Source organism: Lissotriton vulgaris, chromosome 2_1, assembly GCF_964263255.1.
Source record: "Lissotriton vulgaris chromosome 2_1, aLisVul1.2, whole genome shotgun sequence".
Taxonomy (NCBI): Eukaryota; Metazoa; Chordata; class Amphibia; order Caudata; family Salamandridae; genus Lissotriton; species Lissotriton vulgaris.
The window spans coordinates 435111873-435183961 of record NC_141687.1 but is presented as its reverse complement, the minus strand read 5'-3'; positions in this window follow the sequence as shown (position 1 = coordinate 435183961).

Genomic DNA, 72089 nt, shown 5'->3' with positions numbered 1-72089 from the left:
TCTGTAGAGCTTTCGTCAGGACAAAAAGACAAAAATACATACACAGAAGGTACTTACACAACTTGTGTAGGTTCCTATAGCTATTATGGAATTTCTTATACAGTCACCTTAATAGGCGTTCTTAGAGGCTTCTACAGGAGTGAAGAGTCGCTAGGAGAGGTCTTTGCCATGAGGACCAGCTTCAGTCCCTGTGCTGACTATTGCTCCTCCCACTATTAAGTCACGTTTTTCAGTTGACAGGTGTTCTCATTTCCACTGTTTTAGCGTGTCATGTATTGTTATAAATGTGCCTCTTTCCATACTTTTTAACTTTCGTATGATTTCTAAAATGCTTTATTTAAACTCCTTTTTATTATTAAAGCATTTCTATAGGTTACTATTTTTTAATAGGAGTATTAACATGGAGAAGTGTGGCTCACTGGTTAGAAGCGGCAGACCCTGAAGCAGAGGTCCGACCCGGGACCAGGGTTCAATTCCAGACGCGGCAGGGTCTTGGGCTCAATGTCCACGGACTCGATAATTCTCGCCTCGGTGCCTACTCCAATCATGGGTCCCACTCTGCAACTCTGGGCAATAGATTGCTCTATCTCCACAACGGCCTGAAAGCTCTGGGATGCCTGGCTTCACCTTGGGGGTGCCCATTAGGGGGCATCTCACAGGGAAAGCCCGGAAGGGTTCCACAGCGGTATACAGCGCCAGGATGCCTGTCAAGTGATAGTGCGCTTTACAAGTATACACACATTTACACAACATTCATTCCCCTTTTTTTTCGTCTTATTATTCTAGTAACTTCCCTTTTTTTTAAACGTTTTTTTAAATTCTCTTTATTACTGTATATTAATGTAATCATTCACTTAGTAAGCATGTACTCATAAAGTGAGGCAGGCTTTAGGGAATGCACTGATTCAAAGTGCAATGTATTAACACCATCGCTGCTAATGGTTTTCCCCTCCTGTGCTGATTGATGTTGAAATCCCATTGTTCATGACGAGCTCAGTTCGTCATCAGCACAGCTCAACCGTGCCTCATGACGAGCTGAGCTCGTCATGAGCATCGAAGGGGTTAAACATTTTGTGGTGTAATAACCTTTACATTTATGCATCAGGACTACAATTCCCCACTCACTATATATACCAGGGGTCTCCAACTACTAGCAAAGGAACTACTTGTAGCTCACCAGTACCCTAAAAGTAGCTCTCAGACGTGAAGCCAAACCAAACCAATCTCAGAGATTCTGTTTATATTAAAGAAGGTAAGACTGCTCATTTCAATACCCTTAAGAGTTACAGACAGCCAAAGCAATGGCAGGGCTTGTTCATAACACTCAAACACAAACTGTGGTGGCGTATAAATTAATCAATTAGGGATGCAAAGACCTCACTATTCACCTGTGAGGATTTCCAAGTGCTGGGGGAGTATGTGTTGGGATTTGTGCAGCTTTCGTCATTCGAAAAGGCAGGTGTTATTGACTTTCCCTGAATGCATTCAGTGTGGGGGTTCATCTGATGCTGAGGGGAAGTTCTTTCCAGATCTTGGCCATGATGTATGAGAAGGGTGTGCCTCTTGTCTGGTTATGTCATTACAGAGGATTTCGGCCAAGGCCTCGTCAGAGGAGTGGGCCACCCTCTAGGCCACCCATTATAAATAAAAGCATTCCCACCGGGATTTGACCCCCCGGGGGCTAATTAACAATAAAGCGGGCTTTGTTTTTTTTTCTTCTTTTTCACAGCATAATCGTACCTTACGTGTATACCACGACTTTAAAAAAAAAATTGCCCTGGGGGTACTTATGGGACCCCTTGAGCAGTCCTACGGGGTCAGGGTGTTTATTATTATTATTATTGCATTTATTGAGCGCACAGCTACCCGGAGGTTTCCCGGCGCTTGCCTTGGGAACCCGTCCTGGCTTTTCCCTGTGAGATAGCCCCTACAGGGCATCCCCAAGGTGAAAGCCAGGCATCCCGCCGCAGGGGGGCCGTTGTGGAGATTAAGCAAGCTTAATGCCCAGAGTTGCAGAGTGAGAACCCATGATTAGATCAGGCACCGAAGCGAGAATTATCGAGTCCGTGGACATTTGAGCTCAAGATCCTGCCGCGTCAGGAATTGAACCCTGGTCCCGGGTCTGACCTCAGCTTTCGGGTCTGCCTGCTCTACACCGTGAGCCACACTTTCTACCCTGCCCCCTTTGCGTGTTTATCGCATTTCATTTGCTGCTTTCTTGTGCCTCGGTTCTACCGAGGCACAAGGTGGCTGCCAACACTTCCTGGTTAGGAGTGTTGACAGACAGTCGACAGCCAATGGTAATGGTACGCACACTATCCTATATATTACCTACTGTCAGTCACCAGTAGGTACCTATAAATAGAAACTAGTTTCCATAGGAAAAAAGCGGAAAAGCTTTTTTTGATTTGCCAATAACTTTGGCGCCATTTGATGAATCTTCACGAAAGTTTCAAAATGAATTGTTCACTTAGGTCAGCTCCTGTCTTGAAAGTTTCAGGGTGATTCATCAAGGGGGGCCGGGAAAAAATGGGGGTCCAAAACATTTTGTTCTCCATGTTAATTTCCATAGGAAACTTTAGACACAGCTTCAGCCTGAACTGCTGAACGTAATTATGCCAAATTTGGCAGAGAGACAGCTCTTGGTCCAGAAAGCAAAAAAAGGTTAAACAAATGTATTAAAAACAAGAAAAAGAGCAGGAGCCGGCAGTGCTACTCTCCCTGGACGCCCATATGGCGTTCGACATGGTCCAACGGCCCTCTATTTTCGCAATATTACGCCATCTGGGGTTCGGTCCAAAGTTTTGTGCTTGGATCTGCCTACTCTATATTAAACCTATGGCACATGTTACAGCTAATGACCATATCTCTGAAGACTTTCCCCTGGCCAGGGGCACACGCCAAGGCTGCCCGTTATTGCCACTATTGTTTGCCCTGATATTAGAGCCTCTTGCGGCGTAGATACATTGGGAACCAACTATTAAGGGCCTCAGATGGGCTGATAATTGGAAGGATAGTATCTCCCTTTACGCCGACGATATCCTGCTGTATTTCACTTTCCCTGGGCATTCTGTCATCAGTCTTTTGGATGTCTGCACGGCTTATGGACGGGCATCCGGATACACTATAAGCTGGTCTAAATCCACCATGAAGCTTCTTGATGGACCGCCACTGCGCATTCCGGACGGCTGTCCGTTACAGACTGCGGAAAGCCAGTTCAAATGCTAAGGGGTTTGTATCACAGCTAATCCTGACGAATTTTATAAATTGAATTTGCAGCCGCCGCTCGAACGTCTCAAGCGAGACATACAACACTGGGAGTCTCTGCCACTGACCCTGCTGGGAAAGGCAGCACTTTTTAAAATATTGGCTCTGCCTCACTTTTTCTATATTTTAGAGAAAACACGCCCTATCCAGTACAAGACTCCTATTTCAAAGCGATTGCGGTGCAGGTCTCTATTCTACTGTGGGGCCGTAAGCCCGCGCGTATAGCTCAAACCAAGTTGGTACGCAGCTGGTACGATGGTGGTATAGCGCTTCCAGACATACGTCTTTATTACTGGGCGGCACAATTAAAACTAGTTAATCAATGGATACACCTTCCACAATCGGAACCGGCGTTAAAGGCCGACAGAGAGCAGTTGGGATTGTCTGGTTTGTTGGCTCCCCTCTATGATAAAAAATTATCACTAACAAAGTTTGGACCACTGCGACACACGCTTTCATTATGGTATGTGGCGCAGGCAAAGCTGGGTTGGCAGGGGGTATTAACGCTACTTACTCCACCGTGGGGCACGAAGCGGCTGTGGAAACTTCGACGCACCAAGGGCTTTGACCGTTGGGATGATATAGGGATATCGATGATTGGAGACATGTGGCAGAAGGGAGAGGTGCTTTCCTTTGACACACTACGACACCAATTTGACTTTGCCCTATCTGAACGGTTCAGATACGTACAGATACGACACGCCTTAAAAACAGCACTAACACCTGACTCAGAAGTCCCAGAGGCATCCCCGCTGGAGGTCAGATTATTAACTGACTACATGCCCGAGAAGGCGACCTTCCTAATTTATCGTAAGCTGGTAAATAATCTGCCTGATCCAACGGGAACCCTAAGGGAGAAATGGTCTCGCGAGTGTGGGGAGATTGATGAATTGGAATGGCAGGAGGCACTAGCATCCCCGAAATAAGTAGGCATTCCCTCACGTCTCCGTTTGGTAAAATTGGGAATACTACACCGCTTCCACTACACTAGAAGCACCTTACATAATATAGGAAGGATAGGTCATCCTTTCTGTCTGAGGGGATGTGGTGAAGAAGGGACCTTTTATCACACCATATGGGAGTGCTCCAGAACAGCTGAATACTGGACACAGGTGTTGAGAACGATATTTCAATCAGAGGGAGTCTCATTACTACTGGAACTCAGGCGTTGCCTTTTAAATAAATGGGAACCTAATGATCTTACACAATCAGGACAAGGCTGGGCGACACTGGGTATGATGATGGCTAAGGGAAATAAAGCGCATAGATGGGGTGCAATAGAGGGACCGACCTTAGCGGCATGGAGAGGAGACATGGATGCAGCCATGATAGGGGAAAGGACAGTGTTCAGCAGCAGAGGCTGCCCTAAAAAATTGAAGAAAATTTGGGGGGCGTGGAACACTTACAGAGGTGATATCTGTGAACCACCATCAGATCATGAGGATAATAGTTCAGACTCAGAGTAGACCCACGGACGTAAGACCAGCTAAGAAAAGTCTGATCTCAGTTGTTGGAAAAATGTGCATTTGTGACTGTATAATGCTTGCAAAGGTTTCTGATGGGAGGATACTGTGCATAATTTCATGCATGTGTTCAAAATGGTTGTATTGTATTTATCAGGGAAAACAAATACACATTAAAAAAAAAAACAAGAAAAAGAGGCAGGGTAAAAACAAACTGACCCCTCATGCCCTAAAAAATGATTTTCTTTTGTTGACATTTTTGGCCGGGTGGCGCTGGGTGAGCAAACCCCATTGAAAATTAAAAAAATGAAGAGTGAGCAAGCGCTTTATTTTTTAAAGCCTCCGGGTGGGCCAGGTCCCGAGGCAATGCCTATTTATATAGTGAGGGCCCACAGGACCCTGCAGTCCCGGGGACAGTCACCTCCCAGGGGATTATATGTAAAATGAGTGGGGGGTTCCTGCCCCCCCACGCTGCCCTGAGGACAGCCACCTCCCCGGAGCACTGCTTATTAATGAGCGGAGGCCTCGACTGCCAGTAGCTAATTAATATATATACCCAGCCTTATATATATTAATAGGAACCTGTTGCAGTGCTGGGATGCCCCCTGGTAGCAATGCACTATACAAACCCTATTCCATTCCATTCCATGTTTTTATAGGAAAAGCGATTTTAACTTGCCTTTAACTTTGGCGCCATTTAACGATTCTTCTGAAAATGTTCCCCAAAAAGTGCGCCAGTAAATTTAGTTGTGCATGGAAAGTTTTGGGGTGATCCATGAAATGGGGTCTGAGAAAAGGGGAGGTCAAAATAAGTATGTTTCCCCTGTCAATTCCCATAGATTCATTAGACACTCCGGCAGACCGAACCACTGGATGGAATCACACCAAATTTGGCAGAAAGCTAGCTTTTTGTCTGCAAATTATGATTGTTTTTATTTGTTGTAAATCCTTTCAGTAGTTTGCAAGATATTAAAGGAAATCCAAATTTGTATATCTATGATTGTGAAGCCTTCATGAGTAATGACAAGCTTTTGTAGAGCTTTTATTGACTGCCAACAGTTCAACCAGGTAGTGTTAGCAGCCATATTGGGACTCGGCTTCAGCCAAGTCCCTCCAGAAAATAGAAAAGGGGGAAGGGTAGGAATATCCTGACCCCCAGGTCTTGGGGTTCCAGAGGGACCCCAGCAGGGCAAAAACATTTTTTTGTTTAATTCACTCTGATTTTCGTGAAATATTAGCGAATATCGCCATGAAAGAAAAAAGAAAAGAGCATTATCCCAAACTTGTTTTTCAAAGAAGCTCCTGGGTGGGCCGTTTTTCCGGGTGCATTTTATAATAAAGGAAGGGGGGCGTACAGAGCCCCCCTCCTGAGGCTTTTTGGGCCCCACGGACTACCACCTACTCAGGGCTTTATTTTAAATATTGTTTGGGACCATTTGGACCTCCCTTATGGGCTCAAGGAGTCCCTGGGGACCATCACCTCTCTGGGGCTTTTTTATTAAAATGGATGGGGGCCATGGGGACCCCCTTTATTGGCTCTATAGAGCCCTAGCTACCACACCTCCCTGGGGCATAACAGTAATAATCAGTGGAGGCCACGTAGATCAGACAGGCAGGGAAAGAGATTAAACTATTGCTCTTGCATACAGGGAGCTGCATTTACAGCAGCTCCGTGCATGCAAGAGGAATGGTGGTTCCTGCATAAGCTGGCTGGGACAGTGGGGCCTTGAGGCTCCCCCAGGGTACCAAAGCTGCACACTGGGTTCCTTGGCTGGGACCAGGGCACTGAGGGACACATGGATGGGCCCTGGGAGATGGGATTCCTGGGTCCGAAATCGGCCCACAGAGGGAGGCCATGTTGTTTCCCTCCCCATTACATTTTTGCTGGGCCTGGGAGATGTGTTGCCCGGGGCAAAAATATGCATTGAAAGGGGGCTGCGCAGCCCCCCTCCCCCAGTGATTTGTAGCCGGGCCCCAGGAATGGGGTCCCCAGGGCTGTTCAGGCCCTGATGCTCATTTAAAAAAATTAAACCTCAACAGTAAGCACTTACACATGTAAATGTAGCAGGTGTCCCAGTTGAAGCTCCACGTCTGTAAATGACATACGGTCCTAACTCCTGGGCTTGGTGAAGGCAATGTAAATGTAAGTGTGTTTTCAAACTCTTTTTGGATTAAGGGGCAGATGCGGTTGCATTGTGGCCCATTCACTGACACAGCTACTGACACACCCACAAAGACACTTAGATACCCACTCACACACTCAGGCACTCACATACACACCGACAGAGCCACTCAGATACTAATACACTCACTTACAGACCCACTCACATACTCATATACCCACTCACAAACCTACTCAGTCAATCTCCCAAAAACTCAGAGACTCACTCGCACTCATGAACCCACTCACAGATATACTCAGAAAATCTCACGCCCACTCACAAACTCACTCAGGCACTCATGCACCCACTCACTGTACCACTCAGACACACTCACACCAACTCAAAGACCCATTCAGACCCTCACGTACCCACTCACAGACACATTCAGACAAGTGCACTCACTCACAGACCCACTTGGGCACTCATGCACCCACTTACAGACCTACTCATACTCTTTCACACCCACTCACAGGCCTACTTTGAGAGTCACATACCAACTCACAGACCATCTCAGAAACTCACACATCCACTCAAAGACCCACTCAGAGACTCATGCAGCCATTCACAGACCCACTCAGACAGTTGCTCAGACACTCATGCACCCACTCAGAGACACCCAATGAGACATTTATGCAGCCACTCCCATACCCACTCAGGCACTCACACCCACAAATTCACACACATCCATTTAGCCACTTACACACTCACTCACACACCCAATGAGACACTCATGCACTCACTCACACACTTACTCTCAAAGGCTGCACATAACAGGATATACAAGTTTTGTTTTAAACTGAAATTCACTGAAAAAAACAAGGGATGTTATTGTTAAGATCAGATTTCACTCAAACAAAATCATAGAAATTCAGCAGTTATAGTTACCTGAGCTAACTATGTCTTACGCCCCACAATGTACTGCTTATGACCTCACATATGACATTACTCATTACATGGTCAGTGACGTCACTCATGACATCACTGATTACATCTCAGACAACATCACTGATGACATCTCTGATGATATCCACAAAACCACTCATACACCCTCTCACACTTCCATAGAATGTCTCATACACCCACTTCAAGTCCCACAAAACCCCTCACATACCCAATCACTGACCAATACCTCTACTCACACAACCAATCACTCATCCATAGAGCCACTCATATAGCCATGCACACACTAGCAGCTCACCCACACAGCCTCTTACACACCGACTCACTCACCCATACAGCCTCTCACACCCACTCACTCAACAATATAGTCACTTACACAACCAGGCATACAGACACTTACACACCTGCGCATACATTCTTATAGCAACTCACACACCCACTCAATAACTCATACAGAAACTCACACAGCCACTCACTTACCCATACAGGTATTCACACACCCACACACTCTTTCATATAGCCACTCACTCTTCCACTCACTCACCAATCTAACTACTCACATATCCACCCACTCACTTACACATACAGACACTGAAACAGCCACTCACTCACCCATACAACCACTCACACACCCATATCATATACCCTGATGAGACATGGGCCAACAGAGGAAGGTGAATACATTTACGGTATACTGTGCAGCAAAACGATTAACAGTAACTATGGATAAAACCAAAATCCTGTGTTTTGGGAAGAGAGACCAGAAATGTTATTGGTATTTGGGCCTAACCAAACTGGAATTCGTGAATGAGTACACATATCTTGGGGTATGGTTTGACAAGTTTCTAAAGTGGTGCACACATTTGGAGGTACAGAAAGCACAAGCCCATACATCTGTGTATGGGCTGAAAATATGTAATTGTAGCTATGGTGACATGTCCCATAAACCATTGATAAAAGCCTATAACGCTGTGATACCCCCTCAGCTAAGTATGGAGTAAAAATTCTCTGCTTAGGTGGCAAAAGCACCTAGGATATCAAGGAAGAAAAATGCATAAAACCTCTAATGTCATCCCCTGGCTCATCCATGATACAGGCAATTAGATTGGAGTTGGGCATGACCTTATGGATTTTACAGGTTCAAGGGGACCAATTACAATTTTGGAAAAGATTGGGGTCAGAAGATGATACGAAAGTGTCACAATGGTGTAAGAATGAGATTCAGCATAGTGACCTAAAATGGTCCAAATAGGTCAGAAAGAAACTGTACACCATCTCTGAAAATTTAGACGTGAGAATTGATCAGCAGAAGATCCAAATAGTGACAAAGAGTGTACTTAGAACACTGGGGAAGGAATTGTCTAGGTTGGAAGACATGGAGTATCTAAGAAAGAAACAATCAATGAAATTTATGGGAAATAGCTGGTGAAAGAAATCTGGTACCCCTATCTCGATATACTGCCTAATCAATGGCTCAGATTGGAAGTACTAAGGTTGATAATTGGCATTAATCCCGCTATGTTAAATGGCAGAATAAAAACAGAACTGATTCAAACTGATGGTAAATGTACATGCAGGTTGGTCACAAAATGTCATAATTTACATATCCTAATGGATTGCCTAAAATTGTTAGCTCTGCATAAACAGTTTTTACGCCCTAGCTTTCTAAAATATGTTATTAGGTTGCGTGCACAAGCAATTGAACCCCTTACAAATATGGCAAATCTTGAAATTTTAATAGCCATTGCGATGTATATGAAGGCTGTAAAAAAGGTTTTTTATGGAATAGGAAATGGTTGGCTGTAAACTAGATTAGAAACTATGATGTATAGGGATTTTAGAAAGTTTTACTTTTTATATACCTGTTAAAAATATTTTAGAATAGGAATTTTATTGTTATTAAAATTATTTATGTTCATATACAGGTGTGTTTATGACTTATGTATGGAGTATTGTGTAAAATGGAGAGGAAGTACATGGAAATCAGACAGCTACAATGGCATTGGTTAATGACTCTGTAATGATTTTAGAATATTTTCATAAAATTTCATGTTTTTATGCTGTTTAAAGACTAATGGTCCCAATACACTTTACTTTTTGACTGACTGACACAGCCACTCACTTACCCATTCAGGTATTCACACACCCAAACACTCATCCATACAGCCATTCACACTTCTACTCACTCGCCAATTCAGCTACTCACAAACCCACCCACTTACTTACCCATACAGCCACTGAAACAGCTACTCACCTACCCACACAACCACTCAAACACCCACAGAACCACTAATATGCCTATTCACACATCTATTTAACTACTTACACACCCACTCACTCACCCTTACAGCCATTCACACAGACATTCACTCTCGAGTACAGCCACTTATACCCACTCACTTACCTATACACACACTCAAACAGCTTCCCACTCACCCATACAGTAACTCCCACACCCAATCCCACAGCCATACAGCCACCCACACAGCTACTCAGTTGCCCATACAGCCATTCAGATACCTTTGCAGCTACTGACACAGCCACAAACTCATCCATACAGCCACTCATACATCCAATCACTCTCCAATATAGCGACTCACACCCATTCACTTACCTATACACACACTCAAACAGCTGCCCACTCACCCATGCAGTCACTCTAACACCTACTCCCACTACCATACAGCCACTCACACTGCTACTCAGTTGCCCATACAGCTATTCATATACCTTTGCAGCTACTGACACAGCCACTAACTCATCGACACATCCACTCACACATCCACTCACTCTCCAATATAGGCACTCACACAGCTACTCACTCACCTACACAACTAGTTACATACTAACTAACACATCCATACAGCAACTCACACACCCACTCATACAGACACTCACACACTGATACAGATAGTAAAAGAGCTAATCAGATGAGATATGTAAGAAATAGTATGACTAATTACTATTACAGAAATAATAGTAATTTAGCTTATGCTATAGCTTTGTAACATATTTTTAAGGCTCAGAAACATTTATGAAACACTTACAGTCAGGAGACAATGTCATCAGTTATTTCATTTGAGGTGTCATCAGTGATTTCACTGACCATGTCATGAGTGATGTGAGGCCATACGCAGTGCAATGCGGGGTGTAAGTTATAGTTAGCTCATATGAGTATAACTGTTGAATTTCTATGATTCCATACGAGTGAACTCTGAGCCTAACTTAAATTTCCCTGTAACCTTCGATTTTTTCAGTGAATATATATATATATATCTCAACTCCTCTTTAATTCCGAAATTGATGCCGCCAACCAGAACAGCGGGTGTTTCGTCGTTACAAAGACCTCCGAAGTCGGGTCTTTAAATATAAGTCCTCACAAGTAGTAAACCACAAGTTGACGAAACTGTGTGCTGATCAAGCCTGCTGGTCAGGCGAAACGCGTCCGAGGGCTGACTGAAAATAAATTACTTTGGCCAGCACACAGTTTCGTCAACTTGTGGTTAACTACTTGTGAGGACGTACGCACTTAGCCTACCAAGGAATGCTAATGCAGTGAAAATGTAAGTGCGTGTGGAAGGGATTCGTGGAGAGGGAACATCTTTCCACGATCGTGCTGGTTGATGCAGCTTTTCCAGACCCATTGTAAATAAGAGCATTACGCATATGGACTCACCTGACTATTTGCGCAATTCCACATTAACAGCAGTGCTCTTTTGACCTATGTAAAGAACTGCCAATGATGGTGAAATATCGGAGGACTACCAGATCGTGTATCTGTGTAAAGGTAGATTGCACTATGGGATTCGTATTTCTTTCACCAAGTCACGTGATGTACCTATTTAAGCACACATGAATGCACTTTGTAATCTGACTTTCCATCTGTGAGCAAGGCCATTTAGCGCCGAAACGTTAGAAAGGAAAGCATGCTGTGCTGCTGGGACGCTGAATAAAAGCTTCACCTCCAGTAATGGGCCTCAAGGTTTCTTTGTGTGGATTTTACAGGATGGGCTGCTCCGTGCCCATTGTTTGAGGCCGCCCTGAAGGGTCGGGGGCTCCAGAACGGGAGAAAATGGTTTTGTGTTTCATGGAGGAGCATGACCCACTCACGCACTTAGCCTACCAAGGAATGCTAATGCAGCGAAAATGTAAGTGCGTGTGGAAGGGATTCGTGGAGAGGGAACATCTTTCCACGATCGTGCTGGTTGATGCAGCTTTTCCAGACCCATTGTAAATAAGAGCATTACTCATATGGACTCACCTGACTATTTGGGCAATTCCACATTAACAGCAGTGCTCTTTTGACCTATGTAAAGAACTGCCAATGATGGTGAAATATCAGAGGACTACCAGATCGTGTATCTGTGTAAAGGTAGATTGCACTATGGGATTCGTATTTCTTTCACCAAGTCACGTGATGTACCTATTTAAGCACACATGAATGCACTTTGTAATCTGACTTTCCATCTGTGAGCAAGGCCATTTAGCGCCGAAACGTTAGAAAGGAAAGCATGCTGTGCTGCTGGGACGCTGAATAAAAGCTTCACCTCCAGTAATGGGCCTCAAGGTTTCTTTGTGTGGATTTTACAGGATGGGCTGCTCCGTGCCCATTGTTTGAGGCCGCCCTGAAGGGTCGGGGGCTCCAGAACGGGAGAAAATGGTTTTATATATATATATATATATATATATATATATATATTGAAGCTCCCGGTCCCACTTGATTAGTCGGGGCACTCGCGGGTGGGTGCAGTTTGCGGCAGTGGGCTCCCGCAATCACATACAGCTCAAATTCCTTACGAATCCATCAGGAAAGCAGCACTCGTAGGCTTACTGATGCTCGCACTCGTGTTTATTTACTTCACAGAGTCAACACAACAGACGCGTTTCGGCTTCAAGCCTTCGTCAGTGTCAGTTACACTGCGCCGACCAGCCATAGATTTTTAAGTGTTGTCAAGTGTCAGACATCAAGAACGGACTTACAACATTAGTGCATGCAATCGCACCATCTTTAAATGTACAACTTTACCCAGTTTAAACAGCGTAATAATATTTACATTTCTCACTGTGTGCGCACTTTGCACTGCTGTGGAGCTCAGGTGTATTGCCGTGTATCGGCACGTCACCCCGGATGAGAGCTTACATCAGGGGTTTATGTGAGTTTGGAGTCTTGCGTGTGTTTGTAGGGTTCCAAAATAGCATGAAGCAATTATCCACATTGAGATAATCAACGTTGCTAGTAACAGGGTGACTTTCCCATATCTGCCTACTGATAATATCATCACACAATTCATGCTGTTTATGGAACTCAGATGTATTGCCGTGGATCGGCATGTGACCCCCAACTAAAACCTCCATCGGGGGCATATCACCGCGAGACCCTGCCCATCTATATACATAGTCCACTTGTTGTAACCATAAGTTGGCCTCCGTTCCTTGGTTCATGTGTAGACTCAAATTGACACTTTGTCCTACACTCAAAATTTGCTCTGTATTTTTGCATGATTAGGGTTTCTTTTCGTTTGAAAACAGTGCAGTAGAGGGAGGAGCTTCGCGGGCAACCAAGATGGCCGCGTGAGCTCGGAGCTCCGAAGACCCTCCGATCCTCCGCATTAATCCTGTTGTCTATCCTGTCCCACGGTGGTGGGAATCAGTTGCGGTGCTGTTGCGCATGCGGGGCCCGTTCTCCGAATGAAGGTCCGGGCTTCCTGTGCCGAGCTACACCGTCGTGAAGTTTGATGACGACGACGCCATACTGGTCTGGCATTGTGAGGGGGACGGCGGTGCTTCTACACTGTGGCAGTTTCTAGAGGGTGTCGGTTGCCTTGCTCAGTACCGATGACCTGACTGGCCTGTCTGGCGGCCTGGAGATCTATTGAGACGGTGGAGGTGATTGCTGACCTCGATCGTCTGGTGCTGGTGGTGTTGGCTTGACCCCACCTTGGGTCGCACGATCCCCGTCACCCATCATGGCGGGCAGAGGAGATCCGGACAAGGGGAAGCCCCCGAGAGTCAGCAGGAAACCTTCCCTCTCGCAGACCACCATTTCTGAGCGCCTCTCCCTTCCTAAGGGCTCGCCTGGTGCTTCGGGCAGCACCAAGGATTCACACCGAGATGTGTCCCCGGACGATGCTGAACCCACCCTCCAGGATGTAATGGGAGCCATTGCGGGCGTCAACGCTGAAATGCATAAGCAGCACGAAGTGTTGTCGCACAAGGTCGATACCCTCACGATTTAACTCAACCTAAACAGAGCCGACCTCGGGAAAACGAATGACAGAGTCAAGTCGCTCGACATCAAGACGTCGAGCTTGACTACGAACATGTCTGATGTGCAGTCGGAGGTTCGAGACTTGAAGGCCGCCAATTCTATGCTTGCCCACCGCTCGACGATTTTGAGGGACGGGCACGGCGCCAGAACGTCCGCATTACCGGTGTACCGGAGGGTGCGGAAGAGGACGCTGCCGACTTATTTGTTGAGGATTTGGTGGTGAAGCACTTGGCACTGGGTGGCCTGAGTACGTTTTTTTTGGTGGAGCGAGCGCATAGACTGCCTGGAGGCCAGCCGAAATTGGGAGCGTCTCCGCGCCCCATCATTGCCAGACTTTTTAACTACAGAGACCGTGATGCGATCCTACAGGCATCAAGGAGAGGAGGTCCGTTGAAATTTCAAAATGCTGATGTGAACTTCTTCCCTGATTTCACTCAAGCGGTACAGAAGCGTCGACAGAGCTTCATGGGTGTTAAGCGGAGACTGAGGGAGATGGGGCTGAAGTACTCCATGCTCTACCCAGCGAATCTTCGTATAGAACATGGTGGACGATCAGTGTTTTTTGACTTTCCAGAGGCAGCTGGGGACTGGCTGGACACTTTGCCTCAACGTCGGACTACCCCTGAGGATCAGTCGGAAGAGGCGTCGGGTGGTCCTGGCTCTCAGGAATGAACTGTGCTTTTCCGGATCTCTTTCGGTGGAGGACCCTGCCGATGCAAGCAGTTACTGACTTTTGCTTTCTTTTCTCATTTCTGCTGTTTTTCAACTTTGGAGGGTAACGGGGGGTGATAGGATGTCTCCTTTCTCCTCTGGGGGCTTTTTGTAGGTAGTTTACTAGGGGCAACAGGCACACTGCTAGTTGGGGGGGCTTTTTAGTCTAATGCAGGGGTGCAGGGTGGGGGGTGGATGGTTTGTGTGTTTCACGTTTGCTTTTACTTTTTCTCTCTTACTATGGCAAGGCTACTATTGTTCTGGCTGCAACGATGCAGTGGCTGGTTTCCGGGGGCGGTGGGTGGGACGGTGCATCTTTGATGATGGGGGGTAAGACCTTAAATGTGTTGAGTTGGAATGTGAATGGGCTGGGGGATCGCATTAAACGTGGGGTTGTGTTACAAATGTTTAAGCGTTGTGTACCCGATGTTATCCTCCTGCAGGAGACGCATCTTGTTGGTAATACTTGTCATGCACTTAACAGAAAGGGGTTTAAAATGGTGGCTCACTCCGGGTTCTCTTCGGGGTCCCGAGGGGTTGGAATCATGGTGCGCATGTCTCTCCCCCTGGAGGTGGAGTCCACTGTTATTGATGACAGGGGCCGATATGTTGTTGTGGTGAGCAGGTGGGAGGGGCGCACCCTGGTTTTGGTTTCAGTTTACGTCCCCCCGGGTTTGCAGACGACTACCTTTCATGATCTCGGAGGCGCCATTTTGGGGCTCCCAGAGGGATTGTTATGTGTTTATCTAGGTTCCTGATCGATACTGTGACCTTATGCCCCTATTCGGCTATAAATCCATTTATTCCCTATATTGGCATAACCGTTCAAGTGCGATTTTCAGAAAAGTCATCTCTGGCCTCACACGAACAGAGCCACATTCCAGCATAGCTCTCTGCCACTTCCTTTGCGACCAATTAGTGCAATGACAGGGCAGGAGCCACTATCTGATATTCCTAGATTAACACTCCGAGTTCTTCAACAAGATAAAAACTCAGCAAACCTGGAAATCCCCTCTTGCTGTGTTTTGATTAGTAATGGAACTCTAATGAGCAACTGATAACTATCACTTCCTAGTGACATCTTTAATTGACGTCTTATGTCCAGCAAACTTGCGTCAAACCCGGCACCTGTCAGGTATAAATATTACCAACGTTGCCTTAAGCAATAGCTCGTTGCTCGTTGCTCGTTGCCTGTTGTTAGCTGTCTGCACGACCCCGTGTTGGTGACTCTAGCACTCTGTCGCTGCAGCCTGCCTTGGTGGTGAAGCTGCTGATACCATTATCGCTGCTAAAGCGCGAACGATGGTGCAGTACGCTTAGGAGCTGAACAGCCGTCCCTCTGCGAAGACATCCAGCAGATTCCAGCTGCCCGCGGACGCTGTCCCCCCTCCTTCCTCGACGCGCTGAAGAAGAGCCGCTGCCTTTCTCGTGCAGAGAAATCCAGCTCCGGCGTTTCCGGTCTGCCCTCGCGGGTGACTGGGATATCGAGAGTGACCCCTGAAGGAGATACCAATCTTCCATCATTCTATTCAGAGGTATGGTGTTGACTAAACCCTTAGACGAGAATTCTTGAAACAAACCTTGGCAAAACCAACTTAACTTAAAGCTACTTACTTACTCCCCTTCCACGTGTTAGGCTTAGGTCAGGCACACTGGGGTAGGCTTAGTTAGAAGCACCAGTTGAGTATGTTAGCCTAATGTATATATGACTGTATATATGTTTTATTACTTTTAAACCATTGTATGGCTAAGAAACCATATCAATGCTTTTACAGTTCTATTTCGCAATCCTTATCTTACTGTACGTACTTTTTATCATAACAAGTCTTGCAATTGTGGCAATACATTTCTCTTGTACGAGAAGAAAGACTGTTCAATAAATGTTAACCCTTTATTGACAAACGCCCATCTCTCTATTCTCTACATCTCGTGAAAGTAAACTGCACTAGACTGACTGAGTGAAATACATGTCTATTGTTTCACACGACCCTAGAGATTGACTCTTGATCTGAGGAGCAAAGTTGTCATGTTGCACGGTTGTTGGAAAGCTGAATCCCTTCTTGTCTGTACCAAGGAAGCTGATCACTTCCTATGCAGAGAAGAAAGTTTCCAGTGACCTCTGAGCTAGTTGGTAACACAACCCAATTAAGTTTAGCATAGTCAGTGGAGGCCTGGAATATCCGCAGTTCCACGTCGATACTACTGTTTATGTTATTCCAATGCGCAGGGCCTAGTGGGAAACTAGGAACTACACTACATGGCGCCCAAACGTTTGGTAAGGCGATAAACTAACGCAAGACAGTAGAGTAACTCAGTCGTGCATATTTCACACAGACCCCTTTCTCCCGTAAATACTCCAATAGACGTCTGGAGTGGGTGAAAGGTTAAAATCCGCCCAACCTTAGTAGGAAGAGATTCCTATGTAAAGCTCTGGTTTATTCAACGTTGAAGGATACAGTGTTCCAAAATATTGTGCACCTAATCTTTGTCTCCTTGGAAACCTACTCTGCAAACCTTGCATTTTAACAAATGTCGGTAGAAAATAACGGAAACACATTGGCCCGCAGTAAATGCAACTCAGCAGGATTCCGACAATATAGTACCGGGTGCAATAATCATTCGGGCACATTTAAGAAGATCTATAACATTAAAACTTATAGAGAACGGACTGACACCACAAGGTGGTACAGTAATCTTCGTGATAGAGGCTCACGAGTATCGGCAGACAGAGGTATTCTATTCATGGATAAACTTTCCAGCGGTAAAAGCTAGAACAAAAGAGTTTCACTATTACAAAATAGAGAAACCTCCGGAAGAGTACGCTCCTTTCGAGGAGATTGAAATTCCACTTAAATTTCAAGAGCACTTGCTCTGGTTTAATGGCGCCCTAAAACACAATGATCACATTACCAGGCTCGGTCCACTAGGTAGACCAGGAGCCACGTGGCCGGTTCTAGCAAGCTACACACCACATCCTGACATTGTGAGAATGTCAAGAGAAGAGCTGTTAGTACAGCTAAACACATTAATAAAAATACATAGGCAATTAGTCCAATATGTAATGCGGACTGCAACAGTCCAGCCAGCTGTTAATACACCACAGCTGACCCCTCATCAGGGGAACACAAATAAAATTACACCACAGAACATACAGTCATGTCTTGGTAAAACACCCGTAAAACGGGAACAAATTCCTTTCTGGTTAGCACAGAAAATCACTCAAATAGAGGCAGTATTTCCTGATACTACCCCTATAGAGAAACACAGAATCTTGACCATCTGCCTTCCTATGGGAATCGCACCACACGTGGAGGACTGCGACACTTGGGGTACAGTCTTTGCTTCCATTTACACAAAAACACACGGTGTTCCGTCTATGGCGGTAATACCAGAAGTGCTAAAACAGATTCAAAATGAATTCGGTCCAGAGCCCGCTTTAAATCTAGGTATGAAATTACTGAAAGACTTCAAGCAGGTCTCGGCTATATTATTAGCCAATATAAGAGGAGAAGCAGCATCTGTGGCAATCCGCCAGAAGTTGAAGGAAACAGATATAAAAGATCCTGTTGAGCTTGCAAAAATCATAGAAAAATGCTATGAAGAATTAGGTAGAGACAGCTTGGGTGGGAAACCAGTAAAGCCCCAACTGCTCGAAAATCCTGAAAAATTATTTATTAAAAATAATTTAAACACTCCTAAAAAGAACTGGGATGGAAATAAACAATCCACTCCCAAGGAAAAAGTTTTCCAGTCCAGAGGAAGGTCTCCTCGACGGAGGGAAAAAACTCCGACTCGAGAACGCCAGTCTCCCCAGAGGGAGCCCTCTAAGAAAAGATATAACCTTAGAAATAGGGATAATCTGAAAAAACCTGATAGATATCAAAGTATTGATACACGTCCCTCTCGATCTCTTCCACAGAATTCGGAAAGAAGAGGACGGTCAGACCCAGGAGAGCACACCAAGTCCAAAGACAAGGAACCTGCTCAGAGTAAAAAATCTCAATTTCAGAAAAAGAAGGTAGCCAGTATTAGAGTAATCAACCATGCCGAGAATACTGAGGACACAGTTGAAAAACGGGGAGTGGGCATTGACAATGTTGGACAGTGCAGCAGAAATCAGTATAGCGCGCAAGATCTTGATGAGTCATCTGGAGACAGCGGACACGAATGAATACATTCAGGTTGAAACTGCCGACACCAGACTTAGCGAGCCCCATAAAATATACGAAATAACATTGCGTATAGAGGGTGATAAGACTAGGAAAATAAGAGGTCTATTTTGGGATAAGCTCTCAAAAGGCTATGATATTCTGTTAGCTGAAAAAGATTGGCCCCCGGAGTTTGTCAGGGAGTGCCCTCGTGGCGAAGAAGTGATTATGCCTGCCTTCTCGAATCACATTCCGATTCACAAGAAATATACATATGCAAGGAAATGGGCAGTAGCCCAGGCTCCGGCATTGTATAAAAATCATGTAGGATGGGATGAGGATTCTCGTCCTCAAAAAATCCAATTAAAAAGTGAACCAACTGCCCAACAGCAGTATCCCATAAAGCAAGAAGCTAAAAAACGGGTCAGGGAGATCTTAGATCAACTTGAGTACCAGGGGGTGATTGAAACATGCACCTCTCAAATGAACAATCCTTTGTTTCCTGTCTCCAAGCCAGACAATTCATATCGTCTAGTTTTGGACTACAGACACCTTAATACATGTTGCAAAACTTTTGCAGTACAAAACTCGCATAGTGCAGCCCTAATGAATAATATAGTTAGGAAAAAATACAAAACGACATTAGACATATCTAATGGTTTCTTTTGTCAAAACATTGCACCGGAAAGCAGATATTTGACCGCTTTCTCCGCATTTGGGTTGCAGAAAAAATTCTGTCGACTCCCACAGGGGTTCAAGAACAGCCCAGGAATATTCTCAGGTAGGGTAACAGAGTTACTACAAATCTATGATGATGAGGCATTATCTTACGTAGATGATATCTATCTCACAGACGACGACTTGGATACTCACTTGAAAAGAGTGAACACCATTATACTTGGGTTCGCAGCAGAGGGTTACAAATTCAACGTTAAAAAGTCTCGAATTGCCCATCTGACAGTACTGTTTTTAGGGTACGAATTATCAAGTGAAGGGAAGAGCCTAGCGGACAACTTCTTAGAGAAGTGCGCTGTACTCTAAGCTCCAAAAACGCTGAAGAATTTACAATCCATTCTAGGTTTTCTGAATTTCGGAAGAACTTACATTCTAAATTACGCAGAGAGGGTTAAACCTCTCTACGAACTAATTAAACCTGATTTTAAACAAATCAATTGGACTCAAAAACACACAGAAATTTTGAGATCACTGCAAACAGACATGTTAGCAAAAACAAAATTAGATACACGTGACAACTCACGCGATCTTGTAATCCGAGTCATCCCAGGGAGATGCGGATTCACGTACCTGACCTCTAATGAGGGAGAAAAGGTACCAATAGCTTACAAATCACATTTGTACACAAAGGCTGAAATAAAATTCAGTTCAACGGAGAAAATTCTAACTGCGGTTCAGACTGCTGTAGCAAAAGAAAGGCCCATAGCACAAGGTAAACGAATAATAATCGTAACACCTATACCAGCTTTGGAAGCGGTAACTAAAGCAAGCATTCCTAATGCTAAAGCTTTGCATCCGAGATGGATTCAGTGGGTAAATTCTCTTGCTGCAACAGACGTAGTTTACGAATTTGATCCTAACTTAAAAACCCAGGAATTTTTACAATATGAATATGAATGTCCTCTGCCAATTGAAATCCTGCCTCTCGAAGAATACGGAAGTATTATATATACTGACGGATCAGCACAACCCGCAGTTGGGGGTAAGCAAGCTTACAGTGCTGCGTGCGCGATTGTAAAAGGTCGCTGGCACAAAGGAAAATTTAGACCACTGGTCACTAAAACACAATCTCTAGGAGATTGCTCGGCTCAACGAGCTGAATTAGTAGCATTTAAGATGGCGCTAGAAAATACCGATCGCGAATTCCCCACACTAATAGTGTGCGATTCTTTTTATTGCGTACAATCTTATAATGAATACTTGCAGAATTGGGTGGAAAATGGTTTCAAAGATGCAAAAGGTGGCACAATAAAGCATAAAATGCTTTGGGAACAGGTAGATCTTTTGCAAAAAGAACTACAAAAGACTCACGTGATACACACTCTGAGTCATCAACGTGATGGCGTTCACGTTGCAGGGAATTCATTGGCTGATGAAGCCGCGAAGGCAGCTGTGCAAACGGCTTCCGTAGCTGCGATAACTCGGTCACAAACAAAAATAGACAGCGATATTCTACAAGCTGACAGTGCGTCAGTAAAAAATGATAAGAAAACACTCCCAAAAGGCTTTCCTGAAAAGTACTTGTACTTAACGGATACAAATAATGTTCCTTTTGCTCGAATCCCTGGAGTGGGGGATAGAGTAATTCCAAACAGGGAACACAGGTTAGGATTAATCAAAGCGGCACACGAAGGGCTTGCATCTGCACACGCAGGCGTTTCCGCAACAATATCACTATTAAAACAGAGATATTGGTGGCCTCGCTTGGGAATACAAACTAAAACGTATGTATTAGAATGCGACATATGGCAAAGGATAAAAGTTTCAACAGTAAAACGACCAGCGCAGACACCCCTTCTCATCTCGGATAAACCATTTGCATGCGTTTACCTGGACCACTGTGGTCCCCTACAAAGGGACGGCAACTATAGATATATCATGGTAGCAGTGGATTCCTGTACGAGGTTCATATGGATGTGGCCCCAGCGCTCGGCTGACGCTAGAACGGTTATAAAAGATTTGCGAGTCTTTATCGGCACATACGCAATTACCACGTTCCATTCCGACCAGGGTCCTGCTTTTAGCTCTCGAGCTTATAAGGAGGCCATGGCTAGCATGGGAATTGGGTTGCGGTATTCTTGTCCGTCGCACCCCGAAGGGAACAGTGTGGTAGAAAGAAAAAACCAGGACATAAAGCAATCTATACCAGCGAAGGTATTAGGTTCAGGCGCTGGGTGGGTCAAACATTTAATAAGTGTCCAGACTAGTCTTAATAACATGCCAAGAAATTCTCTAAAAGGTTTCAGCCCATACGAACTATTGTTCGGAATTAGAATGCGTATTCAGGACTTCGATAGTCAGATGTCAGTGGTACAGGAAGAAACAACACACTTTGATGTAAAGGATCGTTTGGCTGTTTTACAGGAACTGAATGAAACAAGAAAATCTTTAAGCAACATAAAGTTAAAGCAACAGCCAAGTACCACTGACGAGGCACCACCAGCAACAGCCCCAGCAAGGCCTGTCTGGATTCCAAAGATTGGGGATCTAGTCAGAGAAAAGATCGCGGTTAAGAAGGAATTTGGGCCTTCTTACAGAAAAGCAGTACCTGTCTTGGCAGTCACCGGAACAAGATCAGTTGTGCTACCGCCCCTTGCTGGTAAAAAGGAGAACAGAGTTGTGTCCATCGATCTGGTAAAACCACAAGCATGTGGCCTATAATCAACAGTAGGCCCAGTGGACTCCCAAGAAACAACAGAATACCCAAACTTGCAACAATCCAAGAGGTTCAAACTGAAAGACTCATCACATTCGATCAGCCTGCAGTGCACAATGAAGGACTATGCAATAATGCCATGGAACTCGTGCCTCTTGAGACACAGATTGAAACAGTTCGTCAAGAAACAACACCAGTCTACAATAATGTGGCATCAGAAAATGCTACCGAAAGACAGATTGAAAGAACAATCCCATCAATTGACAGAACTGCCTCAGGTTATTTCATCAACTTCGACAACTTCTCTGAAGATCAAAACGACCCCGAAGTGATGCCAGAAACAAAAAAGTATTCTAAAGAAAATACAACAGGACTCCTTCAACAAATCAAAGAACTATATCTGGATTCACCGTTGATTGAGCATTGGATTATTTCAGGGGTATTCATACTCCTACTGTGCCTAATTCTAGTTTTAATTTTAGGAAAGTTTATTACAATTGAATGGACACAGCAAGTCAGAACATCAACCTAGTCCTGAAACCACACAGATCATCCCACGTGAAGAAAAGAGAACTGTCAACAGTCAAAGTCACAGCAATTCCAATACCTGGTGGGGTAGTATGGGAGAAAACAGACTATGAGATATATAGTCCGGTCGAAATCCTGAAGTATCCTCATCAACTAAAGGTTTCCTTAAGTGACTTTGTAAAACCAAGTACATTCTCTGATGATTGGGACTTTAACAGTATTAATGACATGATGTCTGATTTAGTAATGTCAGCTAGATTCACAGATCATGATTATTTACAAGGTTCATCTAGTTATGAGCAGTTATTCTGTTACACCCACTATGGGGATCATTACTTGCATAAATCTGCACAGCCTAGAAATGTTTTTATGTATAATCAATGGGAACATTGTTCTACACCACCTAAAAGCAGTTCTAAAGCATTTTTTGAGAAATTCAAATACTTCTCAGGGTTTAACACCAGTGATGCAGAAACGTTTTATTACAAACTGTTAGATAAAACAGGAATGAAAACAATGCTGACAAATTCTAAATTGATATATTCAGAAGCATTTTATGACAAAATGATGACATTTGGTTTTGATTATTGGAAAAATAATATTGAAACGAAAACAATTTGGGGTACAAAAGATTGGCAGGTGCAAGGCATTGAAGCACTATTTAGAACCTGCATGATACCAGAGCAAATGTTGTTTTTAAATGACACAATACACCAAACATCTTGTCTTGGCCTAGCTAAGAACAAAGACCTTAAAACACCGTCTATACCAAAGCCAATACCTGAGAATACAACTACAGATATTGAGTTAGGCGTGTCACAAATTTTACATTTCAACAGAACACATCCTGATTGGAAAAAATGGTTAATCTGGCCTACAGACACAAATAGCTGTCAAGATAGATTCCTGAATAAAACACAGGGGTTAAAAATGACCAGATTAGACTCAAGATACTCCCAGAGACAACATCCAGGGATTGTAACAACATACAGTGTAGGGAAGCTCTGCCTTGAATGGCTAACATCATCCACACTGGCTGAAATTAAGCAACATTTGTCTTTACTAAAAGATGGTGCTGATTTGCGCGATTTCATTCTTGGACCACGCAAACAGCGTCAAAAGCGTTTCATAGCGACCAGTATCTATGCTGCTTACAACGAGGCTTGGAAAGTAAAGCAAATTGAAACTGCTGAGAAAATACGAGAAATTGATCGTATTAATTTGGAAAAATCACTTTCTGTGGTAGACAATGGGTTAATGACTCTGTCTTCCAGAATATATTCGTTGGACAATATTGTATCATCTGCCTTTGATGTGATAGACAGAGACTTGCTAATGTTACAACATGGCCAGTCTCAATTGCGTTCTATTATAGAATTAGGCTGGACGCTGCAAAATCTTCGTTCAGGCTATGTGCCTTGGCGTTTAATCAACACAACGTCATTATTTTCCAGTTTTAACCTTACTGATAAACAGATCAGTTTGGCACAGAAAGGAGCAGACTATACAATCCTGAGCATCGAAAAACTCGAGAGATTACCATTGACAATGTCAGAGAGTCCTGTCATTGAATGGATAATACACGGAATTATCACAATTCCGATAACAACTTTCCGATTTAAAAAGTGCCTTGAGTACATACCTGCTGGCCAGTATGAACAATTGGGTAAAGGATATGTAAAATCTGAATGGAAATTACCATACACTCATTCTTGCTATAGTGACAGCAACAAAAATGTATTTCTTAGTGGTAACAACTGTAAACATTCACTAAGCGGTATACTTTTGTGTCAGGGTATTAATTTACACAGCACATGTGATGGAAATTCTAACAACCTTTCATGCCACCAGCTAGTCACACCTGCAACTCAGATAGAGCCCTTCTTTATGCAACTTTCGAACGGGAGTTACATTCTTAGAACGGATCACAGATGTTGTGGCCTCGTGCCAGGGAAAAGTTATCTAGTGAAAGTAACATCCATGGTCAAATGCTGTATGCAAGCATTGTTTCCGAGTGGGCCTGCAGACACAGTGACTCCCATCTGGCCTCGTCTGAATCTCTATTCTATACGAATTGATACATTAAGCAAAATGAAATCTGTGCTTTTACAGACAACAGTGCCTATAACGTCATCAATCGAGACGTATGATCTTCTAGTTGCAAGGACAGCTACTGAAGTTAATGACCTTTTATCAACAAATTGCCCCGTGCATTTCGTAGAAATGTTGAGCCAACTCCTTAACATGTCTAGTGCCACAAGCATCCCAGGCATATTTAAGACAGTCTTTACGGGACTTCTAACACCCTTCCAGGCAATTTTGGGAATCGTTCCTAATTTTGTACACTCTGTTTTTGGCGGTATACCATTATTTTTGGGACTCGTCACAGGGATTTTATTTTTGACCCTCCTGCTTCGTTATGGCAAGCCGAAACTCAGACATAGCTCCCATGGGAATGGAAGAGACAATCCTAGCAATGCGCTACCGGGACAGGATAACTAACGTCCTTGGATTGGCCAGGCTGAGAGATCTAAACATGACCTGGTTCCTTTCATTCAGACCTATATGGCAGAACTGTATCTTACCGGTACTAAGATGTATGCTATGCGGCGATGAATGCGTGTTGGACATCTGTCTTTCACTTCCATCAGCAGTACCAATGGACGTCGATACTTTGCTCAGTCCAATACCGGCTCACGCATTGTGTTGTCCCCAGCGGCTACCAATCCTGATGACAGCATTCGTTGAGACTCCTGTACTACGACTAGGTGGTAACAGTGGAGCGAGTGACAAAAGCAACATCACCCAGGTACGGCCCTCTGTGAGCATTGCTGCTCCTGAATACGATGACAGCAATCATTCTCACACCTGCCAAGTTACAGCGCTATCAAATTTGGTTGAACTGTCACCTGATTTTGTAGACCAATTCTTTGAGAGCCTGTCTGATATGATGTTCTCACCCGTACAGAAACAATAACTTTTAAGAAGCTTTCCGACTCACAGCGTTCCCATGAACTCTGAATTCGGCCTTCAGTTTTGATCAACAAAAACTGCAGAAAGTGTTGGAACTCTATTTCCCCGTTCAAGCATTAATTCTTTTTGAATTGAACATTTTTAATATTGACCTTTTTTTGGCACGAACAATTCTTTGCTTAACGTAAAAACTATTCTTAGAGAACAGAAGCTTCACACTTCTATTTCTAATCACATCTAGAGACATAACAAAGTTACACCAGCCTCTAGCACACATGTTATTACAATGCATTTATATGTGATGATTTATCTTGCCTTTCTTCTGTTAGAGATACTTCATGTGTAATTCTTTTTGAATAATCGTTCAATGATTTCATATGCAATATTTTTTGAATGATTACTATGCTTCAAAAAAACGTACAGTACCTAAATTTCATGTATTTCAAGTACGCCTATTTCGAATGCATTTATGTATTTTGGGGTGGGCAATGTTACACATGCATCTAATTGCTTCAGTTTTAGTAATTTTGATGGACATGAATACGTGGAGTGGGTGTTATGTGTTTATCTAGGTTCCTGATCGATACTGTGACCTTATGCCCCTATTCGGCTATAAATCCATTTATTCCCTATATTGGCATAACCGTTCAAGTGCGATTTTCAGAAAAGTCATCTCTGGCCTCACACGAACAGAGCCACATTCCAGCATAGCTCTCTGCCACTTCCTTTGCGACCAATTAGTGCAATGACAGGGCAGGAGCCACTATCTGATATTCCTAGATTAACACTCAGCAAACCTGGAAATCCCCGCTTGCTGTGTTTTGATTAGTAATGGAACTCTAATGAGCAACTGATAACTATTACTTCCTAGTGACATCTTTAATTGACGTCTTATGTCCAGCAAACTTGCTTCAAACCCGGCACCTGTCAGGTATAAATATTACCAACGTTGCCTTAAGCAATAGCTCGTTGCTCGTTGCCTGTTGTTAGCTGTCTGCACGACCCCGTGTTGGTGACTCTAGCACTCTGTCGCTGCAGCCTGCTGTCCCTTGGTGGTGAAGCTGCTGATACCATTATCGCTGCTAAAGCGCGAACGATGGTGCAGTACGCTTAGGAGCTGAACAGCCGTCCCTCTGCGAAGACATCCAGCAGATTCCAGCTGCCCGCGGACGCTGTCCCCCCTCCTTCCTCGGCGCTGAAGAAGAGCCGCTGCCTTTCTCGTGCAGAGAAATCCAGCTCCGGCGTTTCCGGTCTGCCCTCGCGGGTGACTGGGATATCGAGAGCGACCCCTGAAGGAGATACCAATCCTCCATCATTCTATTCAGAGGTATGGTGTTGACTAAACCCTTAGACGAGAATTCTTGAAACAAACCTTGGCAAAACCAACTTAACTTAAAGCTACTTACTTACTCCCCTTCCACGTGTTAGGCTTAGGTCAGGCACACTGGGGTAGGCTTAGTTAGAAGCACCAGTTGAGTATGTTAGCCTAATGTATATATGACTGTATATATGTTTTATTACTTTTAAACCATTGTATGGCTAAGAAACCTTATCAATGCTTTTACAGTTCTATTTCGCAATCCTTATCTTACTGTACGTACTTTTTATCATAACAAGTCTTGCAATTGTGGCAATACATTTCTCTTGTGCGAGAAGAAAGACTGTTCAATAAATGTTAACCCTTTATTGACAAACGCCCGTCTCTCTATTCTCTACATCTCGTGAAAGTAAACTGCACTAGACTGACTGAGTGAAATACATGTCTATTGTTTCACACGACCCTAGAGATTGACTCTTGATCTGAGGAGCAAAGTTGTCATGTTGCACGGTTGTTGGAAAGCTGAATCCCTTCTTGTCTGTGCCAAGGAAGCTGATCACTTCCTATGCAGAGAAGAAAGTTTCCAGTGACCTCTGAGCTAGTTGGTAACACAACCCAATTAAGTTTAGCATAGTCAGTGGAGGCCTGGAATATCCGCAGTTCCACGTCGATGCTACTGTTTATGTTATTCCAATGCGCAGGGCCTAGTGGGAAACTAGGAACTACACTACAGGATTGCTTGTCCTTGGTGGGGATTTTAATTCCGTGGTATCGGGGACCCTTGACCGTTTTCCGTCCAGAGATCTTCGCAGTGCGCAATCATGGCTCCCGAATTTCATGAGTACTATGGGCCTTATTGACTGTTGGAGGCTTTAACACCCTGCCCAGCGGCAGTACACCTTTCACTCGGGCGCACACGGTAGCCTTTCCAGAATTGACTACATCTTGACTCCGGCGGTCCAAGCATCGACCGTCTCTGGAGCCCGCCTCATGGCCAGAGGTATATCGGACCACTCCCTTGTCTGGGTGTCCTTTGACTTTGGTATTGCGGCGACGACTAGGGTGGCGCCGGTCAACCCATGGTACTTCCGCAACCCCAAGACTCGAGACCTCCTAGCTAAAGCCATCGACCTGTATTTCACTGAGAATACGGGTACGGTGACGTCTGCCTTATCCCTCTGGGAGGCCTTTAAGATTGTCCTGAGAGGAGAAGCTTTCTCCCTGATAGCCGAGGTGCGCAGACGAAGGGATGAGGACATGGTGCGGTTGGAATCGGATATTGCGGGCCTGGATTCCCAGTTGGCGTTAGACCAGACGCCCGAACTGCTGCACGCTCTCTCCCTAAAGCAGTCGGAATATCGAGCCACTGCCACTGACGCTGCCAAGGCGATGGGCAGGGAACAGCAAGGGAGGATCTACGATGCGGAGGACAAGGCGGGCAAGCTCCTTGCCTGGTTGGATAGGAGGGAGTTAGCTTCCTGTGTAGTGCCTGAGATTCTGGGCGAAGATGGGGTGGTTGTTACTGACCCCAGTGCTATCGCCTCGGCCTTTGCCGACTACTTCGAGAGGGTTTACACCTCAGTCTCCACCTTGACTGAGTCGGACTCGGCCTCTTTCCTGGAAGGGGTTGAGCTTCCTTGCTTGTCGGACACCGAGCGCGACGACATGGACCGGGGTATTACGGCAGATGAAGTGGTGCTCGCGATACGGTCCTTGCGATCTGGCAAGGCTCCCGGTCCTAATGGTCTTCCGGTGGAACTCTACAAGATTAAAGCAGACACAGTCGCAGTGCCCCTGCGGCGCATGTTCCTGGAGGCCCGGGAGGTTGGCGAGCTCACTCTGGATCAGCGCCTGGCCACCATAGTGGTCATTCATAAGGAAGGGAAGCCCAGAGACCTTTGTAGGTCGTACCGCCCGATTTCTCTGTTGAATGCCGAACCCAAGATCCTGGCTAAGTTGCTGGCTAATCGGCTCGTGGGTGTGATCGCAGACTTGGTCCATCCAGACCAGTCGGGCTTTATACCTCACCGCAATACCGCTCTTAACCTTCGGAGGCTTCACGCTGTCATGGCGCGGGTGCACAAGCTTTGCGAGCCGACGGTCCTGGCTTCCCTGGACGCAACGATGGCATTTGATTCCCTCGAATGGAATTATCTCTAGGCGGTACTGTCCAAGTTTGGGTTCGGCCCCGACTTCATAAGTTGGGTCCGGCTTCTCTATGCCTCCCCGTTGGCTAATGTAACGGTCAACGGTCGGATGTCTTCTTCCTTTGCCTTGCGCAGGGGTACTAGACAGGGTTGTCCGCTATCACCACTCCTTTTTGCCCTGGCGCTTGAACCGCTGGCTGCCTGGATCTGCACTCACCCTGACATCTGTGGGATCAAGTGGTCGCCTGGCTTTGAGGACCGAGTCTCGCTGTATGCGGACGATATTCTGCTCTACCTTACCTCCCCCTGTCGGTCTTTGATTGTTATGTTTGACGTACTGTGCACCTTTGGTGGGTACTCGGGCCTGGTTATCAACTGGTCCAAATCTTACCTCTATGTGCTTAACGGAGACACTCCACGTCTTCCCAGGGGCTGTGCAATACAGGTTTCGCAGCAGGGATTCAAGTACCTGGGTATCTACGTGTCAAAGGATGCCCGGGTGCGATACGCCAACAACTTGCTTCCCCCTCTTGCGCGCCTTCAGCGCGATGTGGAGGGCTGGAAAAGATTGCCGCTGTCCCTGTTGGGCCGCGCGGCATTATTTAAGATGATGTCCCTGCCGAGATTCTTATACGCGCTTCAAAATACGCAAGACCCCGTCCCTTCGAAGTATTTCAGGGAAATTGAAGGTCTACAGCGGGCCCTTTTGTGGGAGGGTAGGCCGCGTATAGCCGTAGTTAAGCTGACCATTCCGTGGTATGACGGCGGTATTGCCTCGCCGGTACTACTGGGCCTCCCAATTGGCTGCTCTTAACCATGGCTTTTATGGCCCGGCGGAGAGCCCGGGGTACGCCATGGATCGCTGGCTCATGAATGACGGGATGTACTACAGGGCGTTGTACTCTAGATCTCTGGACGGAAGATTGACAGGTCCCACCAAGACCGCTGTACAGATATGGAGGACTATCACGAAGGCACTGGGGTGGAGGGGTAGGCTCACTATGGCCACTCCCCTCTATGACTCCGACTTGTTGGGTAGACTGTGGCACTCCAAGGGGTTTGACCGGTGGGACCTCATTGGTATTTCCAAGTTAGCTGATGTGATGGCCAGAGGAGAAATTACATCTTTTGAGACTCTGCAGACTGAATTCCAACTGGGTGCCACAAAATATTTCAGATATGCGCAACTGAGGCATGCCCTTACGTCTACCCTGCCTGTTGGTGAGAAGGTCCCCGAGTCGTCCCCGCTGGAGGATAGGGTGCTGGACGGCCATTTGCCGGATAGCGCCATTTCCCCGACTTATAAAAAGCTAATAAACGTTCGGACGGACCTTTTGTTGAAAGTGCGTGATCAGTGGATGCGTGATGGGATTGAGTTGGATGATGAAGATTGGCAATGTGCAGTGTCCTCCCCCAAGGAAGTAGCGATTTCGGCCAGGCTGCGTTTAGTTCAGCTTAAAATTCTCCACAGGGTTTACGTTACTGGCCCCAGGTTAATTCACATGGGGCTTTCCCAGGATGGCCTTTGCAGGCGAGGATGCGGTGCACTAGCCACCTTTATGCATACCATTTGGGAATGCCGGGCCATTGCCTCCTATTGGGAACGGGTGCATGCGGTTATGCGAGATGCAACTGGCGTTGATTTGACTGCGGAAGCTCAACGGTGTTTGTTGAACGTGTGGGGTCCAACTGACTACAATAATGCACAAACTCGTTGGGTCACGCTGGGGAACATGGTGGCCAAGCGCGATATTGCTCAGAAGTGGGGCGCCCCGATCCCCCCCTCTGTGAGTGTCTGGAAAACAAATATGGACTGGTGCATGCTCCGTGAGAAAACTGTGTACCTAGCTAGGGGTAAGCCCAAGATGTGGGGGATGGTCTGGGGGGCATGGAATGCTTACAGGGGCGATATTTGTGTGCCCCCTGATGCGGGTCCGCCGGAGGCTCGTCTTTCACCCTAGCCGTTCCTTCCACTCAATGTTTGACTGTAACGTAATCCTGTTCTTCTTCCCCCCACACTTGTATGCTTTTTTTGATATGTTTCGTTCAAAATGCCGACAGGTCCCACTCGCCCCCTGGATTTGTGCTTTACTGCTCCTATGTTTTGCCTTGCCACCTTTTCCTTTTTCCCCTCCCTACTTCTTCTTCTCTTTTTTTCCTTTTAGGTTCTATCTTGTTTATTAGGTTCATATTATATTATAAAATTAAACCTGATTGCTCCTCTGATTGTTTTGTGCACACCTTTCCTCCGCTTTTATAATGCTGCCTAGCCTCAGGGATGTAAGGCTGAATAGCTGTGTACTTTGAATCATCAATAGAGGTTTTCCAAAAAAAAAAAAAAAGAAAACAGTGCAGTACTTGTTATGCGAGTTTACATTCCATTCCATACATTTTCACAAAGCCAGACTATCTCCTAAAGAAGACTAGAAGAGTTCACGAGCCCATAAACTCTTCAGATTCAACTAATTCAGGTATTATCCATGAATTACTCAATTCCAGATCTCAAATTATTCAAAAATCTTCAAAAAAAACAGGTAAGTGTAGTATATACAGTGATATGACAGACTATAGTTGCAGATCAACAATTAATTGTTAATATTCCTTTTAGGCACACATTCCTCCAAAATGCATTGTCTCTAGCAACCACTTAGAACTTTTCCCAGTGTTCATTACGCATTGTACCGCTGGGTCAATGGTTGGTGCCCCGTTTGCCTATTTACCTAAGTGTGCAGCCAGGTCCTCCCCACTGTTGAGCCCTAGTGGTGCCTTTGTCATCAGGTCTATTATGTATCTGGATTCCAGACGTCTCAGTTGTTTTAGCCTGTCGCCCCCCCCCCCCCCCCCGAACGCTTGCTGGTATACTGTCCAGTCCAAAATATTTTTATTTGTTTCTGTCTCTATTGTGGGCCTCATCAAAGTGTCTTGCGACAGGGTAGGAGGGATCTACTTTGTCAATCGCTCTTTGGTGCTCCAGGACCCTGATCTTTAGTTGATGGATGGTGCTGCCTACATATCTCAGGCTGCATGGGCAAACAAGACAGTATACAGCATACGGAGTGCCGCATGTCAGGAATTTCTTTATAGGCTTTGTTATTTCCGCCCCTGGTACCCAGTACGATAGTACCCTTATGCTCCCTGCGCAGGCTTTACACCTGCCGCAGGGGTAAAAACCCCTCATTTCAGTCAGTATCCCTTGCTTGGGTTTCTTTTTTTCAAAATGACTTCTGACAAGTGAGTCTTTCAGGGATCTCGCTTTGCGGAAGGTTACCTGGGGTTTGGGTGGAATATCTCCCTTAATTACAAGATCAGTTAGGAGGATATGCCAGTTCTTGGCAAATATCCTTCTAAGATTGTGGGATTATGTACTGTATGCTGTTATCATCTGAAATGTACCTCCTGTGTCTGCTCCTGTCTCCTTTGGTTTAATTTGTAATAGGCATGCCCTTGGAATCTTCCTAACCCTTGTCAGTGTTTTGGTAAGGGAATGTATGTCATACCCTCTCTTGTTGAATCTTTCAATGCTACCTTTTGCTGCCACCTCAAAGTCCTCATCCCTGCTGCTGTTTCTTTTTAACCTCAAAAGCTCCCCATACGGGATGCTCTGTATGAGTCTTGGTGGATGGTTGCTGTCTGCCCTTAAGATGGAGTTTCCTGCCGTGGGTTTTCGGTATAGTGAAGTGTGTAGTCTGTTCTGCTCAACAAACACTCTCAGGTCCAGATAGTCCACTGCCACTGGACTAACTGTTCCCGAGAAGTGCAAGTTGCAGGTGTTGTTGTTCAAGACCTCAATATATTTCTGAGCCATCTCCATCGTCCCTTGCCACACGATGAAGAGGTCGTCAATATATCGGTACCACCTCACTACCTTGCCTGTCTCCTGTCCATCTGTTAGAAGTGCCATGGGTACCCGCTCCTCCCACCAGCCCACAAACAGGTTTGCGTAGCTGGGAGCAAAGCAGGTACCCATGGCAGTCCCAGACACTTGTGCATAGAGTTGGTCGTCAAACAGGAAGATGTTCCTTGTCAGGCAGAATTCAACAAATTCCCGCAACATACAATTGTGTAATGCAAATCTTGCTGGTCTCTTATTGAGGAAATGTTCAACGGCAGTTATCCCCAATTCGTGTCTTATGTTGGTATACAGGCTGGTTATGTCCAGTACCATCAATAGGTATGTTGGGTCCCAGGTAAGGTCCTCGATTTACATCAAGAAATCTTTGGTATCCCTTACGTGGGATTTGAGCTGTATCACCAGAGGGAATAGGAAACTGTCAATAAATCTAGACATATTTTCCGTTAGACCGTTGATCGACGAGACGATGGGCCTCCCTGGTGGTTTCGTGGCATTTTTATGCAGCTTAGGCAGATGGTAGAAGGTGGGTATCGTTGGGTTGTTACTATGTAGGTAGAGGTTCTCCTCACTACCAAGCATGGATCTTTTATACCATTTATTCACAAGTTCATCATATTGTCTTACACTTTCTTTGTATTTTTCCCCATCTGTTCTTTGATGATATTGGGTGTCTGCCAGTTGTCTTAAAGCCTCTTTATGATAATATTCCCTAGTGAGGAGCACGACGTTTCCGCCCTTGTCAGAGGGCTTAATAATGATCCCTTCATCTTCCTGCAATGTTTTAAGTGCGTTCCTTTGTTGTACTGTAATGTTGTCAGCCCGTTTGGGCATTCTGTGGTTGCCTCTCATTGTCACTAACTCTTTCAGCACTGCTTCTGAGAATGCGTCAATGGCATCCCGCGGCATTACTGGACAGATTGTTGAAGCCGGCTTGAATGCACTTTCTTCCTTTTCTTGTTCTATGTTGTTCATCGTTGCTCTCTCAACCACTGTAAGGTCTTGTGAACTTTGTGTATTTAGTTCTAATCTCAAGTGCTAGAGATTCTCCACGCTCTTTAGATCCTCAAACGACAATACATCAGTGGCCGTCAGTCTTTTCGTTATCATTTTAGGCCCTTTTGATGGTGCTCTGATTTTATGGTATTTATGGAGTTTCAGTTTCCTTATGAATCCATGCAAGTCGATTCTCGTTTGGGTGTATTCAATTTTGTTGTTCGGACAAAAACTTAAGCCCAGGCGCAGTAGTTTTTCTTCCTCCTCGGTCAATGTGCTTTCTGTTAGATTGACAACAGTTAGATCATCCTTAGTTCCTAGTATCTGTTGATCTTCTTCTTGTTTCTCCTGGGTTGACCCTGTCCTCCTCCTGCATCCGCCTGCCCTATGGGTCCTGCGGGTTGACTTTCTGGTGGTTTTACCTTTCCGCCCTGTAGCCAGGCTTGGCGAATTACCTTGAACTCGTCGTGAAAATGGGGAGGAGAGGCTGTTTGTCCTCCCTTTGGTCTTCCTGCAGCGGACTTCTTTTGATGATCCTCCGCTGTCTCGTTGTCAGTTACATCAGACTCGGAAGTAACCTCCGGTGAGACTATGCCTAAGGCCCTCCTTCGATACACCTCCTTCCTTGGTGCGTCGTACTTCTTCGCAAAGGTTAGAACTCTGTCTTGTAGGTAGTCGTTTTCGTCTCTGATATACTTCTCCTGTTTTCGGGTCTTAATTTTTTCTTCGTACTTGGTTAATCTGATTTTCATTTGATCTTTCAGGGCTGCAATTTTAGTGGCTTTCTCCTCTTTCAATAATTCTCCCTCTATTATTTCAATTTCTGCTAGCGCCTTATCACGATCGCTCCAGGCATATCGGACTAGTATTCGTAGTGTCCCTTCGCAGTAATTCGCTGTGTGTTCTGTCCAGTCTGTTAGGAGCTGAGGGTCCGGATTTTCATATGATGGGATGGTAAATACCCGGAGGCCTCTGGGTACCCTTTTGTCGTCAATGTAACTTTGAAGGCTTGTTGCCTCCCACCATTTGCGCACCTCGCGCTCGTATAATCTCTCTAGCTTCGTCAGAAGTTCATCCAGCTTTGTATGCTGCTGTGGCGGCTGTACGTTCATTCCTGCCGCTACTGCGTCTTGTTTTCTGAACATACCCTTGGCTGCATCCCTGCGTGTGTTCTCATAGTACATATCCTGAATGGATTTCTGCTCGTCGCTCTGTTTGGCGAGTGTGTGTGCACCAGTATGCGTCTACTGTCACCCTGCCGCCTATCGCCGCTGCTCATATATGCTGGGTGCGCGCTCACCCCGGGGAAGGATCCGCGTTGGATCTCTTGACGAATTTGAGTCAGTCTTTCCGTCTTGGTTGATCCCCTTCTTCACGTCTTTTGGCGTGTTGTGGTTGCGGCTGTGCCCGTATCACAATTGAAGCTCCCGGTCCCACTTGATTAGTCGGGGCACTTGCGGTTGGGTGCAGTTTGCGGCAGTGGGCTCCCGCAATCACATACAGCTCAAATTCCTTATGAATCCATCAGGAAAGCAGCACTCGTAGGTTTACTGATGCTCGCACTCATGTTTATTTACTTCACAGAGTCAACACAACAGACGCGTTTCAGCTTCAAGTCTTCGTCAGTGTCAGTTACACTGCGCCGACCAGCCATAGCATCAGACATCAAGAACGGACTTACAACATTAGTGCATGCAATCGCGCCATCTTTAAATGTACAACTTTACCCAATTTAAACAGCGTAATAATATTTACATTCCCACTGTGTGCGCACTTTGCACTGCTGTGGAGTGAACTCTGAGCCTAACTTAAATGTCCCTGTAACCTTTGATTTTTTCAGTGAATATATATATATTATAGCGCGAGTGAAACTCGGTGGGCAGGTGTGGGCAGGCAGAACCGGCTCTGTCATTTGAGCCTAAACGTGAGATTTGATACACGTAAAAATAACACATAAAAACAACGATATGTCAGAAGACGAAGTCCGCGCAAGGGAGGCAGCTGCAGATGATATCTACAGCAAGCTGCCGATTATGGAAAAGCGGGAGCCACTTTAAACACAGAAAGCACAGTACAAGTAGATGATACTGCCAAGACTCTTCTAAGGAAGCTTGAAAAATGTATGAGGTCAGAAGTAACGAAGTGGTGGGAGAAGAAGTCGCTAAGCAAATATGCTGAAGCTGGCAGAGTCCCGCGGGGACTGAGAATTGTACTCGCTCCAAGTTACGAAAATCCAGATCCTCAGATGTTAAAAGAGTGGGGCACAATGAACCTGGAGGCATCAATGAATTTAGTCTGCCTGCTAATCAAATATGCAGAATCTGACAGGATGAAACTGTTGGACGAAAGTGAGGTCATCAATGAGGAATTGGCAAAACTGGAACCAAATGATTACATTGCAAAAACGCGAAAATAAATCAAAGATAGGCTGCAGAAGCAAAAGGAAAAAATCAAACAGCACAAGGTATATAAATTCGCTCATGATTTGGCAGACTATGAACAAGGTAGAATCTACACGTTCGCCCGGAAATTAGACATGGCCAAAAAGCTTAAAGCGAGTTCAAAAAAGGCAAAAGGGCAGCAAATGGGGGAACAAGCAACATGTTCTAATCAGCAAGCTACTGGCGGAAACACTCCAGCGAGCGAACAGGGTGATAATAGCTCAGTGTACAGTGTCAGCAGTATAAACAGTACGGATGATGAAGACTCTGTACCAAGAACCTTGAACCTCGGTGAGGAAATTGATTTTTTAGTCGAGGACAGGCTGAAAACACTAAGACCACGGAAACAACAACAGCCACAACCCCAAGCAACGCAAAAACCCAAAACGCAAAAAGGAGGGAAAGGCGTAACAAAAACAAGAGGAAGGGGAAAAAGAAACTTTTGGCGCAATCAACAGTGAATAATGCAATGGATAAAACAATCATTAATTTGACAACCTTAAAACTAAATGAAAATGAAGAACAAATTCTAAAACTGGGGTTATCATACTGCCCCCCTAGGAATTTCAATTATGCACAGACTCGAATAGATATTTTCAGTTACATCAGAAAATTAAAACTGCTTAAGTTCTTCAAGATAAAGAACGGATTAGCTAAAAAACAATCCGCAGGACAATCATCCTCAACAAGTGACATTAGATTAGCAGCAACTGATGTGGAAGGACTGTTGGCGGCACAGGCACTAGAGGGAAACACCAATGATGAAGTTGAGAGTGATATGTCTACTCAACAACAGTTACAATTGGCATCAATAAATCAGCTGGGGGCTGGCAGAAGCCCTTTCAAACCAAAATCAGTGTTTGTGCCAATAATGCCGAAGGACGCGATCGACATCTTCCATGACAGGGTAACGGAAGATATAAAAGATTTGTACCATTGTGTCAATTACTATCCCAAAAAATTGAGTTCCAATCAGTTTCAATATAATCGATTAATGACTAAATTAGGAAACAACACTGAAATAATTGTGAAGGCCTCAGACAAAGGCGGCAACATAGTCTTGTGGCCTAAACAGGACTATCTGATGGAAGCGAATCGACAGTTATCTGATACCAAGTGCTATGTGGAAACCAATAACAAAGAATATATGAGCGCTTTGGAAACATTGAGGAAACATCTACTCCAATGTAAAAGGGACAACATGATTTCAAAAGATGAATATACCTTTCTATGGAATCTATCACCTGTACTGCCATCCATATACTTTCTCCCTAAAACCCATAAGGAGAGGACACCAGTCCCAGGACGCCCAATAATATCAGCAATTGAAAGTGCCAGTGAGCACCTATCACAATACATTGATTATTACTTGCAAGATCTGGTCAACGAATTACCATCATATGTAAAAGACACAGGTGATTTTTTAACTAAAATTAGCAATGTTGAATGGGAAGATGGTATGAAAATGATAACAATGGACATTGAATCCCTATACACTTGCATAGATCACCAAGTAGGATTGAATGCAGTAAAACACTTCCTATCAACAAGACCCATTGAGAACTATGAACATAACAAAATGATCATGAAAAGTATTGATTGGTGCTTAAATAACAACTACTTTGTATTTGCAAAAAAGATATATAGACAATGCAGAGGTGTGGCGATGGGGTCTTGCTTCTCCCCCAGCTATGCCTGTTTAGTGGTTGGCTGGTGGGAGGAGCAGACACTAAGACAAGAACTGTCCTCAAAACATGGAGACCACATAAAATTGTGGTTACGTTTCATAGACGATGTCTTTGTTTTGTGGAAGGGGACTAATGAAAATGCCAATGATTTTATATGTGACATCAATGTAAATCAGATCAATCTGAATTTCACTTCAAATATAAGTTGTACTGAAGTAGATTTTTTGGACACAAGAGTATATGTAGAAAATGGCAGGCTAAGAACAACTTTACATAGAAAATCTACTGCCGGTAACTCTACGTTACATGCCTCGAGTGCTCATCCGAGACACTTAATTGATAGCATTCCCTACGGGGAGCTTCTCCGAATTAAACGCATATGTAGCAGTGAGGAACAACAGAACACATGCATGCGAGAAGCTATTGAGAGATTCCGTAGAAGAGGCTATATGGCATATAGTCTACAAAGGGCTCTGGAGAAAGCAGTAGATCCAGGGAATCACTGTTGTCCAACATGGAGGGAAATGAACTGCGGGAAAGTGAGGAAACGTCTAATACACCTAGGTTAATCCTAACCTACAATAACCAGCATCGCCAAATTCGGTCCATAATCAATCGAAATTGGTCGATAGTACAGACAGATGCAGTCATGACACCAAAGTTGCCTGACAAACCCACAATAACATATCGAAGAGGAATCTCTATGAGAAGCCAAATAGCTGAAAGCATCCCAGATCTTAGCAACAAAAAGAAATGTACTCCTTGGCTACCTGAAAAACAGGGCTTTTACAAATGCTCTTCATGTCGGGCTTGTAAATTTGGTGTAACAACCAAGAAATATACTACACCATTCAGCCCGAAGGAACTTAAAATTCAGGGGTGCTATGACTGCAAAACTGAATATGCAGTTTACATCCTGATGTGCACCTGTGGGCTTAGGTATGTAGGTAGTACCAAGCAGCAAGTGCACGTCAGGATCCTGCAACACTTGCGGGCTATTGTTAATAGCGATAGTACGTACCCGGTCGCAAGACACTTCAAAGCTATCCACCAAAACAAACTAGTGGATTTAAAATATTTTGTCATCGCAGCAGTGAAGGATAATCCGCAAGGTGGAAACAGAGAAAAGTGTCTGCGGCAGCTGGAATCTAAATTTATTGTAGAACTGGATAGTAGACAGCCAAATGGATTGAACAATAATGAGGATTTGCACCATTTCCTCTGATGTCCTATCGACCAGTTATGAATGTTCCCTACATGTTTCCAAACTCCTATATCTTGGAAATTTTGATAATATTACTCTGGCCCCTGCTCTTTCCCTTTTGTCTCAATACTGTTTTTAGTCTTTGACATTATAAGTATAATCTATTTTTACTTATAAGTTTTAAAACACAATATCTTGAATGAATCAAGATTTTCATTAGTAAGTAGCACAGATTAGGTGAAGTTTTGCAACTACTTTATCACTTTTTACACTTTATTAAGGAAATACTCTCATGCTGCTACAAAACAATGTAAAGTTTGCACTTGGTTTGTACTTTTGCACGTTGCGTAATTTTGCACATTATTTACCGGACCAACTTAGGTTGCTGAGGTTAGCCAATAATGAAATCAGGAATTTATTCCGTGATATCCATACAGAATTTTAGAGTGACAATATTTTAAATAGCCTATTTCTATTTTTATATTGTATTCCGTATATATAAAATGTTTATTTATTTGCCATTTTTTACTACATGAAGAATGATAGATATATATTCAAAAATATATTTTTGTACGGTATATTTTATCAATGTATATATTTATTTATTTATACTCATTGGAAAAATATATAATGAAAATGGTAACCTATAAAATCAAAACATGCATCTTAAACAAAGTTATGATAATTGGTATAAAATGTGCATTACGCTATTTTTACATCTTACACGAAACTGCATTCATGCTGTAATGTTGTGCAAATCAAGTATGAAATTAATTGAATGAGGTCTGTAAAAACTACAAGTCCCAACATGCATACTTGTTTAGTATTTCCTCTATTTCTATACATCACATGGAGGAGGTGAAAGCATCACAAACTGAAAAAACTGTATAAAAACTAAAAGTGGACTACATGTTTGTAAATTGAGAAAGAATACAAAGGTATTCGAAACGCGTCTGACAAACTGGTGAATTAAAGACCTGCATTTTCCACAACATTTGGAGTCTGTATTTCGTCCTTTGGTGGTGTTTTCTGGCTGGGCACTACAGAGAGGTTCGGAGGTATCAAGATATATATATATATATATATATCTCAACTCCTCTTTACTTCCGAAATTGCTGCCGCCAACCAGAACAGCGGGTGTTTCGTCGTTACAAAGACCTCCAAAGTCGGGTCCTTTAAATATAAGTCCTCACAAGTAGTAAACCACAAGTTGACGAAACTGTGTGCTGATCAAGCCTGCTGGTCAGGCGAAACGCGTCCGAGGGCTGTCTGAAAATAAATTACTTTGGCCATCACACAGTTTTGTCAACTTGTGGTTTACTACTTGTGAGGACTTATATATATATAGCTGTTTCCCTGTGCTAAATAAATCTTTTGCACCTGATCCTGTTGTCCGTCTTCTCTCTCGCTGGTGTTGCTGTGTTGCTTGCCGGAGGTGTTGTGGAGCTATTCTGTGAATATATATATATATATACATATATATATCTATAATATATATATATATATAGATTATTATATATATATATATATATATATATATATATATATATATATATATATATATATAAATTCACTGAAAAAACCATAGGTTATAGACCATATATAGTTAGGAATTTGCATTTACAAAACCTTGAAAATTCACTGAAAAAACCATAGGTTAGAGACCATATATAGTTAGCTGGGCATTTTATTGATATAAAACCAATGAAATTCCATATATAGTTAGTTGCACTAACTATATATCGCGCACCCGCAATCCACTGCTGATGATGTCACATATTACATCATTCATGACATGGTCAGTGACATCACTGATGACATCACTGATGACAACTCAAATGACATCACTGATGACATTATCCAATGACTGTATGTTTCTGTAAAGTTAAAATATGTCTTACATATTGAAGAATAAGTGGATGTATAAGTGTCTGGATGAAGAATTTAGTAGGTGCATGACTGACTGTATGAGAGAGTGATTAAATGTGTCTCACTGAGTGCATGGGTTAGTGACTAAACTGTCTTAATTTGTGCATCATTATGTCTGTTGTTCTGTAAACTGCTGAATGTGTTAATCAGTAGCTATATGAGTAACTATATGGGATATTCATTGGTTGCCCAAGTATTTGTATGGGAGACTGAGTATGTGTATGAGTGGCTGGGAGGTGTATGACTCTGTGCATAGATGTGTGAGCAGTTGATTCACTAGAAGTATGGGTTCAAAAGTGCATGTGGAAACAGCTGCATGGGCGGTTGACCGTGTGCATGAGTGTATTGGTGAGTGAATGGATATCTCAGTGCAACATGTTAAAGTAAGTACATATGTAAAACACAGTGCATGTGAGAGTTGACATATATAACCGTGCATAAGAGCCAGTGAATGTGTGAGTGGCTGTATGGATCATTGTGAACTTGTATTAGGGATCGTATAGGAAATTAAATATGTGTTAGAATATGTTTGAATTAGTAAGGTGTGTATAACTGTATAGTTGAGGAAATGGAGGTGTGATTGATTCTTTGCATGACTGAGTAGGTGTATGAGTAACTCCATGGATGAGTGACAGTCTGTGAGTGTCTGTTTACACTGATTGTATCTAAGGTTATATTAGAGTCTGAAGAGGTTCATCGTATTATCACATGAATGATATTATCAGTGATGTTGTCAGTGATGTCATTTGAGTTGTCATCAGTGATGTCATCAGTGATGTCACTGACCATGTCATGAATGATGTAATATGTGACATCATCAGCAGTGGATTGCGGGTGCGCGATATATAGTTAGTGCAACTAACTATATATGGAATTTCATTGGTTTTATATCAATAAAATGTCCAGCTAACTACATATGGTCTCTAACCTATGGTTTTTTCAGTGAATTTTCAAGGTTTTGTAAATGCAAATTCCTAACTATATATGGTCTATAACCTATGGTTTTTTCAGTGAATTTCATTGGTTTTTTAAAAGCTAATATCTATAGCTGTAAAATATATTCTTTATTACGTGACGTATCACGTAGCCACGTGAGACGCCTCATGATGCGTCGCATAACCGTGACGTATCGGCTCTGCAGCGCAAACAAAACCCGTAACGTAAGCGCGCCGGAGCACGCTTACAATTATATATATTTTTTTTAACCTTAATTAGACAAAATCCACACGTGCACATATCTTGAGGCCTTGCAAAGGCACATCAAACAAACAGTCCCTACAATTTTGCCAAGTTTGGTGGAAATCTATTCCTTTAAATTTTATTTTACTGTTTCTCTTGGTTTTCCCCTTGTTACGCTTACCGGAACGCTACCCGGTACGCAAACCGGACGCTCCAAAAACACAAGATGGCGGACTCCCATTACTCTGCCGGTTAGCTGCCTGGTTCGCGTACCGGGAAGCGCCTCTACCGCGAAAAATCGCAATTTTTTTTTTCTTTTGCCCCGCGGGGAACTTTAATAGCCCCCTCATCAATCCTAGGGGGTCAGGAGGGGTCTATCTTACCCCTTTCCTTCATTTACACCTTTTTTTTTTCCACCTCTTGTCTCTCGATCCTACTGAGAGACAAGATGGCAGCCGCTCCGGACTGTTTACAATGTTGACAGCCAATCAGCTTCTCCTCAGACTCCCGTTACGCTATCGGTTAGCTGCCCGGTTCGCGTACCGGGACGCGTCTCTACGACGAAAAATCGCAAACATTTTTTTCTTTTTTTTTTTGCCCCTCGGGGCACTTTAATATCCCCCTCATCAATCCTAGGGGGTCAGAAGGGGTCTACCTTGCCCCTTTTCCTTCATTTCCCCCTTCGTTTTTCACCACCTCTTGTCTCTCGATCCTACAGTGTACCAGACAAAACAGTTAAAAGTGTATCATTTTATTCATGTAAAGGTTAAAACTCTGACATAAGCATGAATGATGAAGCACGTACAATACATAGATTTAACACTATGTTAACCAATATCAACATAAAACAGACAACCAATTTACAGTTAATCAAGAAACGAAAACAAAAATGACAACTCAAGTGGTAAAACCCAAAGGTGGCAAAGATGTAGTAGATGTTTATAAATTCCTCTACGCGCATTTCGGCGGACCAGACGCCTTCTTCAGGAAGGGTCACAACAAATTCCCATGAAAGACAGAACGTAGTCCGAATACTGAATGCGGATGATCTCAAGTGAACAATTCTGCATCAAGATGTTAGTGTCATATGATAATTAGACACTGAATGAAGAATTGAATCAGAAAAAAAACGGAGAATTAATCTCAGAATGCGTCAGTCAATCGCGTATACAGAGGGAAGAGACCTGAGGTAAAACTTAAGCCCAAGTCGCTCTCCTCACTATTCTGCGATGCAAGATGTCAAACACATTAATCTGCAGAGATAAGCACTTGTCAAGGTTGTCATTCGAGATAGTGTGTCATACAACTTCCAACAACCAGATGCTTGGTCATGGGAGGGTCATGAAAAAGTTCCGGGATTCTAGCGACATGCAGGGGTGCATCTACATGGTGTCCTACCGAAGCCTTTTCAGTGAAAACGTGTTTCTTATTGGTAGATATAGGTGATCTGAGGAGGGTATGATGGGATAGAGAGGGATGTTGCCGCCATGTTCTTTCTGCCAGTCTAAGTTGTCTTCTTTCATGGTTGAGTTCAGGATTGAACCAATATTTGGAGTAAATTTTTCTTTATTGCTTCAATTTGAGAGGGGCAATTTGGTCCAGTACATTGTTAAGGGTCTTATTGAAGTGTTCAGTGAGTTTGTTAGGGTTATGAGAGAGAGGGGAAGGCTGAAGTTGTGCTTAGAGTTTGGCTTCAAGTAAACTGGGAGGGATTTGTTTGAGGTTTCTGGTCAATTTGAAGTGTTTAGTGTGTGCATTAGTGGGAAATGGGGCATTGGAGGCACTCTTAAATAGAATGAGGTGATGATCAGACCAGTCAGTGTCAGGATGATGCTTGAAAGGGAGGTCAGGTCTGAGCTAGAGATGATGGCATCAGGCATGATCCCTTTGTTATGGGTTTTTTGAGTCAGAGAGGGAGGAGTGTGTAAGAAGGTCAGAAAATCCATCAGCAAAGAGGAGGGGTTCGCCAGGAGGGTGGTAGATGTTGTATAGTTAATTGGGGGGAGCCATGAATGGTGAGTTTGGTGCCAAGGTATTCAAAAGTTGAATGATCAGAGTTTTTTAAGGTGTTGAGATGGAGTTCATTTTTATAGATTATAGCTAGTCCACCTCCTTTTCTGACAGGTCTGTCTTTCCTATGAGTGATATCGGGGGAGGGGGGTGAACAAGTCATGGATAGCCGATAAGTGTTCATTGAGCCAGGTTTCTGAAAGGAAGGCGATGCCAATAGCCTCACTGAGGATAGTTTCAGATATGTCCGTAGCATGACGACCCGCTGAATGTCAATTGATGAGTAAACAAGATAGGGGATTAAGGTTGACTCTGACAGGTTTACAAGGGTAAATGGAGGTGAGTTGAGCTGGGGGTCGCGGAGAGTTGGGAGAGGAGGGGATTCTGTTGATGCCCATGATCACTGGGACATTGTCATGCTTGTAAGACTGGATGGAGTTGAGTTGAACTGGGGGTCAATGAGAGATTGGAGCGGAGGGTATTATGCTTGTTCCCAAAATCACTGGGATGTTGGATTAGGGGCAAAGGGGATGGGTTATGAGGGGTTTAGGTAGGTAGGAGTTGACTAGGTTAGTTAGGTCAGCAGAGGAGACGTAGCTCAGTGCACGGAGTGCATCATCCAGTGTGATGGGAAATGTTGTGGGATGTAGGGCAAGGTGGATCAGAAAGACTGGAGTAGGTCCTGGAGATGAGGGCATGGTAATTTTCCTTGAGATGGGAAAGTTTGGTCGTTATTGCTGAGAGTTTGCTGTCAATGTTGGTTAGTGTCTGAAAAATAAGATGAAGGGAGTAGTCCACGGAGAAGGGGGAGGGTTATGAGGAAGAGTCTGAGTAGAACTCATAAGGTAGTCTGATGAGCGTAGCAGGGGTGAGGAGGGCGGTGGGAATAGGGACAGTATTCTGGTTGTTAAACATAGGATTAAGAGTAGAGAATAGTGGTTCATTACTTGAATCAAGGGGTGTGCTGGGAGACAATAGAAGGGAGAGAGGGATGCAGGGCTCAACCTCTTTGAGATGAGAGGGGAGAATGCTGTTGCGCAAGGTGTTTTGCGTACAGAAGGGCGGAACAGTCTTAGTATTGAGCGAAGTAATGGGAGAGGAAAGGCGAGAGTGAGGGGTCTCGGGAAAAAACACTTTGGGATGAGTGGGGAGGGACGAATATCTATGTCTATGAGAGCACATGGTACGTAGCTAGAAAAAATACATATCACTAGCAAAGACGATGACACTCTTAATTAAATCCTCAACAAGAAATATGAATACAATAAAATCATCAGTAATAGAGCCGGGATATGGATTAACAAGCAAAAAGGCATCACATTATGTGAATCTAACAGGGCAGGCAAATCCCTTGCCTCCTATCTAATATTTAAAATGCAGAAATTCGCCATTAATGCCATAAAGGACAAGGTAGGGAATATATTACTAATCTGCAAAAAGTAGTTGACACTTTCATGGGCTTCAATAAGACTTACAAGAAGTAAATACTAATGTAAAACACTCAAAATGCCAGGTTTATCTCTGCAATATTACTCTCCCTAGCCTTACAGACCAAGAGAGTTCATCAATAACGGCCCGATCACAGAAGATGAGGTATTGATAGCGATCAATAAATTGAAATCAGAAAAAGCCCCAGGCCTCGACGGGTTCAATGCAAAATGTTTCAAAACATTCTCTCCCTCTCTACTATCACCACTCTTGAAGCTATTTATCCACTTTTCAAAAACGGGCCAAGTCACTGGCGCACCAGCGGAAGCAACCATAATCATCCTACCCAAGGAAGGTAAAGATCCCCTCTTACCTAAAAGTTACAGGGCAATATAATTAATAAACCCGGATTGCAAAATGTATGCATTAATCCTATAGTCTAGACTCCAATAATCTATCTCTAAATTAATACACCCATCTCAGGTGGGTTTCCTTAAACACAGACTCTCTAGTGACAACATGCGTCTGTTATGTCACACCATAGAAAAGGCTAGACTCCTTGACTCCCCACAGTGGCCATCACATTGGACGCAGAAAAAGCCTTTGATGAGGGGGATTTAAGACATCTAAAGGCCGTTTTAGTGAAATTTTATTTGGATGATAACCTGATCAAAATATTAATTGCCCTCTACCACAACCCCACCTCTAGAGTGAGAGCTGGAGGAATAGTTTCCCCTATTTTCAATCTAAACCAGGGGACACAACAGGGGTCTCCTCTCTCGCCCCCTTTTTTTCCTGGCTTTAAAGCCTTTCCTCCAACATATTAGGGAAAATAAGGACATTACTGGCATCCCCTTTGGTGACTACAACGTAAAACCTGCCACATATGCAGACAATGTATATATTGTCACTCAAGAAGCCTCAGCTGCAATCCCAGCAATTATTAATACCATAAACCACTTCTCAAAAATATCTGGATATTCCCTCAACATAGACAAATCCAAGGTAAAACCTCTCAGCCACTTCTGTGATAAAAATATTCTAGGCTTGTCAAGGCTAAACTGGCAACAGAAGGCTATCAAATACCTAGGTCTTGAGTTCACAAATGATCTAATTACCACCCTATGTACTAACAAAAAAATATTAACCAAGAAAATAGAGTCACTCCTAGACAACTTGTCTCTCAAATTTTTATCATGGCGGAGAAGAGCAGAGACCCTTAAGATAATGCTATCTCCTCTCATCAATTACCTTATTAGCATGCTGCCCATGGTCCTATCAGAAGGATTCTTAAAAAAACTTCTAAAACGTTCAGCAAATTCCTATGGCAGGGCAAAAAGCCCAGAATCTCTATGAACAAGCTCATGCTGGCCAAGGATAAAGGGGGCATCTCCCTACCCATCTCCAGAAACTATCAAACAGCCTTTCTTTGCAAACAGGGTGCAAATTGGGTTATTGATAACCCATCATACATACCGCCCTGGGTGGTGATAGAAAAGTTCCTCATACAAAACATCATACAGAAGAGCCATCCTACTCCTAGACTCTCTCCTGGAGGTCAAAATATAACACACCCACCTATCTTCCCTATGGTACAACCAAACATTCAAGATTGATGGTTCCTCATTTTTCTAGTCAGACTGGTCATGCAAGGGAATTAACCTAGTGCAAACTTTCGAAAACAAGTCTCCGCTACCATTCTCAACCTTCCAAAACAGATTCAATCTTGCTAACCTGGATTTCTACAAATTCCTTCAGCTTAAAGTAGGGCTTGCAAAATTGAAGCTATCGGGTATCTGCCCTACAATCACCACCCTCTTGAACCACCTATCCAAGGAAGGGCATCTGGTTTCATACATATATAAAATTCTCTTGCTGAACCAAAACAAATCTCTGTCTTGTAATCAACCGAAATGGGAATCCAAATCTACCAAGTTAAACATCGCTTTCACCGGGGCCAACATTAACTAATCCCCCTTTTCACATAAAATCTCACCTATATTATCACAAACTAAATTTATGTTAATAAACAGGACTTACTGGACTCCAGCAGGGCTCTTCAAGGGCAGCCTTGCAAAAGCTCCCACCTGCTGGTGATGCGACAAACATGAGGGGTCCCTCGAACACATGCTATTCAGATGCACCCTACTCCAAGACCGTTGGGCTGAGGTATCTGATTACATCACATATACCGTAAAGATTATCCCCACGAGAGAGTTCTCAGACATTTTACTGGGCCCTCTGAATCCCCAACTCATGGATGACAATGATCGGTTCCTCCAGGATTTAATGCTTACTGTAGCCTGCAAACTAATCCTAAGCACCTGGAAAAACTTCAAAGAGGTCTCTTTTTTTAAATGGCAGGAGTGCGCTAGACAGATGGTGCCTTTAATTACAAACCACCATGACTTATCACACCTCCCCACCCTCTTTTCATGGTGTATATAACTCCCTAATGCATTTTTGAGCTCCTCTATACTAGGCCATACAACCTCCACCACCACTGTCTTTCCATACGCTCTTGAAACAAAATCATTTTATTCACTCCTGTGCATTCTGTGAGGCCTTAGATGTCAAGGGGTATAATTCTGCCTGTTTTTAACCTGCTTCTTTCTAATCCGCATGTATATAATAATGTTGTTATATAACATGCATGCATTGTGCTATAGCCCACACCATATTTGATATAATGTTATGCTATGCATCCTATATGGTATTCAGAATTACGGGACTATGTAATACCCCCTATGCATTGTACTATTCAATAACTACTGCATAATGTTCACTGCATTATCTTATGCACAGCTGCACCATCTCCCTTTGATGTCTCTTACCTTCCCTACTGTGTATTTATTTTGTTCACCGCTGTCTACCTCTGGCTGCAAAAATGAAATAATATACTTTGAACTTTAAAAAAAAAGAAATTCTCCACTGTCCTGGATGTATGAAGGCAAAGTGCTTACAAAAAGACATAGAAGAAGAATTGATATATTTAGTCGTATTCTCCAGAAGACAACCCATAGAGGACACAATAGGTTTCCCTGGTTTGTTACTGAGGTCTTTATGGATCTTTGGGAGCAAGAAAAAAATCGGCACTTTGGGATATTGACAAAATAAATGTAATTCTTCCCATTCAGTGAACCCACAGTCTCCTCATTCTCTCAGTGTCCCACCATATTTGGAATTTGATTCATTGATAGCACCCTTGGTTACGCATCAGGTGATCTGTCTGCACTGCACTGAACTTGTGATTTTACCAAGTAAATACAGAGGACTATGCTCTCAATGCAAATTTTGGAGTGCACAACAGAGATTAGCGATTTTCAATTTTTATGGTTGCCTCACCTGGATGCACACCACTGCTGTTTGGGTTCCAGGACAGGAGGATTTTGGTGCTAGCATCTGTAATATACACATATATATGTAGTATACATATATATTCACTGTAAAAACCAAAGGTTACAGGGACGTAGTAATTAGGCTGACATTTCACTCATACAAAACTAGAGAAATTCATCAGTTATAAGTAGCTGAGCTAAATACAACTCACGCCCCGCAAACCACTGCTTATGACCTCACATAATAGATCACTCATGACATGGTCAGTAACATCACTGATGACATCTCAAATGACATCACTGATGACATCATCCTCAGAATCTCTGACGCAGCCACCCGTACCCCCATATAACCATTCATACACCCATTTCAACTTTCACACTACCATTCTTGAAACCATTCCTATACCCATTTCAGTACATACAAATCCACTCATTCATTCACAGGTCTACACACACATTTAGAAATGTGCCCTGCATGTTATATGCTGATGACCTGGTGATTATGGATTTAACTAAATTTGGATTACAAAGGAAACTGGATGTGATTTTCAAATTTTGAAAGAAAAATAAACTTATCATTAATATGGAAAATGCCCCAAATTTGCAACCAATGGTTCCTAGATAAAACTAGGGAAGAGGAAGTATCCTCTTACAGATATCTTTTTTTGCATTTAACATAATTTGGATGGGAGGATGCAATTACATGTAGGGATTACGGAAGTCCCACCATGATATTGGTTTCAGATGAGTTTAAAGCACTGGTTCAAGCATAATACGTACATGGGACTGAAATGTTATTTAGGAGTGGGTTTCATTACTGGAAGAAATTGGAGAGCCAGTTGTAAAAACCCTTAGAAACCTCCCTAAATCGTCCATGGTACATGTAAATAGAATGGTAACAAGATTGGTGTCTTGGCATAGATTATTATCTGGAGCAGGTGACTTAGCTTTTTATGTAGAAATGAACTTTTGAGTATTGAATTGAGGTGGACTGTGAGTCTAAGATGATAGATCAAAACAGTATTTTATTTTATTTCTTTATTAAGTTTTAAGACTTAAGAAATATATTGTATCCAAATAGCTGGATATTTCATTCATGTGCATCATCACCAATTTGGACATATAATATTATCAAAGGGGATGATGGACGGAGTCCCTTGCTCACTTTGCCACTGGAGTGAAGCAAACCCGGCTGAAGACGGCTGTAATGCCAGAAACCAGTCCTGGGAAGCTTGATTCCGGTCCAGGGAAGACATGGCTTGGCAGTTCGGGCTGGACTGTTCCCATGATGCACAGGGTCAAACTGATTTGCATATGGCCATATCTGAACTGGGGTGGCGGAGTGAACTAAAGAACGGTGATGGATTAAACCCAGATCAGTTGACTGGGGGTGAGTGTTTGTATTGTCAACGCTCCGTCCATCATCACCTTTGGTTTTTCCATATAATATTACCCCCAGTTTCCTTTTACATTTTTCATGACCATGTAACCTTCACATAGCAATATAAGAAAGCAGATAGCCTCCATACCACACTGGGTCGCTCCCTCATATAATCCAGTGTTTTCCAGGTAGTTAGACTAACCCTGCCTGGTTTTGAGCAACTTATTTCAGAAACATGCAACTCCCATGCCACTGCCTAATTCCAGCACTTTATCTGCACGCTCTCTCATCAACCTCAACTGTATGGTACCCAGTGCAGGTGGTAGGGTATCCTCAATTGGGTGGTTTAGCAAAAACGCCTGAATAGGTCCCACACATCTCATGGCCTGGAGGCCAGCTGTAACAGTTCTGCACAAATGATTGCTTGCTCTTGACAAAATATTAAATCTTGTAACTACTCCTTAAACTTGGGGGCTCGACCCCTCCCCACCTTCAGGCCACCTTTCATTCAGCTAATAGTGAGCCAAGAGAGATGTATCTCCACATAGAGACTTCCACCTCCTCATGCACTGCAGCAATGCCATGAGAGGGGTAGTGGGAAGCAAAGACACTGTCATCTTTTGCAGGGCCTTAAATACCTCTTGCCAGTATTTGCTAATAGGCTCGCAATCCCATGCTGAATGTAGGAAGTCTGCCCCTACCATTCCACACTGCTCCCATTTGTCATCTGGTTATAGGTGAAAGCAGTGAAGTCGAGCAGGCGTTTAATATAACCGATGCAAATATTTAAAGTGTATAATACGCAATCGACTGCTTTTCGATATCTTTCCTGTTTGTTGGCAGCAATATCACCATTGTCTATTACTGAGGAGAAGCCCAACTCCTTGTCCCAGTTCACAAGCCTCTCCACAGCTCAGCAGTTCCTGTCTGAACACTGTGATTGAGCATCGAGACCACATGCGTGGGGTTAGTGCTTTGATGCAATATATGTAGGAAGACAACATTGGAGGTTCGCGCGGAAAGTTGGGGGCAGCAGTTCTAACATTTTGTCTTAGCCCAAAATATGGGAACGACTACATAGGGGTGGGCCTAGCTCCTCTAAAGAAAGCATTGCAGTCGCAAAACAGACCCTTCTCATTCAGATCTCCTCATGTTGTCAGCCCGATATTCTGGGGCATCTGGTGACAACCGGGTTTGTATGTCACCTGGAGATCTGGGTGATAGTGGATCCCCATCAGCGGAGAGTACATGGGCGCATAGAGGCGCTTGGCTGTACCCCACCAAGCTGCAGATGTACATTTAACCATAGAGTAGTGAGCATCCCTGGGTCAAGAAGGCATCTCAAAGAATGCCGTGAGCAGAATAGGAGCCATATACCCCTGTTTGATGGATAGGTGTGGCATATACTGGGGGAGGACGGAACCAATATGCTGAAAAGTGTGCCTGGGCACCAAAAAAAATAGAGTTACATATCGAGAGCGTCAAGACCCCCACTTTGAGAATGGTTGCGTCATCACCTCTCATTCCCACTTGGGCTGTTTCCCACCCCATGCCAGATGAATAGGCTGAGTTTTTGAAGCTTTAAAAAAATGTCTGCTGGATTATAGCGAATGTCAATAAAGAGATAAAGCAATTTAGGTAATATAACCATCTTTATCAATGAAATCCAGCCTGCCAGTGAAAGGGGCATAGAAATCCGTCTCATGATTGAGCCTGTTAGGGCGTCCAATGTCCTGCCATAATTGGCTCGCAATACTTCTGCTTTGTTATGTTATGTTATGTTATGTTATGTTATTAGGGTTCTTCTATAGCGCAACGGCTACTCCAGTAGGAGTGTCCCGGCGCTTTAGCGAAGAGGTCCTTTAAGAAGAGGAAACATAACTGCAGAATAAAAGGAACAGCGAAGTTAACTGGTAAACAGCCAGGTTTTTAATGCCTTTCTGAACGACATCAGACTAGGGGCCTGTCTGAGAGAAATGGGAAGCTCATTCCAGGCGCGCGGGGCCAGGTAATGAAAAGAGCGCCCCCCTTGTCTGGTTCGCTTGATGGTTGGAACAACCATTTTAGACAAGGAGGCAGATCGCAAAGTTCTGCTCGGCTTGTAAAGAGCAAGGCGCTTCCTAATGTACCTAGGGCCTGAGTCATGAAGGGCCTTGTAGGTCAGCGTCAGGCTTTTAAAGAGAGCCCTCTTGGCTATAGGAAGCCAGTGCAGTTCCTTCAACAAGTCAGAAGCACTAGCTCGTCTAGGGAGTCCATAAATAGCCCTGGCAGCAGAATTTTGGACTACTTGAAGTCTCCTCACGAGATATTTAGGGAGTCCTAGATAGAGGGCATTTGCATAGTCCAAACGCGACCCGACAAGTGCTTGGACAATGACCCTTCGATGGTTCATAGAAATCAAGGGGAGGAATTTCCTGAGCATCCGCAGGATCCCGAAACATTTCCCCGAAAGACAGGATATTTGAGGCCCAAAGGTTAACTCATTGTCAACAATGATACCTAGATTTTTAGCCTTGGTACTTGCATTAACCGGTGGAAACAGGTCTTGTGGCCACCAACTTTTCCAGTTTGGTTCAGAGACACATCCAAAAAAAAGCAGCTCCGATTTATCGGAGTTGCATTTTAAGCCGTGTCTTTTGAACCAATCAAAGACTGCTTCTAGGCAGCCTCTGATGCGGATCCCATCGAACACCTCATTCTTGTCATAAGTGAACAAGAGCTGGGTGTCGTCAGCGTAAGACACGATCTGAGCGCCGAACGACTCCGCAACCTCTGCAAGGGGGCCAGAAAGATGTTAAAGAGCAGGGGGCTAAGAATAGACCCCTGAGGGACCCCCACTTCCAGAGTTGCCATAGCTGCGGAGTGAGGTGGCGCCCAGATCGTTTGTCGACGGCTAGCTAGAAATGATTTGAGCCAGTTCCACACCGTCCCCCGGAGACCACAATCCCAGAGTCGAATTAGGAGGGTATCATGGGGAACGGTGTCGAACGCCGCCGACAGGTCCAACATGACCAACATGGCCTTTCCTCCAGTATCCAAGACCTCTCCGATGGCAGTGGTGACTTCAAGTAGCGCGGTCTCTGTGCTGTAATTCGCACGATACCCAGATTGATTGGGGTGCAACAGATTGTTATTCTCGATGAAGTCAGAGATAGATCTGTGCACATGTCTTTCCGCCACCTTTGCCAGAGCAGGGAGGAGAGAAATAGGCCTGTAGTTGGCATGTATGATGGGATCCAAAGCTGGTTTTTTTATGAGTGGAAGGATGAGAGCACTCTTCCAAGCCTGAGGGACTACGCCAGAAGACAATGAGGAATTAAGAATGGAATTGATGGGGCCATTTAGCACAGGGGCTATTTTGTTAAGGCAAGAGACCGGGCAAGGATCTAGAGGAGAGCCTGACTTCAAGCTTGTCAGATGGTCTAATGAAGCAGCAAGGCTCAGCTGCGGGAATTCCCAGAGGGTGGGTTGTGAAGAGGAGAGGGCACCAAGAGCAGCATCCTGAGGCTGTTTTGAGTAAATGGCAAGAGAGGCTTGAATAGATGTTATTTTATCTACAAAATAATGTGCCAGTTCAGTCAGCCAAGGTTCTGAGTGAGACTGAGCAGAGATGCCTAGGGACGGAGAAGTAAAATCCTTGACAATTTTAAAGAGTTCCTTACAGGAGTTTTCAGATTCGTCTATCCGACGTTCAAGATAGGATTTTTTTCCACTCCAAATCATCTTGTGGTAAGATCTAGTTAAGTTTTTAAATTTTTCTTTCTCAAGAGGATTGTAGTCTTTCCTCCAGGCTCTTTCTGCTCTCTTGCAGTTTTGACGGGCTTCTCTAAGCTGAGATGTGAACCAAGGAGCAGAAGGACGTTTGTTTCCGGGTTTAGCGGCTTTCTCAGGCACAAGATCCGCCAGTATAGTCGTGAGCCAGTCAGTGTAATGAGCTAGATCGATTTCCACATTACCTGACAAGGTGCAGGGTGAACATGACATGGCCTGTAGTAGCATCTCATTAGAGAGCAGATGAAAAGGCCTGGAAAGTCGTTTAGCAGAGGTAGTGGGATTTGGTCTAGGGGGAGGGGTACTTAATAGGAAAAAGGAGATTAAGTAATGATCCGACCATAATACTGGCTGAGGAGCAAGTACATTAATAGGGACGGTGGAAAAAACTTGGTCCAGAGTATGGCCCTTATTATGCGTGGGATCATGAATGAAAGGTGTAAGTCCTAATGCTGTTGTGACCTCCATGAGTTTCATTGTGTCAGGATTTGTGGCCTCATCCATGTGTATGTTTAGGTCGCCTAAAAGTAAACAATGTTCTGATTTAAGACATGGGACAGAAAGTGCTACCTGCAATTCATCCAGGAAAGAACCTAAGGGACCGGGAGTTCTATATACGAGAATGCCGGTACATGCCTGGTGGGGAGACAAATGAAGTGTGAAGCCGAGCGCCTCGGTGTCCTGAATATTGTCTATCGGGAAGGTAGTGCAGTGTAGCTGGTTGTTAACTATGATAGCCACACCACCCCCGCGCCCAGATGTTCTGTCCCTCCTGATGATGGAATAGTTAGGTGGGATGGCGTTGACTAAGTCAGGGGCCGAGGTATCACTAATCTTGTGTCTTGTATCTTGTGATGATTAGCCCCAAGTATTTAATCTCAGTCCCACACCAAGTCAATGTGTAGTCCATGACATACTGCTGAACAGCAGCGGTGAGATGAAAAATCTGGGATTTTTCCGAGTTAACATTTAGAGTGTGCCCCAAAGCCAATGAATTCACGCAGTGTAGGGTAGAGGTTGATCTCGGGGTTCCAAACATACAGTGCAATGTCATTTGCATAAAGGATACCAACAATTGCCTAGTGTGGGACTGAATCGCATAGTCCCAGTGGTGTTGCCGAAGTTTGGAAGCTAGCGGTTCTGTGGCTAGCGCAAATAAAAGAGGGGATAAGGGGCAACCCTGCTTTGTGTGATGTTAAAATGCGGGAGCATACATCATAAATCAGCACCCTTGCCTGTGGCTGACAATACTTCTATCTAGGATAGTAAAGGGGAGGTTAATCCCATCCGGCGCAAAACGCCTACAAGATAATTCCACTCCATGGAATCAAATACCTTGGTGGCATCTAGGAAGACCACCACCATAGACAAATTGGGGTCGATATTGTGCATTAGAGCAAATAGAGTGCGGGGGTTGTGTGATGTAGCATGCCCAGATATGAAGCCCAACTAGTCAGGCAGGATTAGGGAGTCCATGAGCAGGCTCAGACGATTGGCAAGCACTTTGGCCAGTATTTTCACATCACAGTTTATCAGTGAGAGGGGTCTGTATGGTTCACATTTATCCTCTGGTTTTCCAGGCTTCAGAAAGAAAGGATTAGGGCCTCCCACATAGATAAGAATGCCGCTACCCAAACTTCCTCATATAGGGCTTTCAGGATAGGGACCAGGCAGCCAATATATGTTTTATAAAAATCAGCTGGAAGGCCGTCCGGTCCGAGAGCATGAAAAGAAACTTAACTGCATTACAGCCAATCTGATTTCATCATCCTCTATCTCTGCAGAGAGGAACTACCTCTGGGCATCCCCCAGCCTCCCCAATGCCACGTTCTCCAGATATGGCTCCAGATCTAGGAGCTGTGCCCTCCGCATAGTGTATAGAGTGGTATAGAATTTATAGAATGCCTGCAGTATGTCCAACCTGTCCCTATATGCACTGCCTTCCAAAGCTTTTATCTACAGGATAATTATAGAGAATTGAGCCTTGCGGATAAGTTCAGCAAAGACCTTCCCGGGCCTCTCTCTCTCGCCATACATGCGGGCCTTATAATATTTGCTGCGTAATACACATTCTCACTCCGCTGTGTCTTGATATTCAGTCAATGTGTTCCTAAGTTTCACTCTCAATTCCCCACAAGGTATATTTTCTAGTTGTGACTCCATCTGTTTGATGTCTTTCTCCAGGCCACTGAGTGTAGTGTGTTTATCTGGCAATATGCCCCCTCCTTTCACTATGTACACCCCACGTATAGTAACTTTGAAGGCCTCCCACACTGTTGCTAGTAGAGGGACAGAATCCATTTTGCGCCAGAAGAAATGTTGTATCTACTGCCCCAACTCCATCCTGAAAGGGGTATCTAATAGAGTAAGAGGGGAGAGTCAACAGGACAGGTTAGGTGTAGGGGCATTCGGGGGAACTAGTAGCATCACAACAGGAGAGTATGTGTGCCCCAGATGGGATGCTTGTCGCAGCCAGAGGCCAAGTCCTCTGGGGATTATCCAATTATCGAGCCATGACCACAAGAAATGTACAGTGGAATGGAATGTGCCCTCCATCCAATAGTGGAGAGTCCTCCAAGCGTTCAAGAGATGATGCTCCACGATAACATGCCGGGCTTGGCACTAGGCATTGGTGTAGTGATGGGCATGGGGATGTGATCAGTCCAGCCGTGAGTCAATTGTAATGGTTAAATCCCCTCCCCAGACAATGTGAGTGGCTCCTATGTCAGTGATCTTCCCGCACAAATTAGTGAAAAAGTCAGGGTCATCGCTATTGAGGCCATAGCAGCACACCAGAGTGATGGAGTGAGACGCCAGTCTGCCCCACATAAGGCTGTGCCAGCCCAGCAAGTCCAGCATGGACCCATCACCACATATGGTACATTTTTCCTAATGAGTTTCACCATCAAACTGGCATATGCGAAATATGAGACAAATCCTCTGTGTACCACCCAGCAGGAAGCAAAGCTTGCATTAGTAGAGGGTCATAGGTGTGTGTCAAAAGTGTGTATCCTGTTTGAGCTGGGATAGCTGCGATACATGTATAACTTCAGAAAAAGACCTGTGGGGGATGACCAAAGGTTTCTAAAATTTTAGCAGCGAGTAGCATCAGACCATAACAATTAGGCATTGAATACCTCCCCATCCCACCTCTAACCTGCAACTGCAGCCCAAACCTGCTGGAGACAGTCCCCTCGGCTTCTTAACAATCAAGAGAGAAACAACATTAATGTAACCGACAGGTATACCTGCAATGAGAAAGCACAGAAGTGAATCTTGTTGAGAGCTCCCATAGTAGCCAGTGTTAGTGAAGTCCGGATATATGGCGATGGCAGAGCCTTCAAAGGTAAGCTGTCACTGTTCTATGGCCAGGTGGAGGGTGGTGGTTACTATCTGGCGATGATGTTCCTTGGGGTAGATCCAGGAGGGGGTTGCGACATCAGCGAACGATGGGCTCTCTTCCACCAGGTGCATCGAGAAAGCAGCTACTCTAAAGGTGGTTGTGAGCAAATGCTCCACAAACTCCTCCATTGTCCCAGTATTTGTAGATTCAGGAATGGCAAGGATTCATATATTATACCACTTACACCTTCAGGAGGCATTCCATTTTGAGTAAATGTTCCCTTCAGCCTTCAGATGTGTCCTCCAGGTCACAATTTCTGTGCTCAGCTTCCTCTATGCGCCCATCGTGATTTTTAAGTTTCTGGCCTATAGCATCCTTTCAAGTTCACATAGTGTCCATTTTAGATTCTAGAGAGGTAAGGATGTGCTTCTTGTTGTAATGTTTTCATATTGTCTTCTGGGGCATGATTGTCTGTGTGCATCCCGTCAGCCATGGCCTGATCCGCGTCATTGCTCTTCGTGCGTGAAGATTTTCAGAGCTCAAACTATCAGTTGATCACTGATAGCTTCAGCGCGGGGACACGCCGCGATGGCGTTACTGAGCGCTCTATAAGCTCTTTTATTATTATTATTATAATTTGGCCTGCTTGCCCTCCGCTCTGCCCATGTCGATGTAACAAATGCGCTAATATGTGCCAGAGAAGCAGTAGCGGTGGCGAGCGTCCAAGGTATGGCCTTTCTTCTATATTTCTATATGAAGTTGAGCATGTGTAGCAGGCCTGTAGTAGCCTTCAGAAGGGGGTGACGTTTTATCAACCTATTGGCTGCCAGATCCAAGCGCAATTGCACTCACAGCTAATACTTGCCTCGTCACCCCACAGCTAGCTCTCGCAGATCGTGGAGGGCTAGTAATACTGTTATGCCACGCGAAGTCGCAGCGGGGCAGGGCCCGTCCTTGCCTTTTGAATAGTGCACTTTCTGGGGCCAAGAGCGTGCCAGCCACACCCTGGTTCCCGCGCTCATGGGCCCGAGTATCTTAGCCAAAAGTCTGTCAGTACTCACTCCGGCACTCCTTATATGCCAGACGTCATGGGCAAGTCGCCGCTCTCCCACTACCGCTGCACACGTCTCCTCACCTTCCTCCACAGGGCTGAGATCAGTGGGGCTCTACTGGTATGGCAGCTGTAGTGGTACCAACGTTCTCCTCTGCTTGCTCCGTACACCCCGGTGTCAGTCAGCACTGAGGAGCACAAGTCTCTCTGGTCATATCTCACTCCGCACTGTTATTTGTTAGGAAAAGAGGTTGTCAGGGTCGTGGCAGGTTATGCGACCTCTAGCCTCAAAACCTGACTCGGTATTCGGGCATTTGGGACAGAATACTGGTTGTTATGTTTCCCGGGCAGCAGGAGCCTCACGCAAGTGTGCGGCCATTTTGCGTGCACGCCCTCTAGCTCCTCAGATCGAAAAAATAGTTGATCTTCTTTCTGTAAAGTCTCCCACCTTGGATGCTGCTGTTAAAATTACACCACTAGAAATAAATATGAAAACAACAATGTTGTCATGCTAATGTGATTTAGAATATTTGAAAAATACATTCGGTATTCCGTGTATTTCCAAGGTCAAGAGATGAGATATAGAATTTTGAAATTTAGGATTGGTGTCAGCCCTATATTTTTCAGACCTACGCTACTTAATATGACTAGCAAATCGGTGTTTGTATTGAAAAAGCGGTATGAATGTGAAATGTTTACATATTTTATTGGCTTGTCTATTTTATAAAGCTGAAAGGTTGGGAATTGTAAAACTAATTTTGATTAAGTATGATATTTACTTACACCAGGGAGGATTGAGCTTTCTATTTATTGTGCACTCAAAATGCTAAGATGTAAATGTTGTTAACATTTTGTGTTCGTGAATACTTTTTATGGCTGCCACAATGCTGACAAATAAAGTTTTGAATTGAATTGAAATAGGGAAGCAAGGCCCTCCCCAATAGAATTCACAAAATATTTTCTTTGCCCAGTCAGAGAATGAATAAGGGCCCATGAGAGAGTTACATTTGGGGAGCCTTTTAGAAAAAAACATACCCTCTCCTTGTTCCAACTTATCCAAAGGAAAGGACACTACCTGCTTTATGTCCTTAAATATGGTAGCAACCTCTTCTCCCTTACAACTGAACATATCTAAGTCCGCTGGGGTGGATAAAACAATTTTGGGATCCGAGGAATTATTACAAATTGTGGAGCCTGTTTATGATTATATAAATGTCATTTAAGATATCACATCACACTGTAAGCAAATCTGTGATCCTATACCTACAAAAATGCACATGAAGTTAACTAGGCTCCTGGACACCTAGCTTGCCACTTGCCAGTATCCTCCAGTTCCTGTACATTTGATTTTGTAACATGATATTATTTTAGACATATGCTGAGCATATTATTTGTTATTCAGTGACTCTTCTTGGGATTCAGTCTGAACATTTTGCACAAGGTCGAACAACATGGTGTAGTGTTTTATTGTGCCTGGTCAGCAACATCTTCTAACATTTTTAGACACAACACACTAAACTTCTCAGCCCCTTGGAGAACAGAAGGGAGAATTCCATCAGAAAGACCAGTCTTGGAACAAAGGCAGCAGCCTTGTGTAAGCGCAGTTTACTTTACACCTATAATGCAGACCACCAAAGTATACACACCAGGGATCGTGTCCAGTGCTAATCCCATAGAACACTAATATATACCTGTGCTCACATAGTGAGGGTAGGCCTAGATATATATATCAGTTGCCATGGTTGGGCTTTTCATTGCATACAGGTCATTATTAATATTGATTGCGTTGCTCAGCTGTATTTGGTTACTAATCGCAGCACACATGTTTCAAAATAGTCTATGATAGTTTCAATAAATATATTGTACACTTCCTTTGTGTCTTTTCTTTGTATACTATGGACATGCAAGAGTGAGAACAAAAGGTGATGATCTGTTTCCATGGACTAAAGGTTCATGTTGTATGTTTGCCAAAATCACCTGCTACTCTGGAAGGTTAGGCTTTCAGGTGAGGCACTGTGAACTAGTCAGATTTGGGCCTACAGGTACTTATTAAGTAGAGCGATTCAGTCCTTACATTCTGATGTCTTGTTCTCCCAAGGCACAGTCCTTTTTCCAAATATAATCCCTGCAACAATTGTTGCAGCCTGATCCAGTTGCCGCCTTTTGACCAAGTGTCACCAATGCTGCCTTGGTTTTCCCACCAGGTTTTTCCCACTCACCATTTTTCCTGCCATTAGAAGCCCCACTCAACCCAGGACCTACTTAATGCAGACTGCAGGATGGCTGCATCACTAGGCACCTGGGCACCTAACTTGCCAATGGCCTCCAGTTCCTGCTTTTTCCAGTCTGTTCCAGTTGCTGCCTTTTGACCAAGTTACACCATGGTTTCCTGGGTTTTCCTTCCATGGTTATTTACTCTTACCATTCTTCTTGCCAACAGAAGCCCTGCCCACCACAGGATCTTCCTAAACCCCAGCTGCTCCCATCCGGTTCTGGACCCCGCCCAGGGGTCAATACCACAACCATTTTCACCACCGGAGACAACAAACGCCACCACCACTCCTCCATCCTCTGTGACCTCAACAATACACACCGGCAAACACCCTACTGCACCCTGCCTCATGGTAGGACCTTTCTCCTGCACCCATTGTGATTTTACCTATGACACCTCATACTACAACACCACTACCTCCAAATGACCGACGTATGCCTCCACCACCACCCTGCACCAACTGTTTGTATACACCTCAGTGTCCGATCTCTCGAGAAACACTCAACCAAAATCTAGGACCTCCTGAACAGCACCTCACCTGATTTTCCCTTCCTGATCAAAACATGGCTCAACCTATCCTCCAATCCAGACATCGCAGCATTCTTCCCACCCGCCGGCAAAATCATACACCAGGGCCGAACCCACAAACCAGATGGAGGACTCATGAACATCTACAAAAACTCAATTGACACCACCTCCTCCACAGACTTGGTCACTAACCTCATGGAACACATCCACTCCAGGATACCAATGGACTACAATGCCACCCTTATGGGAACCTTCGTCTACCATCTACTGGACCCCAGCGCAGAATTCAGCAACCACATCACCTGAATTTCCACCTGAAAGACAATACAGACCCTAACTCCATGGCCCTTGTCGACAGCCTCAGCAACTTCTAACTCACCCAGCTCAAACGACAGAGAAGACCACTCCCTTGAGCCTATTTCCTCCTCCAATAACAGAATAACCACCAGCAACACAACTCTGCTCACATGGTCTGACCACTACATCATACATTTCAAGGTACCCACCCACCAGAAAAACCTAAAGAACCATCAAGACACTGAGGCAAAATATCAGAAGAACACTGGACCAAACCCTACAGGAATACCCACCCAACCACACCAGGAACCTTAATGTCGACACCAAGCTCTTCAATAAATGGCACGCCAACTGCACCATTCTCACCAGAAAAAAAAAACCTACAAAAATAAGAAATGACCTAGCTGGTACACAAATTACTTCAGGGAGTCCAAGCGTTACAGCAAACAACTTGCGAAAAGATGGAGACTTGACAAAAACAACACCCTCAAGATCTACATACAAAGCAGCCCTCAACCTCTACCACCATCTATAAGACGCAATGAAAAATGCCCTAACTCTCACACTCGAAGCCAGCTCCAAAATTGGCAAATAACTTTTTACCATCGTCAAGGAGTTCTCCAATCTCACAGCTCCCAACAATGATATCATCCTTTCCCAAGATCTACAGCACATTCAACCCACAGTACATCAAAATGAGTTCCCCGGCCAGCCGGACACCTCCTTCATTCCCAAACAGCAGCTAAGAAACTGGAAGCCCTTCTGTAATGAGGAAACCACCACCCAGAGGAATACCATCTACTCAGGAGCCCCCTCAGATCCATTCCGAGACTTTAAATACAACCTTGGAAGAATCTCTAATGCACTTACCGCTATCAACAATACCTTCATAACCACCCCCTCTTTCCCATCTTGCTGGTAAAATGCAGAACTCAATGCCCCATTGAAGAAACCAACAGCTGACTAGGCTTGGGCAGTGAATTACTCTTCATTCACAGAGGTTGTAGTGTTTTCCACACTCCACAGAGCACACAGAGTTCATAAAAACTCTGCTCTCTGACACATAGTTAAGCTGGCGAGTGGGGAAAATGCAATGCTAGACCACGTTCCAGCAAGATTTCTCAACGCAGGTGGTCGCAAACCACTCACATTGTGAAACCATCCATTCGCATTGAGGAAGCTGCCGCTCAAGTAGAAAACCTACTAGAGCTGCAGAGAAAAGAGCTCCCTCTTGCACTGCATATAGTGCTGTTTGCACAGATTTTCCAGATGAGACCCAGCACTAAAAATCAGAACAAACTACGTGACCTAACGTACACCACTGCCTCCGGAACTACGCATAGCGCATCAGAGTTTTTTGGTCACTTGGCTGAGTTCCATGTAGCGGAACTCAGCCAATACTGTCCAGGTCTACAGTGGATCCCAACACCCTCAGTATCTAGAGACCGACCTCACTCCAGACTTTTCCAGCTAAAGTAATTGAGAAAGCCATCAATACCGAACTTGCAGTCCACCTATCATTACATTAACTCCTCGACAGCTCTTCATCAGGCTTGCCAACTAAACTCAGCACAGAGAAAGCCCTTATTGAGGCAACCAATGCCATCGGAAACATCCTTGACCAAAGAAAAATAGCTGCACTCATCCTCCTTGACCTCTCCACAGCTTTTGATATGGTCTCCCACATGTCACTCATCAGAAAGCTTCAGCACCTGGGTATCTGGTGACCGGCCCTCAAGTGGATATCCATATTCTTCAGGCCAGCACTCTTGAATGTCTATAAGATGCCACTCTAGGACATTATGAGAGCCCAAGGCATCAACATAGTATTCTATGCCGATGACACATAGCTCATCCTCTCCCTTACCGACTCAACCAGCACCGCTGTTGCTTGAACATGAAATACCTTGAAAAAGTAAGATATAAGAGGCATTTGGCAAAATAGTAATAGTTTGGTTAATTAAACAATGCTGCCAGGAGTACATGCATAAGGTCTGAGGACTGTCTCCATTTACAATCGGTCTGAATTAGACTTTTATACAGTTCATTGAATGTAATAAAAATTTTCTGGCAAGCCTTTTTGGTAAGGAATGTGTACCTCTATCTTTGGAGACATAAATTAAGGCATTGGATGAGGAATCTGAGGTAATATAAATTTTTATGGTCAATTGTGTCCCCTAACGTGAACCCCAACGTCTCAATGTACGAGCTTAAAGTGCATGTAACTTCCCTCCTCGACCTGCTATGAAGACGCAAATACATTTGCGTCCAATGTTAACATGTCCTCTTTCAGATCCACCATGAATGGATCGATAATTCAGTTCCTAAGTATGCCTTGCCAACGTCTTTTCATGGTGCACTTTCACGTTTTCCTAGCCCTGCAGAGCAGCTAGGCCCTGATTTCTGCCATCGAGCCTTTCTGTTCTCTGCCTCCTGAAAGCTGCAACGTGGGATACATCCCTGACCTCTGTCCTACTCCCTGTGTGGCGAGCGGTGCCCGGCTCGGCCTGCTTGCCTGCCAAAGACAGTATTTTGCCTTCAAGTTATCAGTATAGCCGAGTTCTGCTCCTCGAAAACACATTCCAGTCTAGCAGAATAGATAAATATTTCCCCGGCTGCAGAGCAAAGGGCCCGGCCTCTCTGTCTCCATGCAAGTAATTCATTGCTCCCGTTACCATGGTAGGCCCATGGCCCCTCGCATTACATGCAGACACGTAGTCACATATGCACGCATTAATAGTCAGTATAGAGTAGCCTCTGCCCAAGAGACCTTTTCCTTCTAGATAATATAGTTCCCCAAACACAAGATATCAGATATGATTTAGGAACGAGTCGATCTGACATGCCAGACTTCTGTCTCTTTCCTCTAGTGCTAAATGTCAAGTCCCCTGCACCCTCCAGCCTCACGTCAGACACACGTCATGCTGCTGCGCGCGCATCCTTGCTACAGATTTCTGCTGACACTGCAAGATTCCACTATGTATCCACCCACTTGTGACACTTTCATGTGACGTTTCTAGCACACACCTCTGTGTACGCCCTCGTGCACGCCTTTCTGTTACGCACATGTGTTCTTATCTCGTTTCTCTCAGCTGTTACGCCTTCTGTATCCATCACCATTATATGCATTTACTATATATATTGTATTTTGTTAATAAAGTATTGTCTATCCCTTCCTGATCCTTGATGGTGAAAGGAACATGATACCCTGGTTCGAACCATTCCATTTTATGGAATAAAACCCTTATAAACTCAGATATCACGGATTTTGCCTCTTATTTTCGATTGAGTTATTTTATTGAACTTTACTGCATAGAAATTCCGACGGTAAATATTTATTTACCACATTAATTTGGCGCCCGAATAGGGACCCCTCCCCCACCTTACGCGCCGGCGGTGCGTTGCAGGCCTAGCCCCCTGCCACAGCCGAGACGGACAATTACGCGTACCCGCAGGATTTCCTGTATCTCCCTCAGGCCAACGGAGGTGACTGAGACTGCGATCGACACCCAGACGAGGCAGTGAGGAGTGCGGAGGATCCCGACCAGAGCCCAGCCAAGAGAGCAAGATCCGAGGTGTTTAGAGGCCCACCAGTTCCGACGTGCCTGTGACGTCACGAGTCGAGTCCAGTCCAGTCCGGTCCAGTCCAGTCCAGACGAGTTTTCCGAGGCCTTCCGTTCCGTGCTTCCCGGTGAGTACCGTTGCTGGGGACGCATCTAGACGGGTACATTACTATGTATCCGGTCAAGACGGGTTTGGGTACACAGACCCGGTCTGCACTGTTTTAGCAGTGTATCTGTACTGTTTAGCAGTATATCAAGTAATTCGTGCCTTCAACGGTTCGATTTTTGTCTTCGTTATAGAATTCAAGTATAGTTAATATGTGTTCAAAATGTTTCTATGTGATTAATGTCGTGGTGTGAGTGACTGTTTGATATACATTACCGTGTTTCTGTGTCTAAAGGTGTGTTCAGGTTCGAGTAAGTGTCAAGTACCAAATATCAAGATGCCATTGTTTTCCAAATTAAGACAGATAGGAACTAGGAAAGGGATACTAGAGAAAGCGATTCCTGTCCCACCTAGGGACACTCCCGGAAATTTCATGTACCATAAGCATGGCTTAGATGCCATATTATATCTAGATTTATGGGCCGATTATACTAACAACCTAGATGAGAAATATAGATGGCCCGTTACAGGGACATGGGATGCAGATTGCATCATGAGAGTAGAAGAAGCGCTATGGAAAAAGAAGGCCAGACAATCTCAGAAAGACGCCATAGAATTGTGGCGTAAAGAATCGCATAGACGTACAGAGAAAGAATTCAGAAAAGCAGAGAAACATAGAGAAGATTCAGATAAAGCCCGAGAAAACGTACTAGTTGAAGAAGGAATACGAGTTAAAGCGGAACAAGTAGACCGACAACGAAACACCCTTGTGAATGGTATGTATCCTCTTTTGGCCGAGGGTTTACCTAAGGCCACTCCGGAAATACCAAAAGATCTGCCCCCTCCATTGGTTCCGACTAAATTACGTCACAAGACTGCAGCAGACATTTTTATTTCTTCCTATTTAGACGATGTAGCTCCTACATATACTACTGCACCTGCCCATGTACCCGTACCACCTGCACCTGCTGACGGCCTCCTACCCCATGATCACCCGCCCCCAGGTCCGCAACACCAGATCCCTCCAGTTCCGCTACCCGCACCCGTTCCCGTTGTCCCCCCTGGTATCCAACAATTGCATCCATTAAATCCTTTCGGGACTGGCGTGGTCCAGGACCCAACCCAGCTACAGCAGGTACCGACCCTACAGCCAGGTTATGCTCAAGCCTCCGTTCCAGGAGGTGCTACAGGAGGTTATCAAACACCCCCACAGATACACCGAGTTACAATGAGAGATTTAGCAAAGGCTCGGACACCGAAAGGCGTTTCGACCGAACAACTTAGAAGAGAACTTACAGACTGCAGATATGACTCAGTGCCTGGTACGTCAGGACCCATGTTGTTAGCGTCCATACGTTTGAGACGCGTTACAGATTATTTGATGCTACTACCAGAAATGCCAGAACATCTAGACAAATTGTATTATTTTATTAGAACGGGAGAAGGACCGGAGTCTGTTGCTGTCACGTCAGAAAGTTGAGACTAAAGGTTTACTAATGCGATTTTTGGTTAATTGTTTAATAAGAGAACAAGATCAGGCAGGCTTTCCGCAAAGTGAGATGAAAAGACTGATTAGATGGAGCCAGAATATGTCGGAGGGTAAACATGATAAGGAGAACAGTATACATATTATGGTTAAAAAGATCCGTAAAGAAATGATAGAAATACATGCCCAGCGAGCACCTGACGAAGAACTTGAATTAGACGATCCACCTTCCTCGCAAGAGGAGGAGGAAACAGAGGATCTAGCAGAAACCTCGCAACAGTCAGACAAAGAGATGATAGCATATGTAGGTAAGGGAAAATACCTTAAGAAAACAATACGTCCAGAAAGTAAAAGACTTTTTCTCTCTGCTATATCAAATCCGAGTACTCCTGAACATATGTTTCAGGCTACCGATAAAATACTTCAAGATCGAATGGGGTACCACGTACTCAATTCCATGGATGAACAAGAACTAGCCCGGTCCGCAGTACAATGGGCTAACAATTCCAGTACATATAATGATGATGCAGTAGCACAGACGTTTTTGAACCTTTCCCCTGATGAACAAAAATTAGCTGGTATATACATGATTCAGCATCTCATTACGTTGTTTAAAAGCCAACATTCTGATCCAGGTCCCTTACCGGATATATTAGTAGAACTGCTCTCTAATAGATGGAGAGGCCTAGGTACTGATTTAATTAAAGAAATTCTAGAACATAGACACAAGTATAGTGCTTTCCTGAAACCTCAGTTTATGTCAGCTCCACCACCCTCAGAAAGAAAAATGTTTTACTTTGACAGACAGAATCCCTTACGGGAAGTACATCCGGTCAGAAAAGACGATAACACACTAGAACGTGTATTCGTATATACACCCATCACTAAAATGGAATTATTGGAAATGAAGAAAATAGTTCCCAGTCATGATAAAGACCCTCCAGGTTTTCACCGAGAGATTAAAGATATGTTACTCATGGGCGATTACACGTATACAGATATTATGAAAATGTTAAAAGTACTGTTGCCTGCTGGAATTTACGAGAAACTAAAGGAGAAAGAATGGGAGGTGGGAGACACAAAGATTGATTGGGCTGCATTAGAAGTTGAAGAAAATGGACGTACCGCAGGTTTAGGCCTTGGGGATAAAGCTAAAGCATTACCAGGTTTATTAGTACAGGTTCTGCCTAGACTGTTAACAACTAAAAAGGAAGACTGGGACGCAATCTCAGCCTGTAAACAGAAACACGATGAAGACACTAGTGATTTTTATTCTAGATTCGAGAAATGTTTTATTATTAACAGTGGCCTGAAAACAAGTAGCGAGTCATACCCACACCTCTTTGTATCAAAATTAGTTGAGAATTCCCTGCCTCAAGTTAAGAACCGTGTTTTGAAAGTAGAAAGTACATGGCAAGCAAATACGCCGTCCCAAATGTTACAAATGTTACAGTACCACCAGAATAGAATTAGGGAAGAACAAGATCACGAACAGAGACGTATGAAAGATACGAAAATGAAAATGTTAGTTGCTCAGTCAGTTCCAGCTGACGGTCAGAAAAAGGGTATGACACAGTCAAATAATACGTCGGCTCCCGTTAAAGGGACATGCAACTATTGTAAACAGCCAGGTCACTTTGTGAATGAATGTACGGTTCTGAAATACAATATAGCAACAGGAAAAACTAAAGAGAGACCACGTCAGCCTAGACAGGACCAGGTCCAACACCAAGTACAGCAACATATCCCACAGAACGTACAGCCAATGCCTGCTCCACAACAGACAGGACAGACAGTAGCGGTACCACATCCACAGCCCATTGCCGCGACACAGCAAGTTTCACAGCAGATGTACCAGTATGCACAATCTGATTACCCCGACTATCAGCGATACTCATGAAACAGCCTAGAGAGGGAGGTTGGCTTGCCTCTCATTGAAGTTCCTGTAGATCAAGAGGGTCCTTATGTACATAGTCAAGTATTAGGAAAAGATAGAAAGTTTTTGATTGACACAGGGGCAAGTCGAACAACAATAAGTCACGACGAGGTTCCAGGGGCACCCCTCTCAGGCTCACAGAATGTTTCCCTTGGATTTTCAGGACAGCCCATTGTTAATGAAGTATCGAAACCTGTTCCCCTAGCAGTTGGTCCATTATCACGTACTACAGACTTATTACTCACGAAGTCATGTCCAGAAAACTTGTTAGGTATCAAGACACTGAAAGCTCTAGGAGCTGTAATATGTGGTCCCCAGGAAGGAGTGAGACTGTTTTTGCGTGACTTTAAAGGTCACTATGTATTACGAGATTTTGATGTCAGATTGAAAAATGTACCAAAACATTTGTGGGCGCAAGGCCCAACTGATGTAGGTTGTATGCACATTACACCATACCGAGTTACACTCAAGCCAGGGGTTGTACTGCCCCGAATCCGACAATACAAGTTACCACCCGATGCTGTAGTGGCTTTACTGGAAATCATTGAAGAGCTCATTGCACAGGGAGTGGTTGTAGAAACCGACTCCAATCTATGTAATTCCCCTATCATTCCGATTCTTAAACGTACTGACCCAAATGCACCTCCAGTTTATCGGTTGGTGATCGATTTACGAGAATTAAATAAATGCATTGTGCCACAGTATCCTGTGGTCCCCGACATCTCATCCTTATTGACTGCTATTGATTAGGAGGCGACGTTCTTTACTGTAATCGACCTCAAGAACGCCTTCTTCAGTGTCCCCATTGATCCGGAGAGCCAATACCTTTTCGGATTCTGTTTAAATGGCCGTAGCTTCAAATTTGCACGCGCACCTCAAGGATTCACAGAAAGCCCCAGCATCTACAGCCAAGCATTAAAAAGACAACTTGACAGTATTCACATGCCAGTTAACACTGCCCTACTCCAGTACGTCGATGATCTGTTGATCACCGCCAGTAGCGAACCTGAATGTGAACATGCATCACTGACGGTTTTGCATTTCTTGGCTGACAAGGGACACAAGGTGTTCCCTTCAAAGTTACAATTCTGTGTTCAGCAAGTGGTGTACCTTGGGCACTTGCTGTCCAAGAGGGGGAGACAGCTAACACCTGACCGCATTGAGTTAATTGCACACTTACCGCAACCCAAGACACAAAAGGAAGTGCGGGCCTTCATTGGCCTCACCTCTTACAGCAGGCAATGGATTCCCCAGTATGCATTTCTAGCCAAGCCACTTATACAGTTGACAACACAGGAGGCAGCGACTTCGACTGTCCTCCCTTGGACTCAGGAACACACACAGGCTTTTGATGAATTAAAGAAAGCATTATGTCGAGCACCAGTTTTAGCAACACCATGTTACAACAAACCTTTTACACTTTTCGTTACAGAACGTGATGGCACAGCATTATCTGTCCTCACACAAGACCAAGCAGGTTCACATAAGCCTTGTGCTTATTTTTCGAGTACATTAGACCCAGTAGCCCAGGCTCTGCCTGCGTGCTTAAAATCAGTTGCAGCGACAGCCTTAGCAATCCGACAAAGTGATTCCATAGTGTTAGGACATCCCCTGACAGTACAAGTTCCACACTCTGTCTTCAGAACACAGACTCAACACCTGACTATAGCACGACTGACAGGTTATGAATTGACATTGTTTCAGCCACACATAGAAATCAGACGCTGTAATATACTCAATCCAGCCACATTGTTACCCTCGAACATAACAGATCCAACTCCACATGACTGTATAGAGATCATTAATGCAGTAACAAAGCCCCGACGAGACTTGACAGATGTTGCACTGACTAACCCAGACCTGACACTTTACGTGGATGGTTCATGTATGAGAACAAGCACAGGAGAATTAGTGGCCGCATATGCAGTGACCACTGAAAATGAAGTCAAAGAAACACACCGTATTGATACACTGTCTGCTCAAGCTGCAGAGCTCATTGCTCTGACCCGAGCCTGTATAGTAGCCAAGAACAGGAATGTTAACATATACACAGATTCATGTTATGCATTTGGAGTCGTACACGACTTCGGTGTACTCTGGCAGGAAAGAGGTTTCTTGACCTCTCATGGAGCCAAGATCCAACATGGTCCCCTCATTCAAGAATTATTGGAAGCAATACATTTGCCATCAGCCATAGCTATCATGAAGTGCAGGGCACATACTAAAGTTACAGATACTATTTCCCAGGGTAACGACCTGGCCGATCGAACCGAGAAACACACAGCTCTGACTCATACACATGCAGCTGATATGACAAAGACAATAGTTCCGACACCGACACATTGCATGACAGTTAAGGATCCCGCACTAGATGTAATTGACATACAGACACATGCTACTCCAGATGAAATAAAGAAATGGACTGAACTAGGAGGGATCCAGACAGACCAGGGATGGATGACGAAGGGAAAAGCCACATGGTTTCTCCCCGACTCTATGGTTCAAGTTATGATTAACACCGCACACAGTCCAGCACACTTAGGAGAAAAAGCCATGTTAGACAGTTTACAGAATCTCTGGTACAATAAACATTTACGAGCAGCAGCAAAACAGAAAGTGCGTACTTGCATGATCTGTTGTCAGTTCAACCCAGGTAAAAGCATTCCTGTAGATCAAGGTGGATTCAATCCTCCCGATCACCCTTTTGAAGTCCTCCAGATGGATAATATCCAGATGGAACGATGTCGAGGATTCAAATATGTCCTCGTAGTTGTATGTGCACTTTCCCGTTGGACAGAAGCATATCCAGTCCCAGATTACACTGCTCCGACCACTGCCAAACAGTTGGTTCGTGAATTCTTCCCACGGTACGGTTTGCCTCGTGTCGTGTATTCAGATAATGGCCAGCCATTCTCGTCCGAGCTAATGAAGCAGGTATCACTCCTGCTAGGATATCAGTGGAAATTCCACTGCGTCCGACATCCCGAGGCAGCAGGCCTCGTGGAACGCCACA